This window comes from Zingiber officinale, chromosome 11B, assembly GCF_018446385.1.
Source record: "Zingiber officinale cultivar Zhangliang chromosome 11B, Zo_v1.1, whole genome shotgun sequence".
NCBI lineage: Eukaryota > Viridiplantae > Streptophyta > Magnoliopsida > Zingiberales > Zingiberaceae > Zingiber > Zingiber officinale.
In genome coordinates this window covers 12,853,967-12,914,914 of record NC_056007.1, presented here as the reverse complement: position 1 = coordinate 12,914,914, position 60,948 = coordinate 12,853,967, and the positions used below count along the sequence as shown (strand labels likewise).

General features: G+C 39.9%; 3 protein-coding genes across 5 annotated transcripts; all 3 read right to left on the bottom strand.

The window, feature by feature from the left end:
- Positions 1-9,462: 9,462 nt before the first annotated feature.
- LOC122033495 ((3S,6E)-nerolidol synthase 1-like) lies at positions 9,463-13,802 on the bottom strand. 2 transcript variants are annotated; one of them, XM_042592533.1, is made up of 7 exons: positions 13,644-13,802; positions 12,109-12,373; positions 10,964-11,336; positions 10,521-10,739; positions 10,240-10,378; positions 9,907-10,146; positions 9,463-9,833 (listed from the first exon to the last, which is right to left on the bottom strand). In XM_042592533.1, exons 1-7 carry the CDS (start codon positions 13,764-13,766, stop codon positions 9,546-9,548), a joined length of 1,647 nt encoding a protein of 548 aa, XP_042448467.1. In that variant the 5' UTR covers positions 13,767-13,802; the 3' UTR covers positions 9,463-9,545. The 2 variants fall into 2 exon arrangements, with proteins under 2 accessions (XP_042448467.1, XP_042448468.1); XM_042592534.1 differs by having other exon boundaries at positions 12,184-12,373.
- Positions 13,803-15,538: 1,736 nt separating this feature from the next.
- On the bottom strand, positions 15,539-26,252 carry LOC122033480. The gene is made up of 12 exons (XM_042592511.1): positions 25,690-26,252; positions 25,414-25,532; positions 25,210-25,316; positions 25,034-25,121; positions 22,316-23,504; positions 22,162-22,216; positions 21,985-22,066; positions 21,767-21,847; positions 21,498-21,602; positions 21,361-21,410; positions 16,511-16,670; positions 15,539-15,707 (listed from the first exon to the last, which is right to left on the bottom strand). Exons 1-12 carry the CDS (start codon positions 25,820-25,822, stop codon positions 15,639-15,641), a joined length of 2,238 nt encoding a protein of 745 aa, XP_042448445.1. The 5' UTR covers positions 25,823-26,252; the 3' UTR covers positions 15,539-15,638.
- A 151-nt stretch (positions 26,253-26,403) lies between these two features.
- On the bottom strand, positions 26,404-28,037 carry LOC122033481 (RHOMBOID-like protein 3). 2 transcript variants are annotated; one of them, XM_042592512.1, is made up of 5 exons: positions 27,671-28,037; positions 27,391-27,554; positions 27,142-27,305; positions 26,812-27,065; positions 26,404-26,744 (listed from the first exon to the last, which is right to left on the bottom strand). In XM_042592512.1, the coding sequence occupies exons 1-5, from the start codon at positions 27,934-27,936 to the stop codon at positions 26,621-26,623; spliced, it is 972 nt and encodes a 323-aa protein (XP_042448446.1). In that variant the 5' UTR covers positions 27,937-28,037; the 3' UTR covers positions 26,404-26,620. The 2 variants fall into 2 exon arrangements, with proteins under 2 accessions (XP_042448446.1, XP_042448447.1); XM_042592513.1 differs by having other exon boundaries at positions 26,404-26,732.
- Between the last annotated feature and the right edge of the window lie 32,911 nt (positions 28,038-60,948).

The following is a 60,948-nucleotide window of genomic DNA, read 5'->3' as shown; positions in this document are numbered from 1 at the left end:
TTTTATTAGTAAGGGGTTGATGTGTGCCAATAGGGGGAGAATGAAAGGGCTTGGGAAAGGGAGTAAGTTAGGCTTTCATTACCTAGAGGGAGTTTGCCCTCTTAGGGGGAGAATGAAGAGCTTAACTTATGCTTTCATTACCTAGTGGCATGAAGAATGAGGCTATGGGATTAGCCTAACTTACATGTGGTATTGTAAGTGTGATTGTAGTATTGTCAAACATCAAAAAGGGGGAGATTGTTGGTGCAACATCCCTCAGGTCAAGGTTGACCTGGTTAACCAAGCTGAGTCTTGGTTTGGGTTTAGATGTTTGACAATAAGATATTGATCGAAGAAGAGTCAAGTAGGTCAAGGTTGACCGGATACTTGACTGGGAAGTCCTAACTGGCATGTTAGGCAGGTGAAAATCCTGGTGAGTGAAGCCAGGTGAAAGTCCTAGTGAGTGAAGCTAGGCAGAAGGAAATCCTGGTGAGTGAAGCCAGGTGAAAGTCCTAGTGAGTGAAGCTAGGCAGATGGAAAACCCTAGTGAGTGAAGCTAGGTAAAAGTCCTGGTGAGTGAAGCCAGACAAAGGAAATCCAGATGGATCAAGGATGATCGGACATCTGGTGTTGGGAAGTCCGAGTAGGTCAAAGGATTGACTGGATACTTGGCAAGGAAGGAAATCCAGATGGGTCAAGGTTGACCAGACATCTGGTGGAAGTCCAAGTAGGTCAAAGAATTGGCTGGATACTTGACAAGGAAGGAAATCCAGATGGATCAAGGATGATCGGACATCTGGTGTTGGGAAGTCCAAGTAGGTCAAGGGAGTGACCGGATACTTGGCACGACGAGTAAAAGTCCAAGTGGGTCAAAGGGATTGACCGGACACTTGGTGGGGAGTCCTGGCAGGTCAAGGGAGTGACCAGATGCTAGGCATGATGTACCAACAGGTCAAGGTTGACCGGATGTTGGTTAGGGAGGTTTGGGACTTGGTTTTGGGCAAAAACCAAGTGCTGGATCGATCCGTGGATCGATCCAGGCTCTGGATCGATCAGTGGATCGATCCAGATTCTTCCCAGCGAACAGAGAGCTTCTGGATCGATCCGTGGATCGATCCAGAGGTCCTGATCGATCAGCCGATCGATCGGGACGATGCTGCTTCGCGCGATAAGCGCTGGATCGATCCAGGCGCGTTTCCAGAGCACAGAGGCGCTCTGGATCGATCCGTGGATCGATCCAAAGCCTCCCCGATCGATTCGGAACATTTGAATCGATCGGGATCCGACCGTTGGCGTCGTTTATAGCTGCAGGCGTGCGATGGCTGCGAGCAGATCTTAACCGATTCATTCCAGCTCTTCACCAGCTTCTCCACAGCTCTCTACAAGCACGTGATCGCCAGTTCTTGAAGGTTCTTGGAGGCTTTCCAAGTCAAGAGGCGGATCCATTGCAAGAGGAAGAAGTTAGGGTCAGGGTTTTCACTGCATTTCTTGTAAGCTTTTACTTAATCTTTACTACCCTTTCTTCTTCTTGTACTGAGAGTCTTGTAGGGCTTCTCCGCCCTCGGTAGTTACCGAAAAGGAGTGTTTCATAGTGGAGGGTGCGTGCGTGATGTGGATCCTTGGATTAGTCACCTCCTTTGGAGGTGGATACCAAGTAAAATCCTAGTGTTAGCGTGGTTGTATTTGTTTCTGTATTTTCCGCTGCATATCCTTGAAGAAACAAGCAACGCCAAGCGACGAGCACGCGACGAGCTATTCACCCCCCCTCTAGCTACTTTTGGTCCTAACAGATTTTACCATAATGATAGTAAACACCTAATCTATGTTTAATTTTTTTATCCTCGATAGTTATTTATATAAGTAAACTATCATATGGCATCCAATGTAAACTTTTAGGACTACGCCAACATATTCGTTTCAATTTGTCGTTTACTTTCAGAGCAATAGAAGTGAGAGATTGCTTTCGTAAGAAGATCTCTATCACGTGACCTCACAACCCCTGGGTTATCGTCTCTTACTATGTGGCAATAAATTGGAACCAATCCAATAAGATCTATGATAACCTATTGCTCATCATGGCATACTGACCTACTTTCGTAGGCGGCTTCCATGTCTCAATTTTCTACGGGTTGGAGGATTGGATTCTCATTTTAGTTAATCCCCACACCTCATGGAATACGAATCTTATATTTTTGACATCAAAAGCATATGATACTGTAGCTCTGGACCACAAATACTCATATCCTTATTAAGAAACATCAAACTCAATAGATTCAATCAAAAAGTGTTCACATATTAAAGGACTAATCCCAATCCCTAGAATCATGAGTCTATTCCATAAATTCGGTGTTATAACCAAAGATCATCATTCAACAAGTTACAATCAAGACCAATTCAGAAAAAGAAGAGAAAAACTTAGTCTTGATGCGTAGGATCATCTTCGGGTGCTCTCCGATCTGAATTTCGATCTTCAAGGCGATGAAATCCCTTGTATCTACTCTCCGGAGTTTTCTTGGGGCCCTTGGGAAGCTCCCAAATCATGATCCTCTTTTTAGATTGAAAGTTGGCCTTTTATAGCTAATTTACAGGTGCCCGACATGACCGAGCCGATTGACACAACTTGCCTGTGTCAGGCGTTGTGGATGATCTTGGGCAGCGACATGGCCCACCCATGGAGGCTAGAACGGCCCGCCCATGGCGACCTCTAGAATGTCCATGGAATGCATCACAACCATGCCAGCTGGCATAGCCCGCTTGTGGCAGGCTCTGAAACTTCATGAAAGTGAGGCATGCCCGCTCCAAATTGGCCAAAGTCATGACCACATCCGCTTTAAACTATGTTTTTGATCCTCTTCGTGCTCTATCAATGAAAATAAATAAGGTTAGCTCTGTAAACTATAAAAGTATCAAAATGAAACAAGAATAGATGATAACATGAGATATATGCACATGAAATGGGATAAGATATGTGTTAAACTATAATAAAAATTCATATATGAAATACACACATCAAAATCCCCCAGACCAATTCTTTGCTTATACATAAGCAAATATCAATATCAAGAATACATGTGAATAATCATCTTTCAACCTCAATATGTTCATCTAATCCCATCAAGTAGTATTATCATTAAGCAAAGACATTCAATTAGTTTCACAAAGCCTAACAAGAGAGTGTAAGTGCACAATGCATAGTTTTCTTCTAAAGTTTTCAAATTCTACCTTAAGTCAAGTCATCATTCCATTGTATTTCTAAGGTTTTCAATGTTAGGCATTTACCTGCATATGCGAGGTTCGTCCCTTCTCTCCAACATAAAGTTTTAAAGATATACTCAGTATTGAGAGAAATTGATAAGTATTTCCCCAGTAACCTAACTTAGTCTCAAAGGGGCATCTTATCATTTCCACCCATGACAACTATTTTTTTTAATCTTTTTTTGCTAATAGAAATGTTTTTATTCTATTATTTCTTTTCAAATTGTTATTTTCTCATCTCTTTTATGCATATGAGATTTTGATTTTTTTTTTTTCAAATGTGTTGGCACAAATTCAAATATATCCGCTAACTGAAATGTTGGAAGAAGGTCACCTACAGTCACCAAGGCACTAGTCTGATAGGATAAATCATGACTATTGTAGGTAGTGTTGGGATATGTCCGATGCGGTTGTACTAAAACATATTTCGTAAACATGCGCAACTGAAAATAAAATAATAATAATTCCTAAATTATTACATCACACACACCACACACATACAAGGACACAACATGTCAAACATGATTGCATAATTGAAATTTTTACAGAAAGTAAATTTACGCTAGGTGTACCTTACGGATGACCTATAACGAGAAGGGCATCAACCGTAGTGACATTGTCAAACCTCGCCTCTATTTGCATCCACGTTGAGCTCCTCAAAATAACTCCTTGAGTACAAGCCTCTCCTTCGGAAGTTACTAGCCACGACCGAAGAAGAGGGATCAAGAGGAAGAGGTGTTGGTCCCTTGGTGGTCGACAAGAGGGGAGGGGTGAATTGCCCTGCAAAAATAAACTCAACCCTTTCTCGACTTATAGCTTAATAAAGAACACTTGTAATAAAAAGCTAAGAGACTAATTACAGAGACAGAAATACAAGGAGACTTACTTGGTTTGCAATCAGAAGATTGCTAATCCAAGGAAAATGAAGCGCACTTTATGACGATCTCCTTCAGGCAGAGTAGCCTCTTACAACATTAACAACTCATAAATGAAAGTAGAACATAAAGAAATGAATTACAAGTTGTTGTTTGAACTACTGAAACCAGAGCTATATTTATAGCACTGTTTCGGGTGCCTGGAAGGGTTCCGGGCGCCTAGAGTGGGATAGAATTCTATCCCCGATGCGTCAGTCAACGTACACGTCGATTCTAATAAAAGTTGAGTTCCGGGTGCCCGGACTCTGGGCTCCTGGAATAGCTCTGAGCACTCGGACTCCGTGCTCCCGGAATGGCTCCGGGGGCCCGGACCCACAAAAGTCAACATGGTTAACTTTTTCAATCCGGGCCCTCTACTCCGGTTCTGCTCGTCTCGGTCCGGGTCTTCCACTCTGGTTCTGCTCGCTTGGGTGATCTCGGCCATCCAGAATAGCGCTCACCCGAACTCAATTTTCGGCCTTTTCCTCTAGCAGCCTTCCTCCCCGACTTCTCGTCCCTCGAACGTCGTATACGTTCTTCTCGTCCACCGGTGTGCTCTTCCACGGCACCTCATCCCTCGGATGCACCCAACCCATCAACTCTCTCTCATGCCGTCCTTCTCGCTAGTCACGTCTTCGGCTCGACTTTCTGTGCTCCTAAGCTCCTACATACCTAGACACAGGGGTTAAACCAAACAGGACTTAACTTAATTTGTTTGATCACATCAAAACAACCTTGGGGCTCCAACAAGAGGAAGAGAAGCACACAAGGGAGAGTTTTCTCCCTTATGGTGGTCACGGCAACAAGGGGAAAAGCTTCCCCTTGTTGGTAGCGGCAAAGGGAGAGGGGAGAGGGAGAGGAGAAGAGAAATTGAGTTATGATTTTCCAAAAACCTTACAAGCTAATCAATGATCTCATGTGTATAATTTTCTCTCAACTATATCAATATATAGCCCTCATTAATGAGTTAGATTAGAAAGCTCAAATTCAACCCATTATCCCTTAACCAAAAATTAGTCCATTAACTCCTTGGTTTGGTTCACAACTAAACCAAATTAGTTCATGAATAATTCATGATTAAACCAAATATGGTCCAACTCTTCCATAAGAGATATGACCCATCCATGCTTCCATTGCGACAAATATTTCCATATTTGTCTTATGTATGATTCAACCAAACATTTATCTCTTGATCTAAGAATCTTATTCCTTAACTTGTTTTACATCTTTTAGAGACTCGTTAGTGCGTGTGACCTAATAGGTTCTCGATTTATCTTGGTCATCAATAATTAACTGTTTAATTATAGAACGATCATGAATGACACTTAGTAGTACATCATGATCCTCAATTAATCAGAGAATCATAGTTGATCTTAGAATTAATTCTAAACCCTTCAACAGCTACAGTAAGTTGTGTCTCATTCCTTTCACTCGTCTTATACCCACTTAGTTTAGACATGGTCTATGTGTCTTGTCCCCACTAAGCTGACAATGTCACACTTAGCCCAAGTAATACATTCTCGTTCTACGCATTTAAATTACTCATACATGTGTGTACAAAAGTATTGCACTCTTAACATATGATGCTTTGGCCAAAGACTTTAAGTAATAATCTTAACGAATGGCCATAGGGTATACGTCTCCTCGCAAGGAGCGGTGAATCCTCTGTGGGCTATCCAAATACCTTCTGGTACTTCAACTTATACCCAATCATCCTGGGTCGACACCTCAATGAGATGCTTGCTTAAGATGTCAAAGTATAAGTCTCCATGACCAAGGCGACTTGTATACCTCAAGTCAAAGAAAACTTGCACTCATGTTGCAGTAAAAACTTCACAGACATATCTATATATATGTAGAGAACCACATGAAGTCTTACAGCGAGTCACTCCAATGAACTAGTTACCATAATCAACATCCACATTTAACTCTCGACATCCCAATGTCTCCATCCAGTGAGAAAATAGTTGTTTGGCTGAGCCAAGGAGTATAACTCATGCTAGTCTTACAGAATTGATGATGTCCGAATGCATCAATTCGACGACTAGGGAAATTTCAATATATTCATAATTACGCATGTAGAGATAATCACTAGTTGTGATCCAATCACAAATTCTCTCATGCTATGAATTATATTACGGGCATTCAGTAAATGAGTTTAAGATAATCAAACATATAATATGCACTCAAATAGTGAATCTATACTTATCAAATAAATAGAAAAAATCGTAAGGCAATTACCTTAGGGCATCCCTCAAATTCTAACAGGTAGACTAGGCTAGAGCCCTGAAAAGAAAATTAACCAAATCTCTTACTTTTACTTAGCAAGGATAATCAAATTAATTAAATAATTAAATAATTAAAATAAATAATATAAAATAAAGAGGATTAGAAATTTTATTTGGTTTGTAACCAGATATGTTACTAATCCAATGCAGTTGAAAGCTCACTATAGATATCTTTCGTTGAAGGCAGAAAAGCCTCTTACACACTTTTAAAGCTCAGAATTAGCTAAAAATTGAATATAATGATTGATTAATAATTTATAATTCCATGGGACTTTTTATAACTTCCTGGGAAAAGTTAATGTTACATGGAGGCGCCTCGAAAGTCATCTAGGGTACCTCCAACATGGATAAAGTTTTATCCATGTTTCAACCATCATCTAACGATTCTAATTGGTTGGAGGCGCCTTTAATGTCATTAGATGTGCCTCCGAGCCTTTGCTTGAGGCACCTTCGCTCCTTTTTGTCTGAGGTGCCTCAAACACTCGTAAGGCACCTTTGTTCCTTTGCTTCAAGGCACCTTCATACAAGTGAGGCACCTTGTGTCTTCAAAATCAACCTTTAAGTTGATATTCTTCGATCCCACTTGCTTGGTGCTCTAGTCGTCTAGAACTGAGCTCACCCGAACCTAACTCCAGTCTTCTCCTCGTGCAGAATTCCTTCTCGATTTCTCGTCGCTCAAATGTGTTGTGCGCTTCCTTCTCGTTTGCCAGTGTATTCTTCCACAACACCTCATCCCTCGAATGCATCGAGCCCCTTGACTCGCTTCCCATGTCATTCTTCTTGCTAGCTGCGTCTTCCGCTCCATTTCTTGTGGTCCTAAGTCCTTGCATACTCAAACATAAGGCATCAAAATCACAGGACCTAACTTAGTCTGTTTGACCACATCAAAACTGACTCAGGGTACTTATAATCTTCTTCTTTTTAATGTACATTAACCCAAATTAAGTTAGGATAAATAAATAATAAAATAATTTAGGAACATAAATTTATAATTTATTGCAAGTAACAAATTTGCAATAAGTACAAATAAAGAACATAAAATTTTATTAAAGTTTTATACTGAGTACCTCCTCCTTAAGTTAATCTTTCTCTCTCCTTTGATCACATTAAAAAAATATATCAACGAATATATGAAAAATAAATAAAAAAATATTGGAAAATAAATTTGGGTTTTCAACATGATTTCTAGGAATATTTTATTTTACTAAAATTAATTTTTGAAAGAAATAATTTTTATCAATTAAACCTTAGTTTTGGAAAAATTAATTTAATTTTTTTTTAAAATTTTCATTAATGACAAACATAAGTATTTAAAACATGACAAAAAATTTTATGAATATAATATTATTATTTTAACCATAATAAATTTTTTTGAACATAAATGGTTATTTTCAAATTTAAATATTCAAAAATATTTTTTTAATTGAAAATATCTTTCTAATTTTTTTATATTCAAAAAATAATGTTCCTTATCCAAAAAATTAAGTCTTTCACAATTTATCTCAAAAATATTTTAATTATATTTTTTTAATAAAAAAAATCAAATAATTACCAAAAAATCTCAAAAAGTTTTATCCTAATAGAAAACCTAATTCCCTATCACAATAAAAATTAAAGAAAATTAAATTTAAAATATACATAAAATTTAATTTTAATCATACTAAGCATGATTTAGGAACTTAATATAAGTTTCTACCTACTGAATGTCTAAATTAACAGGATATTTTTTTAGAATATATTTTCATATCACTTTTTTAATTTGATCCTTGTAAAATTTAAAATATAAATTTAGTCCTCCATTATTTTTAAGATTTGAAATTAATGAAAAATTTGAACCTACATCAATCTTTTTTAATATTTCTATTTTTTATATTAATCTAGAGTTTTCCATTTGAACTTTCCAAAAGTACTTATGGACATATTTTAGCTAAGTTTATTTTTAATTCATTGTTTTTTTTTAAATTCATATATTTATTTTGTAATTTTCATAATGATCTGGTCTACCTTGTTCTTAAAGTACTCCGCTGTTCTCGGGATGGTTGGATTTATTGCTTTAGGAATTTCGATTTCTGATCCAGGCTTCTCTGTAAAAATTATCTTTTTAGAACTCTAGACTTTTCAACCTGATCGCATGGCAATAACTATTCCAAATCAAGGATCTGAATATGCAAATAACATTCCCCGTTGCGTTGAGTAAAAATTTGTTGAATTGGGTTTCGGTAGATACAGGAAAAATCATCCCTAGGCAAGGTGTTGGTTGATATTTTGTTCTGGAAAAAATGTGGCTAAAGATTTACTTAGTTGTGTTGCCTATCCAGCTCTTGCTCTGGGGTAGTTTGGAACACAAGTTTGATATGTTTATCATTGTTATTACAGATTTGAAGGATGAAAATTTTATGGAAGTTGTATTTTTTAAGATAATTTAAAGTTTCTGTCTTCTGGACAGGATTATGTGCACCAAAGTGCAGTCAATAATTAGTATAGAGTTATGAATAATAATTTACCCCGGGCATAAGCTACCTAACTGAATTCAAGATTTAAGCTTGTTTGATCTGAATGGATGCCCTTTGACACATTTAGTTTCAAGCTTCCATGACTTTGATTGTTGGTTTCAACTTGTTGAGCACTTTTTCATGTTTAAAAATTTGAATTTGGTGTGAGCCCTACTAAATGTAGATTTCATGTGACATTCCGGTGTGTTTTACGGATCTTCGGGATGATAAGCAATTTTTCATAGATCATCTCTGCATCATTAAACATCGCTTAGGTCAATACAATAATGTTTAGGGGGAGGAACTAAGGAAGCAAATAGGTGCTGCCGCCTACATAGAGTGCAGTTCAAAGACTCAACAAGCATATTCACATATAGGGAAGCAATCCATCTTCGAAAGATTCTTATGCTATGCACATATTGTGATGTTTAAGGGGTTATAAGAAAGATTCTTATGCTATGCACATATTGTGATGTTTAAGGGGTTATAAGCGAAGCGAAGATTGATGCATCGACAAATTCTTACAAGAACATGTCAAAATTCAATGTGATAATCGACATATAAAGAAACAAATTCAAACATGTGTAAATTTATATACTCCCTAAGCATGTGAGGTGCTAAACTTGTTTAGACAACAAGTTTATATACTCCTTAAGCATAGGGAGCTTATGCTCCTCATTGTAATTATACATCACTCTCACCATCCTTGCGGTGTTCAAACAACCTATAACAAAATCGCGAGAGAACATTGATGCTGATGGACTAAAGCTTTCCTTATTGAGCTCCTCCCACGCTTCTTCTATCATTTGCATCACTTTTCCCCTTGCGACTTGTGACGACCAATGTGGGTTCTCCTTCCTCAAGCTAGCCAATAATGAACCATCCCTTCCCTTTTGTTCTTCGTCCTAATTATCACCCACGATAAATTCATCATTCTCTTTCTTATATATAAATTTTAAAAATTATAAAGTTTTGTACCTTTGCGCTTCCTAAATCATCCCAAAGTCGAAGAATTCTCGTGGGGCAAGATATAAGATTTGGAAGATTCTCCAATAAATCACCCGTCGCACCATGCCCTAATAGAAAATAAATGTGCACCAAGACAAGAGGAACACCACAGCTAATTGTTGAAGTCTTCATGTAGTCATCTATTGTTGGGACTTCATCTTCTATCAACCATTTTGCTTCCACTAAAAATGCTTTGCTTAATTGTATCCACTTCAATGTAAAAGTTTGGTTTTTGATAAATTTTAGGCGGTAAGAAAAATAATAAAAGATATATTAAGATTAAAAAAAAAGAATTATTCATACCGATTTCTTTAGATACTCTATCGGATTCCATCCATGTTCCTCGACCACAATTTGAGCAATCTCATTGATGGTGTCTTGTAGGACCTTGAAGCATGCTCTCATGTAATCCGGTAGTGAATTCATTGAAGAATGATCCCATCTATCATTGGTCTAGTAACTCTTAATAAACATATATTTCCGTGGGACGACACTAGGGAGCCGTTAATATAACGAATCTATTTTTTTTAACAAACATATATTATGGAAACAAAAATAAATTTATTGAACACGACTATATATACCTTTCGATGGCTTGTGTGAAGAGATAGAGTTCATCAAGTGATCCTTCAACATCAAAAATATCATCAAGAAGATAAACAAATGCAATGACTTTTGACAAAACAATCCTATACTTCGAAAACTTGGGATTTGGGAGGCACGTCATTGGCCAAATGAACCACTTCAAGGGTTGAACTCGCGCAAACACTAGCTCTTGATCCAACCCTGACTCCTTCCACCACCTATATAAATTAATCTATTAAATAATTACAAGTAGAAGAAAATCATGATAGCTCAGTGCATGAAATTGTCGTGCAGTTTTATCTTGCATTTTGCAAGAAGTTATTCGTGACATCAAGGTCATATGGTAACAACTTTATCGTTGTGTTAAGACTGTCCTTTTACAAGCAGAAGAAAATAAAAATAAGATTTAAAACTAAATTCACATGCTCTTCAAAAGAACTACCTTGTGACTTCTTTTAATTCCTTTTGATGCAATGATTGGATCATGGTGAAATCCATCTTCCCTAGTTCTACAATATTGAAATTATAATAAGATTTTGAGGTATTATTATCAAGAATTTGCCTGGCTTTGAATCTTTGCAGGGTCAAATGATATGGATTTTCCAGTATCTGTTTAATATGTACTGCAAGATCTGTATCCAAAGATGTCCTGTAGGGTTTGAGGTGGATTCTACTGAACTCATTGGCTCTATAAAGCATTAATTCTCCTCCAAAATTTAAATTTGAAGCTTCAAATAAACTTATCAATCCTTCCATCTCATTTGCGAGGGATGCCATGAACTCTCCACTGCTATCAAGGAACCTATAGAACACATCTAAGAGAAACACACAGAAATTCATTTCAGTATTAGTTAATATTAAAAGAAATTTTACATACCGTCCCAATCATAACTTAAATTTTACATATAGTCTTCATATCCAAAAAATTTTTATTTTCACTCCCTAATCAAATATTATGAACATCAATTTATCTAATTGCCCCTCATATTTTTTAGGTACAAAAAATCCAAAAATAAATATATTTCAGCTTAATTGGATAGAAAATATATTAGATTCTCTTTAAATAATGCTTAATTGGATGAAAAATATATTAGATTTTCTTTAAATGATGTTGAATTTAGGAAGAATTATATTAAGCAGGAAAAAAAAGTCGTACTTAATTTGATAGAAAATATACTCGATTTTAGTTTAAAGTGTTAAATTTAACAGGAATTATACTCATTTTCGACTTTTTGTACCTAAAAAATATGAGGGGCGATTTTGATAAAAAAATATGTCATTCTAGTTTAAAGTATTGAATTTAAGGGGAATTATATTCATGTTTAGACTTTTTGTACCTAAAAAAATATGAGGGACAATTAGGTAACAATGTTTGCATGAGAGAGTTGAAGCAAATAAAATTTTACATGTAGAGATTAGAAATAAAATTTTTTAGACATGAGAACTTCATGCAAAGTTGAAGTTGTGATTGGAGATTTTTCTCCAGTTAACCATAACATTAAAGTTTAATAGCAAAAAAAATTGAGCTGGTCTAGATCTTAGGACAGCCCAAATTAAGATCCGTCTTTGAATATGAAGTAAAGTTACCTGTGGAGATAGGGTATTGAGCTTGCCTCAATAACCGAAACAAAAGGCTAACTTCAACTATGTTATTTGGCTCACCATCAATGATCTTCAACTGTTTTTCATACAAAGAATGCATCTTTGCTTCAATCTCTTCTTCGAAATGGTAGTCCACACATAGTTTTTGAAGAGAATCAATCAAAAACAGTGTCTCTTTCTCTCCTCTCGTCTCATCGACTATCCTTCTCACTTCCTGTAGCTTATCAGTGTGCCTCAAGCATAAACTTTTCTGCAAAAAGAGGATAAAAATTAATACCAAAACAGTGTTCCATTCCATCTCAGTTCATTTTTTTTTTTTTAAAATACTTTTATTTTCGACGATGCGGGATGTAGCAGCTATATAATCATAACTCGTACATAGTTATGTCCTCGGGATGGTCTAGTGACTAGCACATGACGTATTGCTATCATGAGATCTGGGGTTCGAATCTCGGCAAAGCCAAGGTAAATGTCTCCCTTATGTATTAGTCACTATTTCAAAAGTTAGTAGCCGTCCGTGATTTACTTCCTCTGTGTTGACCCTAGGACGGATTGACGAGGGCGCTGGAGGCGAACGTATTCACCTTTTACCACCATAACTTATACATAGTTGTAGCAACTACGATTTAATAATTACTATAACCGTGTAATAATCATATTTGTTATAATATAATATTGACTAATGATGATCAGAAATAAACTATCGATATTATAATAGGTATGATTTATAAAGTGTTTACAACATAATATTAATAGGTGTTAATAAGAGATGAATATTGTAGCAGTTAAGAATTGTAGTTATTACAACTTAGTATTATTAGTGTTGATTAAAATTGAAGTGTTCATATTATAACAGTTATGATGATAAAGGGTATTTTAAAAAATAAAAAAATATTAAGAATGAACGGCGATGTTATTTTGATAATAAATGGGGGAAAAAATTCTTCCATGATTTTAATAAAAGGAGGAAATTATATTTTTAGTCTCATTATTTCTAAAATTCACATTCTTAGTACTTGCATTTTTTTTCTTCCAATTTTAATCTTTTTTACTTTTAGTGACATGGAAAATGAATTTGACCATTTTTACTTTTAGTGGATAAATCACCTACATGATAAATTTTTTAAGTCCACCCAGACATTCAAATAAATAATTAAGGAACACAAAATCAAAGTCACATCACCTTAAAATTAAAATCAATAAAATAAAATTCTTAAAAAAAATATTACACCCATCGATGAAATAAAATTTGTAAGGTGATGTGGTTTTGAATTTGTGTTCCTTATTTATTTTAATATTCACATGGACTTAAAAAATTTGCCACATACATCATTTGTCCATAAAAAATAAAAATATCCAAATTCATTTTTCATGTCACTATTGCCGCCACCAGTTAGGTAATTAATTACCTATGATCAATTTAAATATGGGAAGAAAAAAAAAAGAATTAACATGACTAAAATTGGTGGAAAAAGTGTGACTTACCAAAAAAGTATATGGATATGTATTTAAGCACTCACTTGATGATCATTGTAATGGTAGGGTTTCGTGGTTTGCTGCTTCCGGAAGTGAAGGGGATTTCTGCTGCTGCTGTTGTGGAGAGAAGCCACAAACTTAGGGTGCAGCCAAGAAGAGCGTTGCATCTTCCTGCATGCACGAGAAGCTCAACTGGATGTATCTGAGTTAGAGCTCACTAAGAACATGGTTGTATATATAGAGAGAACACTGCAATTGAATGAAGGGAAATGAATTAAAACTTTTAAGTTTTGGAGAGAAATTAAATTTTAAAACTCCGCGTGCATTGCCACGTGCAATTTTTTTTAGAAATATATTAAATGATAAGAGTGAGATGGAAATTACCGCCGTAATTTGAGTGCATAAGCGAAAGATAATGGCACAGCGACACCATCTACCCGTTTATTGCTGCATCAAACTGGGTGGCCGACGGTTGAAGGAGGAGGATCGAGCAAACACGGTGCGGTTAATTCGATCGTATTCTACGGGCAATGCCGTAAGAGACCCGCGTACCGTATTTATTTATTTTTTTTAATAATGATTTTTAAAATTTAGGGATAAAGGGATAATATTAAGTATAAAAAAATAATTAAACTGAAAAAAAAAAAAATTAGATGTACACGGAAGATTTGATGGCCGAACATCTAAAAAAAATTTGTAGTTTGAATTTTTTTTTCTCTTAATACTATAATCTAAATTCTACCAGTAAAATTTTATTGACATAATGGTTTTTAAAAAAAATCATTTTAGAAAAAATTACCGTGCATTATTACCCTTGTATGTATAGTTTGGAGGGAGATGTTTCCTACCTTTCGAGATTCATCCTATAATACGAGATTAAAAAGTCAAAATAAATAATTCATTTTTAGTCCTTGTCAAAAGAAAACTAATTCTTAACCTCTTTCATATTTATAACATGTCGAGGTACTATAAAAGAAAAAAAATTATAAAATCCAATCTAATTTATCATAAAATATTTACAAAGGGAAAAAGAATTATTTTCTATCTCTAAACATAAAAGCTTCCATAGGTTATCTAAATTTTTCTAGTTTAAAACAAATAATAAATAAATTTAAAAAATAAACCTAATTTATTTATTTAAATTTAAGAAGATAAAAACATATGAATCAAATAAAAATACAAAATATTTAAAAAATAATAATAAAATTATTTCTGAATTGACAATACAAACAAATTTTTTATTAATAGAAAACACAGCTAAAACATATAAGATCTTGGAATCGAAATTCGGCGTGATCGAGCATAACTTTTCTCATGTCTTGACCATTTGTACTAATGGCTAGTAGCCACCTGTGATTTAACTCCTCCGTATTGACCTAGGGACGGATAAGCGAGAGTATTGGGAACGAATAAATCACCATTTTACCACATGATTATGAATTTTTAGAGCACGTTTAAAAAATATTTAATTTTATTGAAAATTATTGAATTCAAAATGAACTCAAATATATTCAATAATTTCTTTTAAATAAAATTTAAATCTATAATATTTTATTCAATTGTTCACATTCAAATTCAACTCTACTTATTTTTATATAACTTTTTATATATAACTTTAATTTAAATAGGCTTAGAGCCACACAAACAGCCTCACTTGCGATCACAAGGTTCCATGAGGCAGCCAAGAGTTGCCGCAAACTTGCCAGAGTCTGCTGTTCTATATTTTTTTGCTTTCCCTCTCCTTTATTTTTTTGCTTATCTGGCGACAAAAAAGAAGAAAAAGAACAAGCATATATGATCTTTTTATTTACAATCTACTATTTTGTCAATCTTCTGCACATCTTGTTCTGATAATAAGTATGCAGAACAACGCTGTTTAAAGATCTTGTGATTAGAAGCGAAAGTTATTTGATCTTATTTGACCTAACAGAATTGAGAATTGCTAGTCAAACACAAAATTTGCAATTTATTGCAGAAGTATTCTCTTCATGTTATCTACACCAAAACTGAGAAAAGTGAACATGACTGTATTGCAAACTTCACATGATGCAGCATTTCTCTTTCGTTTTTGACTCGCTCCTTTGAAGCGCACCGGAGTTCCTGGACGCCTGCATAATTGTAAAGCTTGTTAATCCATAAAAACAAGCTATAATGAACAAGAATACTAACAAGTGAGCGCACAGTAGGAAAACTACAAAAAACTAGTAGCAGATTGATACATTTCAAGTACGAAATAAGTAGTCCATGACTTGAATCACCAAGTAAATGCCATAGATCATAGAATCTTTTACTAAAACATATTGCTTTAGAAATAACAAATTGACAACAAACCTGCAGTCTCTATGCTTAGGGGTGCAATAGATGAGCAATTTCATATGCCTATAGAGTGGACAAGGGAAATAGATTAAGCTATGCTAGTTGTTGTAGAGGCAACAAAAGAATAGAGAGTCGTTAGGGAGGATTGCCTACTTCCACCGCACAGTGCTCGTGCAGAGAGTGAGAGAGGCAGGAGTTGGATCGGGCAGGGAGCCAAGCATTTTCATATTTCAGCAGAGAAAAAAAGCATAGACTTGACCATTAATAGGATGAAACATCGAACCTAGGTCTCAGTCCATGCTTGGATAAGATACAGACCTTGCTAGTCCGCTAGATGAATTACTATAAACCTTACAACTAGCCCAAGCCGTTTCAGACATCTATGCCCATCTAGGAACATGATTAGACAAAGAAAAGGTCAGACTCCAATTTTGTCCTAAGCAGTCCAGTCCACAAAACCACTAGTAGAACAAGAAAGAAGTTCAAGCACCAGATAGTTAAGCTAAGTTTATTGAAGATTAACAATTATGTACCCGTACATAATATAGTTAGGCAATATAACCAAGTAGATGAAAGCCTGCAAAAGCACACATACCGAAGGCCCACTGGCAAGCTTTGAACGGCCAGTACCAGATGATGGTTGAGAATGTGGTTGTTGCGGCTGTTGCTGCTGTTGAGGCTGTTGCTGTTGCTGTTGTTGTGGCTGCTGCTCAAACTCTTGTTGTTGAAGAGCTATCGCCAGTTGCAAATCAGAACTGCAATAACATAAAGAAAAGGCTACGCTAAACTAGGCAAAAAAAGTCTGCTAGTAAGAAAATTTCTAATGCAACTATGATATATTATTCCTCCACTTTGCTTTTGAAACAGAAACTTCCTGAGACAACTTAACTGTATCACATAACGAAGACCTCAGATAGTCAAAATCAGTCATAAGAAAACCTGGCAAATGAAAGAAAATACACAATGGATATTTTTATGTTAATAAAGTTGAGTTGTGTATTAATCTCATGTTGGTATTTTAGGAGTTTCTCATGAACCTTATGTGCTTTGTAATGGTTGTCTTTCAAATATGGTTTACATCATCTTTCTCATACACGTCTATATGCTATCAAAGCTATATTTTTTAGACCTAGGTATTTTTCTCTTCAATCTGATTCTAGCGTGGTTGTAATATATCTAAATTGCAGCCCCCATCATTTGACACATCCACGAACTCCCATGCACTCAATCTCAACCATGGAAGCTTGCAAGCTTTGCTCCACCCACCACTTAGCAACTGTCAACACCATAGGGTATATTGAGTTTTCTGCTCCTTAAGTTCCTCAGATGAACTTCTTTCTCTGCAACTTCAATCTTCCCCCTCTATCATCCTCCACCTTGCCTCCATTGCATATCAACTTTCCTCCAGCGAATATCTTGGCACTCATCTCAATGCCTCCGACCCTTGGTACTTGCATCACTCCTACAACCACATTATGGGCCTTCAGCAGTGCATCGTCTTTCACTTTCTTTATCGTGCATCAGCCTCACCTACAGCTACTGCCATCTATTTGCCTAACATGAGCTATTCGTAAGGTATTATTTTGAAGTGGTGAAGAAAAAACAGTAAAACTTATATTATATTTTAGTTAGAAATTATTTTAGCAAATAATTATTTGTTTACTAAGTAATTAGGGGAATGATTATTTCTTGTTCAAATTTTAGGAGAACAGATCAATGTTGGAGCCTTTAAAAGAGACCCAAACTACACTAGTTAATTTATCTTTGAAATTCATAATTTTTTGTCAATTTTTATTCTTTGTGAGATTATTATTTACGATGTTGCCTCCCCTGTTCATTGTGCTCCTGACCATCTTGCTTCTTCCTCTTCTTGATTCAACTGCAAGAGAAACAATTCTCAACCATCATTTATGTCTTCATAATCTCTCATGCGTTCAGTCACTTTTTCCCATGACATTAAGCTAGACACCTCCACAAGAATCTCATCAGCACCAACTTTGAGCTCTTCATTGAGACAATTTTTGCTGCTTCCCACAAACTTTGCCACCATGCGTATTTCCTCACCTCTACAAACTCCTTCACTCCTCAACAATAACTTACCCACTAGTGCCCCGCCTTCTTTATGGTAGGTAGACAAACCTCAATCAACCCGTTTTACTCTGCTCTCACCTGCATATGAGACCTACACCTCATTTGACAGTCATTGTAAGCCAAAATATCCTCAAGCCACCCATCAACACACATTCCTTGGTTTGTTTAGTAACCTACAACTACTGTCATCCTGTGTATAATCTTGCGATTTATTGCAACTTAACCATCACTCACCTACCACTGTCCACGTGTAGCCACCACTACTTCAGCATCTTTTCCATCACTACCACCATCTACGAGATGAGTCATCAAAAACATATTGTATTGAGAGACCTACAACTTCCTTCCACCTTCACCTGCATACCCCTTTACAAATCCCATCTCAGCTTGAGGATCTGCCCGCCCTCTCTAGGGAAGACCACCCGCTTGATCTTGCATAGCCTAGCACTAATCCTGTCACACATCTAGACGAACCAACCGATAGACCAAGTGACAAACCATCCTCTAAATTTGCCACAATAGAGATCCAGCACCTCCACCCATCTCCTCTGACACAATGAGATTCTAGTCGTCAAGCCCTATTCTTAAAAATGTTGTGACTAGACGAGCCGTCTGCCACCACATCATCAATTTGATGCATAACTAATAGAGCTTCATCAGTAGGAGCCTACGGCCCAATCTCCATCTCCACAAGAGAATAGCCCTCCACCAGATTTGCCACTAAAAGTAATATCAATGACCTATCATCGAGATCAAAGAAAGACCCTTTCGGTAGTAGATCCCTCTTTCTCGTAGTATAGGTTACTCAATTAATAGAGTAGCTACAGGTGCTATAGTAGCCTTTTGTAATTCACCTTCCTCTCATTAATTGAAGTTGTGTTCTTAAAAAAACGAATACAGGAAAAAAGATACATTAAGTGGCAGGCCCACCATGTTGGCATCTAATATAGGAACTTCGGATTTGATGCAAGTAACCTTTCAAATTATGAGAAAAAAGGATTATATAGGGCAATGCAACAATAGATGGACATGTATCACTTTGGTATAATCATGCCTCTCTTTTTGAAAATTATTAGTTTAATTTTTTTTACATTTAATTAAAGTTTCTCAAAAATAGTGTATACCCTATTCAGCAAAAAGCATCCATCATATCTAGATAAACACATCATTACCCAATCAAATATATAAAACTTCTTTGCTTTGACCTAGTCAGTCATCATTCATACAATAAGTCACCATCCAGTATATTTTTGTCATTGTGCCATAGTTAATGAATTACTTAAATTTATAAGCATTGATACTTAATTATCATCTTACATCAACATAATGAAAGAAAGAAAATGCACCACTATTATGAGTGAATGAGAGAAATATCCTACTTGCAAAGGCTCTGAAATCAAAATGCAAAGCAAGCTTTGATTTAGGAGAAACTTGGATGCTCTAGACAATTTAATAGAAAAAGGATGAAAACAAACATATTCACTCTTTTGATAAACTACTACAGACTTAACAGTTAAGATATCTATCCTCACCCATATTAGATGACATATGGAAGCATCCTAGTATTTTTGATACATATGCATTATGTGATGACAAAACATAGAATGGTAGTATGAATGTTATTTCCACAAAGGCTTCCAAATCATATCAGAAACTCACGCAAGCCCTTACAAAGTCACACGAATAGAGCGAAAAGAAGAAACATTGAGACCTAAAGATGAATCTAATCTTAGTACAATAGGAAATACTTCCTAAAGAAGAAAAACTGAGACCTGAAGATGGATCTAATCTTAGTACAATAGGAGACACTTCCTACCTACCTAGTGATTTTCCTCTCTTAAAGACAAAACTCCTATTACTTAAGTCTTCATACTTAATTAGAGAAAAACTCACTAATGACTTGCTCTTGTCAAGAAACATTCAATACAACTAATTTTACATGCATAAAAACCTCTATTGCTCACACTGATCCCTTTCTTAAGAGACCCAAGAACCTTTAAATAGGCTCCAGTGCTTGACACCAAAAGAACCTCCTAACAACCTGCCCCTTTAGAAAGCATCTTACATGACACTAATCATACTGCTTTAGTGACATATCACTTGTGACTGATGATCCTTCAAGTCTTCTATAGAGTTGTCTCTGACAATTCACCGCTTTAAAAATGCATTTCACGTCATTAATCATGACATAGACCTACAATTATCAGACTGCCTAAGGCCCAAAATGATTAATCAAGCCATATAAACAAATGACAAATTAGGAACACAAATTTCTCTTTAATCAATTGATGGCTTACAAAGATTCTGTAAGACATCCACCAGTATATGCTCTTCCTAGTGATTTTTGAGCCTAGAACTTGTGACTATATTGATTTGGGTTCCTTTATCTCTCCTTCCATCCACCAAATTGAAAATTTAAATGTATGCATGAAAGAGAGATACGACCATACCAGAATTATTACAAATAATATCTTGATGGACATCATAGATTAAAGGACAGCTACATACGTTATACATTCATTAGCCCAAGAAATTCCATAATGACTTCTCTAAATTTAAATTCATTCCAACATCTCTTAGAAAATATGGTTCTAATGCTTGCTTATTAAGTTTTCAACAGATTTAAATACTGGTACAATTTTCAAATTAAAAATATGTTAATTTACTAGGAGAAGATGAGCCTCCATCATTATATGTTGGCCATTTTACAAGAGAGACACAGAGAGCTTTTCTACTTCTAGATCAGCCACAACATTTCTTTACTATGAGGTATGGCCAAAAAGGACAAAAAAGCAATATAGTCAAAATCAATTTGTTAAAAGTTTAGAAGGATAATGAAGATGATAGTGTTTCTTACTCAAAAGGGCAACCAAAAGAAAATATGAAATTATGTTATGTGAAGATCAAGATTCAAATGGTGTAATTCTATTCCATAGTTATGGTAAAGGACACACCAAATTGAAGACGCTAACAACTAGGCTAGAATCCAATTCCACTTGATGGGAAGATGCAATTTAAAATTAGAAAAGTTTTAGATATGAAACTTTTAAGTAGGAAGTTAAGCTTTTACAAGTTTTTAAGAAGTTTTTTTAACAAAAGACAAAATAGGAAAGTAGGATAAGCAAAAAGGAACCAATCCCCTCTTTTAAAATTTTCTTTAAATTTAATAAGTTTTCCTCATTATAAGGTTTTGTTCCGTGTTATATTGTTCATTCCTCTAGATTATTTTTTGAAAACCCCTTTCACAAAAGTGTGGTATGTATTTCCACTGTGCAAATTAACAGACATCTTATCTCTTTTAAACAGAGAGCATGTATGCAATTCAGTTGATACATAAAAGCAAAGAAAGCATACCTAAAAGCTGAACTAGAGGGATCTGAGCTCTCAAGCTCTGCCAGATAATCCTGCATGTTGATAAATCATTATGATCAAAACTTTTTTTTACAATGAGCATTCAAAGTTATACCTAATTGTGGTGATAAAATACATACAGCTGTACTAGTCACAGCACTTTGTTCATTCCACGAGTCGTGGACTTGATTGTCAGCCTTAAATTCTGTAAAGTGACCGGTCATGAAAACAGTGTCCCCATTGACCTTCAGGATATACAAGAAATAAAGTTAGAAAAATTATAATTTTTGAAGAATATAATAAAGAAAAAAATTTGAAGCTGACATGACATTAATAAATAGATCATATTCCATTACATAAGAAAATAGAAGCAGAAAGGATGAATCAAACTCCATCGGACTAACTATACCTCATTTAACTTTTCCCAAACCAAATCTGGCTGGTTCATATAACCTTGATCAGTAGCCAAGAGATACAATTCGCCATTAAACTATAGAAGTAAAAAAATGTCAAAAGTCATGAAAAACAATTTCACTAAATTAATCTCTATCTTAACCTGTCACTTACAAAATCAGCAAACCAGTAGAAATAAAAGAAAAAGAGCACGGACTCCACTGATTTGCTTACCTTAAACATAGTGCTAAAATGATTATTTCTGAAGAATACACAGAGTTCTCTCTCCTTAAGATCTTCTTGCAAGCAAAACAGTCTGGAAACAAAAGACAAACAGTAGATCAATATAAGTATATCCATAATTAGTTTGGATATGATTTACCTATACACCAAAAAGTGAGGAAACTTCACCCGTAAATTGTCAATTGACTGGCATTGTGTTCTAGAAAATTCTTTATGAGTTGCCCTAGATAGAATTATAACCAATAATTGTTGAGAATTCCATGAAAATACCAAGACAGTATGCAATAATCTACTGAAAAACCAAGACCAGGAATCGCCTTACACTGTTTATGATCAACAACATCCCTTATGTTTACAGTGTGGCAGTCTTCTTTTTTCTCAGCCTGCTCAGCAAGTACTATCTCACCTTCATAGACTGGCTCCCTATTTGCATATGACAAAATTCCTGATTCAAAAATGGTTTCTTCTCCTTCATATATAGGTTCATGCTCCTGGACACTTGAAGCGGAAATCTCAGAAAATTCTGAAAGTTCCTTCCCATTTGAGGATTGCAAACTACTCTCTGCATCTGTGCTCAAGCTACCAGGACCATTTACTGAAACATTAACCAGGTCCTGGTAACTGCAGCACCTGTCTGAGCTACCTAGACTAGAAGATTCTACATTCGGAGCCTGGTCAGGCATTGCAGTACTAATTTCCTCTGATTTGCTATATCTTTCATTAACGAGAGGTCCTTCAGGGGCTTCCTCCTTCCTATGAATCTCAGTAGCTTCATTGAAAAGCAAAGAACCACTATGAATCTCAGTAGTTTCATTGGAAAGCAAAGGACCATCTTCTGAAGACATATTTCCCTTCAAACTGAGAGATTCATTGCAGCCTTGAGATACTGACTGGTTGGTTTCATGATGTACAGCTGTAGCTTCCACCACTGAAGAATCAACACAAGTTTCAGACATAGGTATCTGAATATGTTCCTTTCCATTTAAACCAGACAGAGAAACACTAGAAAGTTCTGAAACTTCAACCTTTGAGAGATTTAAGGCCTTCATCAGCTTCTCTTCTTCTTGGATATCATCTTTACCTCTCGGTTGCTGAATGGTGTGAGGTGCATCAGTAGCTTGTATCCCTAAAGTATCAGCATGAGCTTGAGAAGTAGATATTTGAATATCAACCTTTCCATCTAAACCAAGCATGGAAGCACTGGAAGGTTCTGAAACTTCAGCCCTTGGGAGATTTAAGGCTTTCATGAGCTCCTCTTTTTCTTGGATATTACCATTACTCCCTGGTTGCTCAACAGGACTTGAAACCCAATGGTCATCAAATGATTTACCTCTTGAAAGGCTTGGTGATGGAACTCCTAAGGTAGCAGTAGTTGAAGCAACAAAATCAACACAATCTCCTTCCTCTTTTGCCTTATTATCCGCTTCACATTTCCTTGCTTCAAAAGCAACAAGCTCAGCGACGAGAGTGTTATAAGACTTTGATCCAATTGCTGCTGCAGTGTCAACATCCTAGTATACCGCATAAATTAGCCAGACTTACAGATTTATTTTTACAAATTTTAATTTATAACAGAGGCTAAACCAGTACAAGCATTCTACAATTTATTATAGTAAAGCCACATGGAGCCATTGGAATTAACAACCCAATGGCATAAACAAATGCCAATCCATTTAACCATTAGGGTGTAGAGCCAATACAGCAAGGAGCACAGCACACACAAAATCATGAAATATTCAGATGATGGAAAGGATATAGAAGTGACTGGAAAAATAGTATGTTAAGACAGAATTTTTTTTATAGTGCACAGTGAATATAAGATGTTGCCAAAAATGATAATAATAATAAAGCCTTATATACTGGAAACATACATGACTTTTCTTCATACAGTATAGTTTTTCTTTTTGGAATTGTTTAGTTGTTCTTCATCCAACTAGGTGCAGAAAGACAGTAGAAGTCTAGATAGAGTTGTCAATCATCTGAAGCTATTTATGCAAATGCATGACAACAAGACGGTAGTTGTTCTGGAGACAATGACTGAAGATAATTATTGTGACTTATTTTCATTATACTGCACTTTACATTTTCATAGTAGATGGATCATGGATATGAGTCAACTTTTTGCTGCAAATGTGCATATCCTGGTGAATTTCATATCTGTACAAAAACTGTTCCCATTATACTTATCCTTTTTGGCTGAAATTTAAATGTCACAAGGATTTTTTTTTGTTGTCCATATAAAACTTTCTACATGGTACTTATCCTGTCAACCAAAGACTATGTTGGAGTTAAAACAGTCTAGCATTAGCAAATGACAGTTCCACTAAGTCGTTAATTGACATGCACGCATGCACGCACACTTGGGCACCAAGACACATGCACACTCAAGCACCCCCACACATGCACACACACACACATGATAAAATAAATTGTTGCAATTAAACTGAGATAAGAACACATGCACACACACATGTGTATGCACACGAGCACACGTAAACGTGCACAGTAAGGAAAGAAGAAACACAATAAATTTAGTGTTGTGATTAACATGAGATGAGAACACTGAAATGTCTTCACGCACACAACTTAAATAAGAGAACACTGAAATGTCCTCACGCACACAACTTAAATCCTTGTCGAGGATAGAGAACCCTAACTTCAAGAAGACATGCGACATTTTGTGCATCATTCAATGAGTTCTTAATATGTGGCAACCAACCTTCTGACAGTCAATTATTATTCAAAACTGGTAACTAAAAAAAATAGTTGCATTAAGGCATCCGTTCAAATGCACATGAAAATTCAATAGATTATCAAGCAATCATACAAAACAAGTTATTGAAGTAATAATTCATACTGTGTCTATCACCATGATGCAAAAGACTACTAAAAGACAACAGGCGGATGTATCAGGCTACTATGTCAATCAAGAACATATGCTCGAATTACCAAGTGCATAGCAGAATCATGTGCATAACTTCTAGCAAATACATCAACTGAAAAAAAGGGTCAAAAGGAACCAGAACGCCAAGGATGTTACCTGGGGATCTACAATCCAACCATGGTACAGACCAATATCAACGAGATCAAATATGGCGCATTCACGTGTAAACTCAAAATCGTCAATCCTATACAATTAGTATCATGCACTATTATAACTTTGATATAGCAATATTTCATGACGAGAAAAAGAAAATAGCAATAGTAACAACGCACTTCCTGAAATGCAGATTTACATCAATCCCTGTAGCGAGCCGTGGCAGGAGATCAATTGCGTCAGATATGTTCTGTTGCTGATTGTTGACGTATTCATCATCCTTGCCCTGCAGAGAAGAGCACAAAATAACCACAAGGTCAATACAACTAGAAATATAAATAAATACATAAATACTTGCACCGTCTCAAATTCCATCTCTTAACCTGCACATTACTGTTGGAATCGATCAACCTTTCCGCGACAAGAGAAAGCAGTTTCTGCAGCGAGACCTCCGATGCGTCCAAGCTCAAACTGATATTATTCCTCAGCAGAAAAACATTGCCTACTCACACCAAAAGAATAACCAAACCGCATCAGACATCCCAGACGGCAATCAGAATAAGATTAATCAGATAAGATGCGCTTCCACCGAACCCGCATTTGATGGTTTAGGGAAAACTAGAGAGAGAAGAGAGGAGAGGGGGAGGGAAAGCGCTCACATATCGCAAGAAGAGGGCAAGGACCGTTGTCGTTCTGGAGCACAATCGGGGTCTCGCGGCCGAGGAAGTGGACCACCTTGGTCTTGTAGAGAGTCTCCTCCGCCTCCTTCCGCTTCTCCTCCGCCTCCTCCATCGCCGCCTCCTATTTCCTTCTCCGATCTCCACGCGAGAATCCCTAGCTCTTCTTCTCCACCACCAGGCCGGAGAGGGCTCGAATCGAAGAAGAAGAAGAAGCGGCGAGGGACGTGGAGGGATTAAAATGGAAAACCCAGAGGCCACGAACCCATCGGTTTAATTTGTGCGCTTTGCTTGCCGGATTGATACCCGCCGTCGGATGAAGTTCGCTCGTGACGCCGGTTCACCGTCAGTAGCTATCTGACCGTCGATTTGACCGCCAATGGAGCGGCCAGGTCTCTCGAGTGATGGAGGGGTGGTCCCCACTTGGTGAACAAATGGAATACCGAATTCGAAACTGACGTTGTTAGAGACCTTACTAAATTAAATGAGCTAGTTTGGGCCTACGTGGCCCAGGCACAGTCTATGATATGAATATAGTCCAATTATAACCCAGTTAGTGGAACGACAGCTCAAGGACGAGAATGCAAAGCCTCCGACTCGCCTTTATGCGCAGAGCCTCTGTCCACTTGGTTCGATCATATCCAGCGACGATTACGAATGATTGACGATAGAATAGTGATTATATAAAAGAGGAGATTGAAGGAGAAATCAATATAAATGTCAAATAAATAAGGAAAATTTATCAGATTTACCAAGAAAATGTCGTTATTATATATGCACACCGAACATCTGACTAGAACCAAAAAGATACCTCTTATGGTTTCACTTCACTGTAAGAGCTCATTCTTAATGTTACATCTTCTTGCAACTCTGCTTCGATGTTCCCTTCGACCCTGCGAAAGCCCGGAGTTGATCAGTCCTCGCAAACCCACCTTGATGTCGGCACACAGTTCAAGTAGTGGCACCAATGGCAACGATCATTTCCGTTAACTCCGGTGAAGAGCATGACTAATCCGACGACGAATCTGCAGAAGAAACTAGCTCGCAGTGTTAGTCCATCAAGTACATGATCGACCACTAAGAACAATGAAGAAGAATTCTCACCCAGCTACCAGCAAAAGCAATGCGATCAACCACAAGACATATTGGTATGCTTTGTATTTGGACGAAATCTGGGCTGGAAAAGGAAGATGATCCTCGCGTTCCATCCAACCAAATTGAGGCCGGATCAGTAGAACGAAACCGAGGAGGAAACCTGACAAGAAGCCTCCGATATGGGCAAAGTTATCGACATGAGGAAACAAGCCAATGCCCAAGTTGATCGCGACGATGACTATAAGAATCGACAGAGCTGCAGCCTACGAAAGGAGATCGAATCAATCAGAGACCATGGTGCCAAACTAAGCTGGAGATTGATTGAGGGTACACAATTACCCTATTTGAATAGATTGTCCAGTTTATGATGAGTTCTGAGACCATTGCTCCAAGAAGCCCGAACAAAGAACCAGAAGCACCAACAGAAATGCCATTCCTCAGGAGAAGAGCAGAAAGAAGGGCGCCACCGATGCCTGATAAAAGATATATTGATCCAATGCGAGCTGCAAAGGAGAGAGAGAGGGAGATCTTTGTCATCCTTGTGAAAAATGATGTACAGAGGTTAAATTCAGATTCAAGAACACATACCGAATCCAAATTGCTGCTCGAGACGAATTCCAACGAAGAGCAAGCAAAGCATGTTCGTGAGCAGGTGGATGAGTCCTGCGTGTAACCAGATGCAGGTAACAAGCCGCCAAGCTTGATGCTGATGGACTACTTTGCTCCATTGAAGAGCCCCCATTTTTTCCAATCTGGAGCAGAAAGAGAATCGCAAAAATTTCAGATAGATGACAAAGGGGGGATTTGGCTAAACCCTAAAAATCCAAACTTTTAACCAGAAACGCCGAGAAAGGGGAGGTGGATTTACGAGGACGCGGAGGGGCCGAGAAGGGGGTTCTGGCGGACGGGCTGAAAGGAGAAGCGGTGGAGGAAGCGGGCGGAGCAGGAGCCGTAGGCCTGGGAGTGAGCGGGGCAGTTGTTTACGTACATCTCCACCACGAACACCGCCACGCACGCCACAAGGATGAGCGGCACCAGCCACGGCGTCCAGCCGCGCTGCTCCCCGTATCCATGAGTTACGCCGCCGCGACGCTTGCCGGCGGCTCCACCCCTGCTAGCCTCGACGTCGGCCATCAGGGGGAGAGTGAGGAGCTTCGGTGGAGGAGGTCGAGGGGTTTAAGGCGGAGGAGGGGCAGGTGGAAATGTGGAATCCAGCGAGGGTTGTTTGGCTTCGAAGGGCAGTGAGCTGGGGAAGTTAAGCAGCTCATGAGGAAGGGTCCTTTTCCATCGGAATTTTACACATATCTCCTTATTATTTGTTTGTATTACATTTTATCTCTATGTTGAAATAACTCACTACGATTGATTAAAAATATTATCCATCTAGATTATGAGTTAGACACTCATACTTCAATTCTCAACTATAACATATTTATATAAAAAAAAATTTCTAAATGAAAAGCATAATCAAAAGATACTGGGATGCTAGAGTTCTAAATTGATCACCACATGTACTTTTTCGATTTATCCTAATGGTCCATCGATTATCTTAGGAATAATCAATAAAACTAACTTATAAACTTACTTAAAATTATTTAAACTGAAAATTGGATTAAAATCACTTCAATATAATCAAATTCATCAGTCATTAATTGCTACACTAATACACTATTATAGCAATCACCTGCGTTATAACGCTATCCGCACAGAATATCTAGTTAATTAGAAGGGGATAGATTTACTAAAATAGAGTAGGAATTAATTTTTTATCGACACATGTCCTTTAGAAAAAATTCCTCCTACCCATTAGTTATTTAGCGGTCGGCTATAAGATAACCTTATGATTTACCTCCCTTCACATAATCTGAAGACGGATTGTAAGGAGTATCTAGGGTGAGTGTAATCATCTTTTACTACAATTTACATTGTAATGCTACCCCAGGGCATAGCCGAGCTAGTCACTACGTGATAGATTTACAAAAATAGGTAAGTGGTGATTCCTAGCGAAGTTGGTGGAAAATACTCTCACGTAGTTGTTGGGGTTATGAGTCTGATGCGGATGTGTGCTTTAGACGTTTTCACAAAAAATTGCATAGCAGAAAAATAAAAATATAATAATTCCTAATTTATTACAGTACACCCACGCTTGCAAGATACAACACGTGTAGACATAAGCGCAAAATAAAATTTTACGAAATAAAAGAAGAACAATTATTTTAAGCGTACCTTTCGGATGATGTGAAGGGGAAAGAACATCAACTTTAGCAATGTTCACGAACCTCACCTCTATTTGTATCCACACTAAGATCTTCAAGACAACTCTGATGAGTAACAAGGTTCATGTCCGATTGATACTAACTAATCGCAGAGGCGATGCGATCCAAGAGGAGAAGAAATAAGCAAAGAAGCTTTGGAAGAAAATCTCCCTTGCTTTTTAGCGGAGGTGACTAGGGTTTTCCAAAAACCTAAACCAATAAATCTACATTATTTTTTTTATGTTTCTCCTCATAGAGGAGTATTTATAAATCTCTACATGACTTTGGGAGCAAGTCATCTCCTCAACCCAATAAGCAAAATCAAGTCGATCCATTACCATTAAGAATAAGTTTATTTCAAAATTAAACCATTTTGGTTCATAATTAAACCAAACATATTTGGTTTATTATTAAACCAAGTTATTTCATAACTAAACCAAACCTCTTTTGGTTTATTATCAAACTATTATGAAACAATATAGTCTACAATAGTCATGGTTCAACCGCACTTCCGTTTCGACAAATATCTTTCCATATTTGTCTTTTGTTTGGTCCAACCAAATATCTCATCTCTTGATCTGAGAATAGAATTCTCAAACTTATTTTATATATTTTAGATACTCGTAGTGCCTGTGACCCAATAGGTTTCCGATTTATCTTGGGCATCCATAATTAACTATTTAATTATGGGTTGATCATGAGTGACACCTAGTAGTACATCATGATCTCTAATTAACTAAAAAATCATAGTTAATTCTAGAACAAGTTCTAAACCCTTCAGCAGCTACAGTAAGTCATGCTTTGTTACTTTCATTTGTCTTATACTAATGCAAGTCCAATCCGTGCTGAAACCCAATATGAGTCTTCAAACTTCAAACGGGCATAACTTTTGACTCGAGACTACGAATCATGCTCTGTCTGTCATCACGCGTGCAGAATTCAAAAACCTACATTTGTTATCGGTGAAACCGTAACCATCAAATTTTCAACCCCAAATTCAGACATTTAAACCCTTTTTAGGGTCTTTTTACTATTTTTTGATAATTTTTATTTTTTAGATATTTAGGGTAATTTTCATATTTCTGGTATTCTTTATAGAGAATTTGTCTTGATCCACGTCTTGATTTGAGTTAAGATCGTTAAGTTAATTACTTTTCTTTCAGATAAAAATTTATTTTCTTTCTTTATAAGATTGAAATTAAGATCTGTTAATTATAATTATTATAATTTATTTCCTTATTTGAGTCTTAGGTTGTGGTATATATAAGAGTCATGTTTAAATGTTGAGAGATTAACCCCTCAAGTTTTAATAAAAAGTTTCCTTTTTGGAGGTTCCTCTTTTTGTCTTATCCTCAATTTTTCTTTTTGCATCAGCTCGCAGGATAATCGCTATCATGCCTAGTGTCAGTTGGTATTAGAGCACGTGAAGGTCATCAACTGATCCAATGGCAGGTCATCATGGTTATAGTCGCGGTCGCAACAACAGGCAAGCTTCAGTGGAGGAAATTGAGCACCATGGTCGTAGCATCCAGGACATAATGACGATTGAGGATTTACAGAGGTAAGTTGCAGATTTAACCCAGCATATGGCAATGCGGGATCTCGAAGATCATGAGATTTTAAATTATGGATATGAGTCTTCCTTCAAGAACTCATATCACTGAGGACTCACCTCAGGATCGTTGTGGATGAGAGGAGTCTACTGGAGACTTCGGATTTTGGGATCTACCCGAATTTTCTAGTTCATTGCGAGTAGAGGACTCCATTGACTGGATCAATAAAGTAGAGTCGATCTTCAACTACAAGTGAGTTCCAAATCAGATGAAAGTGAAGTTAATTGACATTAAACTTAAAGGGCGAGCATCAACATGGTGGGAACAAATGCGGCGCTCTCAGGACAAACAAGGTAAACCCCAAAAAACTATCTGGAAAGATATAAAGGAAAATATGAAGGAACACTTCCTTCCCTTCGCCTATACCCAAACTCTATTCCAGTGACTTCACTTATTAAGACAAGGTGTGAGATCTATCGACAAATATACAGAAGAGTTTTTCCAGCTGGTGGCTCGAAATAACCTATCCGAGACGAAGAAGCAGCAAGTGGAACGTTACTTAGTGGGTCTGCGCTTGGCTTTGCAAGATGCCCTCAGTATTCATTCACTCTCGACGATATCAGAGGCCTTTCATCATGCACTGGTGGTTGAAAAGCAACAAAATAGGAAACTAGCAGGGAGAAGCGACCAGAACAATCGGCCAACTTACCCTCAAAATTCTCGTCCCTCACAATAGCAGTCATCGCAGCAGCCATCACAATGACCACCACAAAGGTCACCACAGGTTTACTCTAAATCCCTTATCAGATGTTATCAATGTGGTGAACAAGGACATATGGCGCACCAATGTAGAAAGCCCTCTTCTACTGATCCGAAGGGTAAAAACTTGTTGATCGAGGAAGAGGTGATAGAAGATATAACAGTAATTGGCAATATGATGTATGAAGCATATGACGAAGTGATTTATGGCGATGCTCATGAGACTTTGGTCATTCGTAAGAGTCTGCTGACTCCCAAGGGAGATTCAGGGGACGATTAGTTGAAAACTAATATTTTTCATACTACCTGTACTATTGCAGATAAAGTCTGCAAGATGATTATCGACAATGGAAATTGTGAGAATGTAATATCTGCAGAGGCTATGCAGAAATTACAATTGAAGACAGACCGTCATCCTAAACCCTACAAGTTATCTTGGTTGAATAAAGAAAGTGAGGTAACAGTAGACCAGTGATGCATTATTTCCTTTTCAATTGGCAAATATTTTGATAGTCCTTGGTATGATGTGGTGATCATGGATGCATGCCATGTACGGTTAGGATGACCTTGGCAGTATGATCGCAGTGCTGCTCATGATGGGTGGAAGAATACCCTTAATGGCAAAGGAAAAAATATTTGTGTTAGTGTCACGGCGGGAAGGAACTACTCCAATTCTGATAGATAAATATATTAATCTACTTTCTATATCTAGGTTTTTAGATGAAGCAGAGCAAGGAGTTGTATATGCTTTGCTACCATGCTAAAGCATTACGCTGACCATGGGCGCGAGTTACCAGCCGAAGTACAGCAGTTGCTAGCGGATTTTGATGAGCTGATGCCGAAGGATCTTCTTTCTGGGCTATCGTTGATGTGTGATATTCAACATCAGATTGACCTTGTTCCGGGGTCAAGTTTGCCTAATCGGCCAGTTTATCACCTTAGCGCTAAATAAGCAGAAGAATTGTAGCATCAAGTGGTGGAGTTGCTAAAAAAGGGACACATCCAAGAGAGCATGAGCCCTTGTGCAGTTCCTACCCTACTAGCACCGAAGAAAGATGACTCATGGCGTATGTGTGTCAATAGCAGAGTCATCAACAAGATTACAGTGAAATACAAGTTTCTAATTCCCTACTTGGATGACATATTGGATCAGCTATCTGGTTCTAATATCTTCTCAAAAATTGACCTTAAAAGTGGATACCACCAAATCAGAATAAGAACTAGTGATGAATAGAAGACGACATTCAAGATGCAGCATGAGCTATATGAGTGGATGGTCATACCTTTTGGATTGTCCAATGCGCCCAGTACCTTTATAAGGTTTATGCATCAGATCTTGCGACCTTTTATGGGAAAGTTTGTGATAGTATACTTTGACAATATCCTCGTTTACAATCCAACATGGGCATCACACTTTGATCATCTCCGTGATGCCTTCGAAAAGCTGAAAATGGAGTGTTTATTTATAAACAAGAAGAAGTGCTCTTTCTTTACTACATCGATAACTTTTGTCGGCTTTATTGTGTCTCAAGGTGTTTTTCTAGATCAAACAAAGATAAATGCAGTCTTAGAGAGGCCTCAATTGAGGACCTTGCATGATGTCAGAAGCTTCCATGGCTTAGCTTCTTTCTACTATCGATTCATCATAAATATTAGCATTCTGATTGCTCCTATCATCGAGTGTCTCAAGGGAAGGTATTTCAAATGATCTGAAGAAGCAGAGGCTAGCTTTCAACTGGTCAAATAAAGGATGACTGAAGCACCAGTTCTGTCCCTTCCTGATTTTGATAGTGTCACGCCCCGAGGGAGTCCCTACCGAGAAAATTTTGACAGCATCTTCCCTATACGGGTGACAATATGGAACTCATCTACATAGCCCTCAGGGCTCACAAACATCAGCCAACACGGTCGGAACATATACAATAAAATATTTAAACAACCACGCAGTTATAATTCAGCCTTCGGCTGACTACACAACAATTCACAACCATGCAGTTTAATAAACCTATACCACTACTCGAGGAAAACACAACCCACAATGGAAAACCATCGCAGTGGAAAAACAAAGGTAGTAGACCAAAACTCAATATAAAAATCCTCGACTACAACCACACATCATAAGTATGTAGTAACATAACAAGGAAACCCAAACTTCAAAGATAGAAAACCGTCGTGACTCAGAGTGGGGATTAGCGACTGGAACCTCCTGAAAGTATCAACCTGAAATAGAAAATATATAAATGGGGTGAGTCCAACACTCAGCGGATACCAAGCTGACATGCATAGTAGGAAATAATCAATAGTAACAATTATGCGTACAATCTCCTGGAATAATAATGGAAAATATAAAATTGAAGAAAATAGGAGAAGTTGTACTCACCAGGACCTCCTATTAGAATAATAAGATCGTCAAACCGAAAATGTTATATCTCCTGTATGTATGTCATTCATATGCATCCACCAAATATACAGCAAACAAAGTGCAGCAAACACAAGCAATAAATGCAATCATGCATATAATGCAAATGACATATTCTGGTCACCCCTGACGCCAGTCAATCATCTCACACATGATGGTGAGACTGAGTGGGTAGGGCTGTGACAACTATGCACTCTGTCATCACTGCTCCTGAGTGACCAAGTGGACAAGATACTGTCGGAGTACACCTATCCTCCTACCCCAAATCATAAGTAGGGGAGCTCAATGCTCTCATCTCCCTGAGACAGTCCAGAGGAGGGATCCCTGTCGTGCTACTACGCTGCGTCACACTACCTATGAGTGGACCAGCGGAGCACTGACAGAGCAAACTGTCACACACCCTGCCTGATATACCACTAACCCATGAGTGGTTATGTATGCAGATCCATGTAACTGGTGATGAGCTCAATAATAATAGAGCTACCAATCGCTCAGCATACAATCATGCAATATGGTGCATGACACTAAGCATGTAAATCCTGACCATATCCACATCCATAAAGTATGTCCAAAAAGGTAAATGGTATGACAAATAACTAGTCCGGTACATAATAAGACATGGTATGTCACTACCTCCATGAACATAAATACATATGGCAATAATCAAGAGGATAATAAAACATAAATGCAGAACAGATAAAAAGTATGCAACAAGTATCAAGTAGTGACATACCAAACAAAATCAACATAACTATTACTGTAAGTTATAATATACTAAGCATATCAGAATGACAATATTAAAAGATAAGTCAATGGTACCCGCCTCAAAAATGGAGATCGTATCCGAAATAGATCCCACGTCGAGACGCTCATTGATGAATTATCAAATTGGTTTAATATGTTGATTCGAATTGTTTAGCTTTGGGGTTATTTTGGTTTGAGCAAGTAATTTTGGAGATAGATTTGTTCATTCAAGGTTTAACTTGAGTTAATCCAATTAGTTATTTTAAATTCATGATTTGTGCTTCATATATTTTAATCTTTGTTATAGGTAAAGATTTGGACTCATTGATCACATTTGGATGCACTCAAGTTGACTAGCTTGGACATGGATTTGACCCGATCCAAATTATTGTTGAATATGGTGAATCAAGTCAGTTGTTGCTGTACAGATCTGTTGAACCTGAACCAAACAAGTTACTGGAAACCGGTCCGAAGTTGAGCTTAAAAACACAGAAATGGCACGATGAACAATGGCTTGCGCTACTGTTCACCGTGGCGCATCTTCTTCCTCCTCACGGTCGCAAGCTCCATTCACATTCCAGATCTCAGATTCCAGTTCCATCTTCATCAGTGAAATCTACTTTATCTGGCAATCAGCAAGCGAAGGATGGATCGCGAGCAGAGGGAGTTCCCCAGATTCGCGATTTTCCCACTCGAGCGATCAAGATTGCTAAGATTGACGGGTGTTCCCCAGATTTGTGGACTCCAGTTATTTATATAGGTTAGAAGGGTGTTCCCTGAAGCCTATACATCAGATCCACTTTCTCTTTCATTTACAGCTTTTGAGTCGATCCGATCAATCAATTGAAGAGTTGCAACTTCCATTATCCCCCTGTTCTTCGCGCAATGATGTCGCGAGCTTGAAGGGCATTCCTTGGAGCTTGGCGTGTCACGATAACTGGTTGGAAAGGTCGATTTGATCCATTGAGAGCTAGAAGGGTGTTCCCAGCAGCTCCTTTGCACAGTGGCAAGGAGAAGGGATTGGAAATCTGATTTGAGTTTGTGAATGTTCATTTCATCTAGATTTAATGATTTGAATTCTTGCTTACATGTTTCATTTGCATTTTTCTATAGAAATCCCCATTCAATTTTGAATTTCGTTGTAGTTAATAACTGAGATGACGATCTCTGTTTCTTGATTTCTATTGAGATTACATTTCAAAGTTTCATAGTTAATTCTGCATTAGAATCTCAAGCTTGATCAGTTTCATTAATAATTCAGGAGCTCCATTAGTTAGTTATATCTTCATTGCATACTAATTAGTTTTTACAAGTTCATTTCCTAATCGTTTACAGCAAGGTCATTTGCCAATTTGAATTCTAGATTCCATTTCATAAGTCTTGTCTTAACAGTTTCTTTATCAGATTGAGAGTAGCATTTGTTAGTTAGTTAGTTAAGGAGTTTTAGGTTATGATAAATCCGAATTAAGACAAGAGTTTAGATGAGATGTTGAATGAGATTTAGTTTCTGAATTTTGTACCTAATTTCTGGTTTTTGATATTATACAACAACTTAATTGAAATGCTTATTGAACAATTCGATACTAGGTGTTGTTGCCTTTTCAATTTCTCTTATTCTATGCAGCCTAGTCTACAATTCATATAGGGAAGTTGTTAAGTGCAATTTAGCTAAGTTTGAATCAAATCTTAGCTCTTTCTTGTTAGAGTTCAATTCTTGTGTGAAGAAATATCTATCTACCTTGAGTTGATTTCGTTGTGTAGAATTACTAGATTGATTTACTGCAATGCATTAAAAGATGATTGTTGTTTACTTTCGAATCTGATTCACACATATTTACTAGTTATCCTTGGAAAAATACGACTTGGGACTCGTTGCTACTTCTCTTCTCTTGAGTTTACTTTGGTTCTCTATCTTTATTAATTTGAAGCGCCTTGTGACATGCAAAATGGTGGCTATCACTCGCCTCGAATCAAAGTTCTGTAATACATGACATACAGATTTAGCTAATTACATATAAATTTATTAGCTAAATCAAATCTCCAACTAAATCTAATCCATTGACCAACTAGGGTTAACTTCATTAACCCTAATCATTCCACTATTCAATTAGATTAAGTCCATACATAAATCAACCTAAACTCACCTAAATATATATCCATCCTTTAACCATGTAATCCAATTCATACTTAATTCAATGCATTTACCTCAATATACAGTTCTTGCTAATACTGTTACGATTCCAGCTCCACAGAACACAACTATACTTGCTGGAAATTGGTGGCCGGAGTTGGATGACGTTGCTGATCACCCAAACAGATGCCCCAAATCAGATATGTATCTAGATCCTGCTTAGATCAATCAAGGTTAATTCAATCACCTTACCGTAGATCTGTGTTGACAGTGCCAGGGATCGGGTCAACCAACTGAAGGGAAGAACTCGACCGGTATGCTTCGAGAGTCAAGTGTGCTCAGGTACTGGCGATGAGCGATCAGTGGTGACATGGGAAACGACACCAGGGTACGGCTCGAAGAAGAAAGTGTTGAAATCGTGCCGACGCTAGGGCACAACACAACGCTAGGCCTGATGATGGTGATCGAGCAGATCGATGGCTAGATCTAGGCCTCCTGCCCTTGGCCGATGACTCTCGGCTAGCGTTGGATCTGAAGCAACGATGAGATCTGGCGATCGGAAGAGGAGAAGGAAAAAGGAAATTGGGTGGAAGTTAGGGCACGACGACGATGAGGAGAGGTAAGAGGTAGCTGTGTTGGCAAGGGCGGTGTGGCGTCGGGCAGTGGAGTCGAAGAGGAGAAGAAGGGGAAGATGAAGAGAGGGGCGGCACCGGTTGGGGAAGACGAAGAGGGCCGACGTTGGGTTAGGGAAAGCGGCGCAAGTCGGGCGAAGGAGAAGAGATGGGGAACGACACGGCGACGAGAGAAGAAATGGGGCACGACACGGCGACGAGAGAAGAAAAAGAAAAGGAGAAAGAAAGAAAAATAAAACTTTTCCTCATTTAAATGGGTAGCTTAAACAGGTTTTCCCGTGGCCCAATAATTGATCCCCTTAAACTCGTCTTACAAGCTCCGAAAAATTCTCAGAAAATTTCTAAAAATTCCCTTAAGGTTATATTTAGGTGTCGTATTTTACATTCTTCCTCACTAATAAAAATTTGGTCCCCAAATTTTCGTTATTTACCATCAACAAGTACTAGCTATAGCTAAATAGTATAAATGCTGAATGAAAATTAACCCACATACGTCAAGTGAAAAGATGGGGGGTATCGAGCTCGGATCATATCCTTGAGCTCCCAAGTAGCCTCCTTGTCAGAATGATACTGCCATCCGACTTTAACCAGCCGAATAGTCTTGTTCCGCAGCTGACGCTCTTTGTGGTACAGAATCCATACCAGAACCTCCTCGTAAGTAACGTCAGGATGAATGGAAACTGATATATCTGACAGAACATGTGCTGGGTCGGCTACATATCTCCTCGGTATAGACACATGGAACATATCAAGAACACCTGCCAGAGATGGTGGTAGCGCCAGACGGTAAGCTATCGCTCCAATCCTCTCCAAGATATGAAAAAGCCCAATGTATCGTAGAGCTAGCTTACCTCAGAGGTCAAATCTCTTCACCCCTTTCGTGGGTGAAACTCTCAGGAATACATGGTCACCAATAGAGAACTCCAGGGGTCTACGTCTCCGATCAGCATAATTCTTCTGGCGGTCCTGTGCCTCTGACATCCTCCTTCTGATAGTGCGGACCAACTCTGCCTCCTACTGAGTTCTCTGCGGTCCTAGTAGCTAGGAATCCCCAACCTCCTTCCAGAGGGTGGGTGTCCGACAAGGTCTACCATACAACGCTTCAAACGATGTCATCTGGATATCCGAATGATAGCAGTTGTTGTAGGCGAACTCTACCAATGGCAAGTGGTCTTCCCAGTTGCCTCCAAAATCCATAATGCAAGACCTCAACAAGTCCTCTATGTTGGGATCTTAGATGGCTAGAGGGGGGGTGAATAGCCTCTTTGAAAAACACTAAACAGAAATTTCTTCAAGAACTTTGTTAGCACAGCACAGCGGAAGTAGAAAAACTAAAATGAAAGAAAACAAACACACAGCAGACACAAGGATATACGAGGTTCGGGGATAACTTGCCCCTACTCCTCGGCGTGTCCGTAAGGAGGACGACTCCTTGATCTTTCGGTAGATCACACCCCGGACAAGATCCGGCTAAAGATGTCTCCTTCTCGGTGGAGCAACCTCTCAACAAAGTCTCAGATGATTATAGATTTAAGCACAAGACTTACAGTGGCTGAGAAAAATATTAAGATGAGCTTACAGCCACGCGGAGAAGAGAACAGAGCAGAGAGCGCACAATCAACCTTCTCAGCAAAGCGCTCACAGCTTCACCAACTTGCTTTCTCGAAGGCTTGATCACAAAAGACAGAGAATTCAGAATTTACTTTCTGAACTCCTCTTCTTCCTTCTTATGTCTCTCTGCTTCACTGGCTCGAATCACCGCCATCTGCAGAATCGCTGCTGCCAGCCAGGCGTAGCCAATCACACCTCCTCCTCTTCTGATTCTCTGAACCCATGCCAATGGAAATCACTGGCGTCTCTGGATACGAACCAATAGCTAGAGGTCAAACTGAGCAGCCCAATCGTAATCAGATTTCATCAGAGAACGTTGATGCCTCAAATGCATCTGTTGCAGCAAATTACAGTGAAAAGGGTACTTGTCTCCTTCTCTTAATGAAGCTTAATTTGAATCCAAACATGAGAATGTGACCTGCAACCTGCAAGCTAGAAAGACTCACAGCAAATGGTTAAAAACAGATAGGTGAATACAAATACGGCAATCGGAAAAAGTGCATGCAAAGCAAACAATACGTGGGTCGGCCCGCATCAACCACGCCGATCATCGCTGATCGGTCGCGGACCGATCAGAACTAACTGATCGGTCCCGGACCGATCAGCGCCGCTTCTTCCGGGTGCGCAGCTTCTAATCGGTGCGGACCGATCAGCACTAATCGATCGGTCCCGGCACCGATCGATGTCGCCGTCCCTGCTTAAAGCCCCGACGGCCTGCATCGATCAAAAATCTCGAGGGCTATCGATTGATTTCGATCGGTTCGCAGACCGATCAGAATCTATGGGCTATCGATCGATTTCTGATCGGTCCGCAGACCGATCAGTTCGACCGATCAGTGAGTCCTCGATCGGTCGGCAGACCGATCAGGTATAAAAGTTTCATCGATCTGCAGACCGATCCAGCTTCTTGACTCAGTGCCGAGCCCTCTCTGACCTAGTCCGGAGAAATGAGCTCCCTAGCCCTCTCCGACTTCATCTGGTCCTAGAGAACGAGCTACCGAACCCTCTCTAACTCCGCATGCCAAGTTTCCTTCTTGGACTTTTCAACACCAGTTGTCCGATCACCCTTGATCCATCTAGATTTTCCCTTGCCCGGCTTCACTCACCAGGACTTGCACCTAGCTTCACTCACTAGGGTTTTCACCTGGCTTCACTCACCAGGACTTGCACCTAGCTTCACTCACTAGGGTTTTCACCTGGCTTCACTCACCAGGACTTTCCAACTGCTTCAATCAGGTCAACCTAGTCAACCTGGATTAGTAATTAATCTGAGTTAATTGTCTGATACAAACTTAAATCAGTGTCAACAGCAAAACAACATCCAGGTCAGACTGTATCAACAATCTCCCCCTTTTTGTTGTTTGACAACACGATTTAAGTTTAGATCAGAAATGCTCATATACCCATAATTTTAGGGAAATCAGGATCCTCCCCCTAAGACGGATACACCACCAAGTCAAGGACGGGAATCAAGATCCTTCCCGTTATCCTCTCCCCTAAAATCAAGCTTTCATACATTTCTAAACTTAGGTATCCTCTCCCCTTTGTCAAACACCGAAAAGGTGCAAATGAGGTGACAAAAATTCAAAAGGCTCCCCCTTAACCCATACTGTCTTCTCTTAACTGACCTAGAATTCCCTCTAAGGTCACAATATGACAATAAGAAAGACATAAGATACAATCAAATCATGGCATAGGAACAGCATATTAAAAAAAACATAGAAAATGAAGCATAATAAGGAGCAAGCAAATATAAAACCGAGTAGCATAAATATATGCGTAGCATCAAAAGAGCAAACATCCCGATCAGACTAACAAATACCAAAACAAATCCTTACAGACAAGGTGACACACAGACTATATCAATCAACGTCCTCAACATGAGGAGCATCATCATCATCGGCAGGAAGGGTGAAATCCTGAGGCGGCACGCTGGAGGATGGATAGCCTGGGTAAGACTGCGGAGGCGGGTAGCGTGCCATCCATCCGAGTAGCAACTGCTGTGTCACCACCTGATGACTGCGCATATCATCGAAGCACTGGTCAATATGCCCGCGCAGGTCATCGTAGCGCTGGTCAATCCGTATGCGTAGTCCATCGAACTCAGCAGCCACCATCTCCTCGTGACGATCAAATCGGCTCTCCAACTCAGCGATCTGCCAGCGCAGGTCTGGATCCGCCTCGCCAATGTCAGCAGGAGGAGCAGCAACAGGAGCAGCTGCAACCTGTCGTGGAGGTCCCCGTGGTAACTCACCTAAAGCTCTCCCATCCTTCCACTGAACATCCCCATTTTGCCCTATGATTCCAGACTTGGAAAATGCCCGTTTCCCAAGTCGGCAATCCTGCCTGACCATTTTGATTATTCTACCCTTAGAGACATCAACCTGAAGGGTCTCAAGCCAATCAGTAATTATATGCCCATAAGGCATATAAATAGTGAAGCCGCTAGGCTGAGAATATGATATGATCGAGGAGTAGATGTTCGACATGATATCAAAATCGAGACGCCGACGCAAACCATAAAGCATAAGACAATGATATGATCGGATCTCAGATAATGGTTTAGATGTGATAGGTAGAAGGCAGTTCGTGACAATTTTAAAAAGAATGTAATCTTGAGGAGATAATCTCAAGGCTGCAAAAGTAGGGAAGTCAACATCTAGCTCATCTAGCCCTTGTCTAGGCTGTCTGAAGAAGTACTCATATATATCGTCAGGTGAGATATCAAACGGTGGAAGTAACTGATCTGGTAAGTCAGGAAATATCGAAAAGACATCACCGGAACACCTCCGACAATTGAGATACTCAAAGAAAGATGAGATACTGAAATCAAGAGTCCGCTTAGCAACTCTTGTTTTAAAACCTTGATCATTAGTCTCATGAAGGTTATTATAGAACTCAGAGACCAAGTCATAGTTGATATCCCGTTCCAAGTAGACTAGTGAATCGAGTTTGTAGTATGCTATGATTTCGGACACTTGTGGGCAAAATTCGTCCATGAATTTTCTATCCACGGACCTACAAGGGAGTAATTTGAATGTCCTTTGTTGAAAAGCTTGCTCAGACTGATGGTTTGGGAATCTACTGGAACTAGCTGGTTGGGGTCGAGAGGGAGCAGCAGGAGCTTTGGATTTATCTTTGGACTTGGAAGTACCCTCTCCTACTGATTTCTTCCTAAGGGGACACAATGGGGTAAAATGGGGCAATGAGTGAGCACCGGAGCCACCAACAAATAAGAACCGAGACAAACACAACAACAGAAGATGAGAAATGAAAACACAATGCCAAGTTCTATAGAGGTAGGAGTTACCTTGGTGCCATTGAACTCTCGGCTAGGGCTTCCGAGGGCTGGAGCTTCGGCGTGCAAAGAGAAGAGAAACGGTGAGCTGGTGGGAAGAGTCGGCTAGGGTTTCGCGTGAATGAGGAAAAGGAGGGATCGGGAGGTTTTAAGGGTTTAGATGAGTGTACAGTGAAGAAATGATCGGACGGTTGTCCGATCAGAAGGTATCCGAAGCCCCCTGATCGGTCACCGCATCGATCAGGAACCTCCGACCGTCAGACCGATCGAAGGTGATCGCAGTATTCGCCGAAGTCGATCGGCCCCGACCGATCAGGGAACTTCCCGATCGGTCCAGACCGATCGTAGATCGATCAAGAGCCCGTGAACTTCCGATTGGTCCGTAGACCGATCGAGATCGATCAAGAAGCCCCCAAGTCACGCACTTAACCATGGAACCACCGATCGGTCTATGGACCGATCGGAAGAGTTCCGGGAATCTCCCGATCGGTCCTCGGACCGATCGGAGGCGCAAATAGCTCTGATCGGTCCCTCGGACCGATCGATTGCATGTAAAGGTTGAGTTTTTGGATCGATGCTGACCGATCCATCTTCTCCCGATCGGTCAGAGCCCGATCGGTCTCGACATCGAAATTTTCAGTGATTTCATGAACCAAAACTTAGATATGTTTGATAGTTCGTAGAAGTTTCTCCAAGAAAACTTTCAAAATCAATATCTAGAACCCCGAGAATCTACAAGCATAACTATATCCTAACGATGGGCTCTTATGGTGTGAATTTGTTTATAATTTGAGACTTTCAAATTCGACTACAAACACTGAGATTTCAGACAAGTTTCAAGTTTGTCAAAATAGACAACTCAAGGTTAAAAACTGAAATCTTCAACCTTGCTATGTCCAGTCCCAAATTTGGCAAAATATGTCCAAATTTCTATCATTATTTCAATGACCTATCCTAGTGTCAATCAAAATCACGAAAGGTCGATCAAAGGTATCAAACAATCCAACAATCAAGGTTACATGATTTATAGGGAAAAGTCCAACCAAGTTTCCTTGGTTGGAATATATGAGTAAGATCTAGGAACCAAATACACATGAATTATGTAATGGTCTTCCCCATACTCAATTAATGTCTCTTCAACCTAATTATTCAAGGGATGCATGATACATTTTGAATAATTTGGTTGTTCCTAGCATCTCACCCCATTTCTAGCAAACAAAAATATTTTGTTAAACCTTATAGTTTGTGTGAGATGTTCCCAAGTTGCCCAAAATCATTCCCAATTTCTTTTGTCATTTTAATTTGTCCTTATTGATCATGATGAAGTCCTAAGGACCTAAGGAGCCAAACACATCCCCAACTCCCTCCTTAAATGACTAAATTCATTTTCCGGAAGGGGTTTGGTGAAAATGTCGGCTAGGTTTGACTTTGACTCCACATATGTGAGCACAATGTCACCCCTAGCTACGTGATCTCTAATGAAGTGATGACGCACTTCAATGTGCTTGGTCCTTGAATGATGTGTTGGGACCTTAGATGGCTAGAGGGGGGTGAATAGCCTCTTTGAAAAACACTAAAGACAAATTTCTTTAAGAACTTTGTTAGCACAGCGGAATTAGAAAACTAAAACAAGAAAGCACAGCACACTAACTCAGAGATTTACGAGGTTCGGGGATAACTTGCCCCTACTCCTCGGCGTGTCCGTAAGGTGGACGAATCCTCTTGATCTTTCGGTAGATCACACCCCGGAAGCTATCCGGCTAAAGGATTCTCCTTCTCGGTGGAGTAACCTCTCCACAAAGTCTTTAACAGCAGTAAGAAATTAAGCACAAGACTTACAGTAGTGGCTCAAGTGAAATGATCAAAGGAAGCTCACAGCCACAATCAGCGAAGAACAAGCACACTGCTTCAATCTTCCAGAGAGTTTTTTTTCACAGTGTTTTTCACAGCAAGAGCACAAAAAGCATTGTCACGAGAGCCTCTCCTCTCCACCTTCATATGCCTCTCTGCTCTGTAACGGATCTCTGCCAAACCTGCAGCAAATCCCTGTCCACGACGTCGCCAATCACGCTTCTTCCTTGTCTGATTGTCTCAGCTCCCACCAATGGCATCCTCGTTTCCACTGGTACCTCTGAGCTTGAACCTATCAGCACAAGTCAAGCTGATTTCGACCAAACGGCTGCCAGCAGATCGCAAACGAGACCGTTGCTACCAAAACTGGTTTGTCCGCAGCGAGACACAGCAAAAGCTTTTTCGTCGCCTTCTACTAATGATCCTTAATTTGAATTCACCCAACATCAAGTAATCTGTAACCTGTAACTTCGAGAAAGCTTACAGCAGATGGTTAGAAACGAAATAGGTAAAAGCAATTGCGAATCGAAACAATAAGAGAAAGCGATGCAAAACAAGTCATCGGATCGGCCGCAGATCGATCCACGCTATTTATCGTCATCGATCGGTCGGTGACCGATCGTGCTTGTCTCGATCGGTCCCAAGACCGATCCATCCCTTCACGCGAATCTGGCACCGAAGTCTGTGGACCGATCGGGACTCACCTGGATCGGTCCGTAAGACGGATCGATTCACCGCCATCGAGATCATCCGATCGGTCCCGGACCGATCAAGATCCACTCGGTGCATCGAGTGTTATCGATCGGTCCCGGACCGATCAAGATACACCGTGCATCGAAGTTTTGCCTGATCGGTCCCCGGACCGATCAGTATACACTCAGTGTGCTACTGAGTTTTGCCTGATCGGTCCCCGGACCGATCAGTATACACTCAGTGTGCTACTGAGTGTTGCCTGATCGGTCTGCAGATCGATCAGGCAACTGGATCGGTCTACAGACCGATCAGCCGTGCCACTGTGCCACTGGATCGGTCTGCAGACCGATCAGCCGTGCCACTGTGCCACTGGATCGGTCTGCAGACCGATCCAAAGCTGTGAGTCTCGAGTCAAGCTTCCAAGCTTGCTGCCCTCACCCCTGACGGTCCAGAGAGCGTGCTACCGAACCCTCTCCGACCATACATGCCAAGCTTCCACACTTGGACTTCCCAATTGCCTGGTTTCACTCACCAGGACTTTCCAATTGCCTGGCTTCACTCACCAGGACTTTCCAACTGCCTAACATCCCAGTTAGGACTTTCCCACTGCCTGGCTTCACTCACCAGGACTTTCCCGTGCCAAGCTCCTCGCTTGGACTTTTCCCAATCAGGTCAATCAGGTTAACCAAGTCAACCTTGATTAGTAATTAATCTGAGTTAATTTAATATCTGATTCAAACTTAAATCAGTGTCAACATCAAAACAACATCCAGGTCAGACTGTATCAACAATCTCCCCCTTTTTGTTGTTTGACAACACAATTTAAGTTTAGATCAGAAAAACTCTCATATCCATAATTTCAGGGAAATTAAGATCTCCCCCTAAGATGGATATAACTCAGTTACCTTCTCCTCTTTTTTTTATATTGATTCAAAGAGGTCAAATCGTCTCTAAACTTAATTATTCTCTCCCCCTTTGTCAAACACCGAAAAGGTGTAAAATAATGAATAAGACTGACAAGCACCTCCCCCTTTTAACCAATAACGCCTCAATCTTAATCCACATAAAAAAAACGGTATATGAAAAACAATGGCATATGAAACATCATAAGTGTATCATGAATAGTGAAGCATCATAAATAGCATGAATATAAGAAACATAGCTAACATCCAGTTCAGATAAATGAATCAAAGACATAGTATCAACAAAACAATCAAAACATAGAGAATGTCAGCCAACATCCTCATCAAGAGGATCATCCGCAGCATCAGCTGGAAGAGTGGAATCCTGAAGAGGCATGCTGCTGCCTGAGGGTAGCTCGCCCGCGGAGTGCTGAGGAGGTGGATGGCCGGCCATCCATCCTAGAAATGCCTGATGTGTCGCCAACTGCTGTCTCTGTAGAGTATCGAAGCGCTTATCAATCTGGAGGCGCAGGCCATCGAACTCTGCAGCCACCATCTCCTCGTGGCGGTCAAACCGGCTCTCCAGCTCAGCGATCTGCCAGCGCAGATCTGGATCCTCCTCGCCATATGCAGCAGCAGCAGGAGGACGAGCAACCTGTCGTGGAAGTGGTAGCTCGCCCAGTGCCCTCCCATCCTTCCACCTAACCGGCCCATCCTGACTTAGGATTCCGGACTTGGAAAATGCACGTTTCCCAAGTCGACAATCCTGCCTTACCATCTTCACTATCCTCCCCCTAGAGACGTCAATACCCATGGACTCGAGCCAACCAGTAATCATATGCCCAAAAGGCGTATAGATGTTGTCGCCGCTCGGTTCGCTATGGGATATGATAGACATATAGACACTCGACATAATATCAAAATCTAGACGTCGATGTAACCCATAAAGCATCAGACAGTGATATGGTCGAATTTCTGCCAACGGTTTAGAGGTGATAGGTAGAAGACATTGTGTGACAACTTTGAAAAGGATGTAGTCAGGAGCAGAGAGTCTAAGGGCTGCAAATGTAGGAAAGTCGTCATCTAACTCATCTAAACCATCCAGTCTCGGATGACCAAAGAAGTACTCATAGATTGAGTCAGAAGAGACATTAAGAGGATGAGGTACGGGTTCAGGCAAAACAGGATAGATGGAGAACACCGTCCCCGAACACAAACGACAACCTAAATACTCAAAGAAGGCAATTATGTTGAGATCAACGTTTTGCTTAGCCACTCTTGTTCTATAACTACCATCAGGAGTCCGATGAAGGTTGTTATAGAATTCAGATACTAGATCAAAGTTGATGTCCCTTTCTAGAAAAACCAAAGAATCGAGCTTGTAGTAGGCAATGGTTTCTAAAATAGAGGGACAAGATTCCTGCATGAACTTCTTATCAACAGATCGACAAGGGAGTAATTTGAAAGTCCTCTCCTTAAATGATTTTTCAAATTGTTGGTTGGGGAATCTCCCCGAACTAGCCGGTTGAGGTCGGGAGGTCGCAGGAGCTTTGGACTTGGATTTGGATTTCTCGGTTGGTTCCTTAGAGGTACCCTCACCACTAGTGGGTTTCTTCCTAACCATTTGGACAATGGGAAACAAAGAGAGAGCACCGGCCATGGGCAAACCACCAAACACAAACCACAGTCACCGTAAGTAACATGATAACGTGAACTGCCAAAGACAATAACAGTAGAGATTAGAGATCGAGAGATTACCTCGGTGCCATTTTGACCTTCGGCTTTTAGAAGACGATGGGTCGAGAATACGGGAGGAAGAAAGGGGCGTCGGGGCGTTGGTCGGCTAGGGTTGTGAGAAAGAAGAAGATCGGGAAGAAAGGAGGTCAGGAGGATTTAATGAGGGGTAGCGCACAGTGTAATCTGATCGGACGGCTGTCCGATCAGGATCGATTTTAACGCACAAAAAGGGTCTGATCGGTCCCCTTGACCGATCAGGAAACCCTCTGATCGGTGCTCGGATCGATCAGGGGCCTTCCTGCGAACCATAGAGAGCTGATCGGTCCTTGGACCGATCAGAGATGAGAGGTTGAAGAGGTTGAGACTCTCTTGATCGGTCCCTGGACCGATCAGATGTGAATCGTCGCGTGAGATCCTCCTGATCGGTCCCTGGACCGATCATTTGTGATTGTCGCGTGCCAGAACCTCCTAATCGGTCCCTGGACCGATCAGTGAGCCAACAGAAAAATCTGGAGGACCCCTGATCGGACTGTGGACCGATCAGAGAGTCTCCTGATCGGTCGTGAGACCGATCAGTGTCTGATAATTCAGATTTCTGATATCTGAATTCGAGCAACTGATTTCGCAGTCGTTTCTCTCGAGAATTCTGAAAATTCAGAACTTCTCAAATTCAGAGCACAGAACTTAAACATCTACGAACAAGAACATTTCCTAATTGGAAGCTCTGAAAGTCCTAACATTCTAGGTTTTTTTTATTAAGTTACAAGTTAGTTTCAGACATTTCAGAGTTTCAAAACCTGAAATATCCAACCCTGTCATGTTTAGTTTCAAATTTGTCAAAATATATCCTAAATTACTATTCTTACATTATCAACTCATCTTATCATTAAAGATACCAATCCAAAGTATCAATCAACACATCAATCATGATTAGATAATTTCTAGACAAAAGTCCAACCAAGATTCCTTGGTTGGAATATATGAGTAAGATCTAGGAGTCAAATACACATGAATTATGTAATGACCTTCCCCATACTCAATTTATGTCTCTTCAACCTACTTATTCAAGGGATGCATAGTACATTTTGAATAAATTGGTTGTTCCTAGCATCTCACCCCATTTCTAGCAAACAAAAACAATTTGTTAAACCTTATTGTTTGTGTGAGATGTCCCCAAATTGCCCAAATCAGTTTCCCAATTACTCTTGTCATTTTAATAGTCCTTATTGATCATGGTGAAGTTCTAATGACCTAAGGAGCCAAACACATTCCCAACTCCCTCCTTAAATGACTAAATTCATTCTCCGGAAGGGGTTTTGTGAAGATATCGGCTAGGTTTGACTTTGACTCAACATATGTGAGCACAATGTCTCCCTAGCTACGTGATCTCTTATGAAGTGATGACGCACTTCAATGTGTTTGGTCCTCGAATGATGGACTGGATTTTTAGTTAGGTTGATTGTGCTAATGTTGTCGCATAGCACTTGTACACCCTTATAAGAGAGTCCATAATCCTCTAGGGTGTGTATCATCCACAACAACTGTGATACACTCTCTCCCATGGCAATATATTCAGCCTCGATCGTGGAGACACAATGTTGCTTCCGACTTGACCAACTAACTAAACATGAACCTAAAAATTGGCAACCCCCACTCGTACTTTTCCGATCCAATTTGCACCCAGCATAATCGGAGTCGGTATAACCTATCAAGTCAAACGATTCAGTACGAGGGTACCAAAGACCTACTCTAATTGTGCCTTTAAGGTATCTCAGAATTCTCTTAACTGCAATTAAGTGAGATTCCTTGGCACAGACTTGATACCTAGCGCACATGCCCACAGCAAAGAGTATGTCCGGTCGACTAGCTGTGAGATATAGAAGACTACCGATCATGCTTCTATATTGCGTTAGATCAACTGATTTTCCACTCTCATCATTGTCAAGACGAGTGCTCGTCGCCATAGGAGTGGATACTTCCTTAGAATCACTCATTTTGAATTTCTTAAGCATCTCTTGAGTGTATTTTGCTTGATGGACATAAATGTCATCTCTAGTTTGTTTGATTTCTAGTCCAAGGAAGAATGTCAATTCTCCCACAAGACTCATTTCAAACTCACTTTCCATGTGAGTGATAAATTCATTTAAATAGCCCTTGTTATTTGAGCCACAAATTATGTCATCGACATATACTTGGGCTACAAAAATATTTTCACCATCTCGACGAAGAAATAGTGTTGGGTCTATTTGACCCCTTACAAAACCCTTTTCTAATAGATAAGTCGACAACCTTTTGTACCAAGCTCGAGGTGCTTGTTTTAGCCCATAAAGAGCTTTCTTGAGCTTGAACACGTGGTTTGGAGCTTCGATATTCACAAACCCCGGTGGTTGTTCAACGTAGACTTCTTCTTTAATGAAACCATTTAAGAAGGTCGATTTAACGTCCATTTGATAGAGCTTGAAACCTCTATGTGCAGCAAAAGCTAGCATTGAACGAATGGACTCCAATCGTGCCACAGGAGCATAGGTCTCATCATAATCGAGGCCTTCAACTTGACTATAGCCCTTGGCTACTAGTCTTGCCTTGTTTCTTACTACCTCTCCCTTTTGGTTTAACTTATTTTTGAAGACCCATTTAGTTCCAATAATGGTGGTCTTCTTAGGTCTAGGAACCAAGTCCCACACTTGGCTTCTTTCAAATTGACCTAACTCATCTTGCATAGCTATGACCCAATCAGGATCATGCAATGCCTCATCAACTAGTTTAGGTTCGATTTCTGAGATCAAAGCAACCTCATTCGACTCATTTCTGAAGAATGATCTAGTCCTAACCCCTTGTTGGATGTCTCCCACAATCTGGTCTTGTGGATGACTAGAGACTATCCTAGATTGCCTTGGAGTTGGCGGTGCCTTATGAGTGGTCTCACTCGGCACAGGCAAGAGATCAGATTGAGCCCTTTCTTGCCTTTTCTCATCATCTTCAGAGTCAACTTCGACTCTTCCAATGTTTTGATCATTCAAACATAGATTTCTAAGTTCGAATTGAATTTCTCCTACATCCCTTGATTGATCATTTGATTTAGGAATTTCTTCAAATGCTACGTCTGAGGACTCTTCAATCAATTTAGTCCTCTCATTGTAGACTCGATAGGCTTTGCTGGTAAGAGAGTACCCGACCAGTATCCCTTGATCAGCCTTAGCCGTGAACTTCCCAAGATGGTCCTTGGTGTTTAAGATAAACACTTTACAACCAAACACCCTAAGATGTTTAATTGTAGGCGGTTTCCCAAACCAAAGTTCATGGGGAGTCTTTCCTAAAAACCTATGTATTAAAACTCGATTTTGCACATAGCAAGCTGTATTCACAGCTTCAGCCCATAAGTAGCTCGGTAGTGAGTACTCATGAAGCATGCTTCCTGCCGCCTCTTGTAGGACTCGGTTCTTTCTCTCCACAACCCCATTTTGCTGTGGGGTCCTTGGAGTAGAGAACTCATGCCTATATCCCTTTTCTTGACAAAACTCTAAAACCCTATGATTTTGAAATTCCCACCATGATCACTTCTAATGGTTTTAATTGTTGTCGATTTTCATTGTCGGTGCGTCTACAAAAGGAAATAGAAATATCTATAGTTTGGGCCTTATGTTTCAAGAAGAAAGTCCATGTGTATCTAGTAAAATCATCAACGATTACCAAACAATATCTACTTCCATTCAATGATATTACACTACTGCAATCAAATAGGTCCATGTGCAATAAATCTAAAGCAGTAGATGTACTTACATTGCTTTTACCTTTATGGACACCTTTTGTTTGCTTACCCTTTGACATGCATCACATAGTTTGGTCTTGTGGAACTTGATGCTTGGTAAGCCTCGCACTAATCCTTGGTTGGCCAACTTCCAGATGTTCTTCATGTTTACATGTGCCAATCTTCTATGCCATAACCAAGACTCTTCTTCTTTCGATATGAAACACTTAATCAAAGCATTAGTAGCACTTTTAAATGATACTTGATAAATATTGTCAACCCTTGTGCCTACTAGTACCGTGTCAAGTGTGTCAATGTGTTTAACCAAACATTGACTTGAATGAAATTCAATTGTGTAACCCGTATCACACAATTGACTGACACTTAGGAGATTAAAAGTCATCCCCTTGACTAGAAGGACATTCTTGATATGAAGACATTCGGATATATGAATGTCTCCAATTCCTACAACCTTAAGGCTACCATTATTACCAAAAGACACATTACCTCTACTTTTGTTTTGAATGGTAGTAAACAGTGATTTGTTCCCAGTCATGTGCTTGGAGCATCCACTATCAACAAACCAAGTTGATAGATGCTCCCCCTCGACCAATGCCTACAATACACGAAAAATAGAGGTTTTAGGTACCCAAATCTTGGGACCTAATGCTTCTACAACGAAAGACCTAGGAACCCATGCCTTGGTCATACCTTTCCTAGTTCCATGAACTCTAGAAACATGTGATCTACTATTTTGAGTTCTAGACATTAGAGAAATGAAACTCGACTCCTTGGGTTGATACCCTAACCCGGCTTTGTTGTAAACCGCCCTTTGGGCATTTAGAATCATGTCTAAGGTCTTAGAGCTGGTTGAGAATTTCTCAAGCATTTTCTTGAGCTTCTCAATTTCACCCTTCAAGGCCTTGTTCTCATCCTCAAGGACTTCTAGATGTAGGTCATCGACCTCATCTTCCCTAAGGGTCCTTAAGGTTTTTACTTCTTCTTTCAACAATTTATTTTCTGTTTTTGACTTTTTAAGCAATGTAGATAAGTGAGTGATAGTTTTATAACACTTTTCTATATGAGAAGAGGTTACCTCTTCATCATCCGAAGATGATGAAGCCGTGGTTGAAGCGCTTGAGTCATCACTCTCGGATTCTGACTCTTCCCTTGCCATGAGTGCCAATTGCCGAGTGCTCTTTTCAATCTTCTCTTCTTCCTCCGATGAGCTTGATGAGGACTCATCCCAAGTGGCCTTGAGAGCCTTCTTCTTCTTGGCTCTTTCCTCCTTCCTTTTGGCTCGTTCCTCCTTCCTCTTTAGTTTCGGACACTCGCTCCGAATGTGTCCTTTCTTGCTACACTCATAACATGTAACATTAGATTTATCAAAATTTTGATCATTAGTTTTACCTTTTCCTTTGTATCTTCGGCCTCTTCTCATAATCCTCCTTACGAAGTTCGCCATCTCGCTTGATGATGATCCACTTTCATCATCGGATTCGGAAGAAGAGGTGGATGAGGAAATCTCCTTTTCTTTCTTCTTTTCCTTCTTCCTTCTTCCATCCTTGCTCTTTGGTCCTGCAAATAAAGCAATACCCTTCTCTTTTGACCTTTGTTAGCAAGCTCATGAAGTTCCATCTCACAGAAAAATTCATCTAGTTTAACAATGGAAAGATCCTTGGATACCTTGTAGGCATCTACCATGGATGACCACAAGGCATTCCTAGGAAAAGATTTAAGAGCGTACCTTACTAGGTCACGGTTTTCTACCCGTTCATCCACGGAGTGGAGACCATTGATGATCTCCTTGAATCTCCCATGAAGTTCACTCACCGTTTCATTGTCCTTCATGGTTAGATTTTGGAGCTGATTCAAGAATAGGTCCCTCTTGGCAATCCGAGAATCTCGAGTTCCCTCTTGGAGCTCGATGAGTTTGTTCCATAGGTCTCTTGCACTTGAGAACGGACCTACCTTGACGAGTTGATCCTTGGCGATTCCACATTGCAAGGTGACCATAGCCTTGGCATCGGCTTGTGCTTTGCGGAGTTGTTCGGTAGACCACTTTGACGACTCGAGTTCCTTACCTTCTTCATCCTTTGGTGGTGTGAAACCTTCCTTGACTGAGAACCACATGGCTATGTCGGTTTTGAGGTAGTACTCCATGCGGCCCTTCCAATATTGAAAATCTGCTCCTTCGAAGTAAGGTGGACGGTTGGTGCTAAATCCCTCCTTCATGGCCATTGTTTTGCTCTTCGGGTTGTTAAGCCGAAATGAAGAGCACCAGGCTCTGATACCACTTGTTGGGACCTTAGATGGCTAGAGGGGGGTGAATAGCCTCTTTGAAAAACACTAAAGACAAATTTCTTTAAGAACTTTGTTAGCACAGCGGAATTAGAAAACTAAAACAAGAAAGCACAGCACACTAACTCAGAGATTTACGAGGTTCGGGGATAACTTACTCCTCGGCATGTCCGTAAGGTGGACGAATCCTCTTGATCTTTCGGTAGATCACACCCCGGAAGCTATCCGGCTAAAGGATTCTCCTTCTCGGTGGAGTAACCTCTCCACAAAGTCTTTAACAGCAGTAAGAAATTAAGCACAAGACTTACAGTAGTGGCTCAAGTGAAATGATCAAAGGAAGCTCACAGCCACAATCAGCGAAGAACAAGCACACTGCTTCAATCTTCCAGAGAGTTTTTCTCCACAGTGTTTTTCACAGCAAGAGCACAAAAAGCATTGTTACGAGAGCCTCTCCTCTCCACCTTCATATGCCTCTCTGCTCTGTAACGGATCTCTGCCAAACCTGCAGCAAATCCCTGCAAATCCCTGCAACCGTCCACGACGTCGCCAATCACGCTTCTTCCTTGTCTGATTGTCTCAGCTCCCACCAATGGCATCCTCGTTTCCACTGGTACCTCTGAGCTTGAACCTATCAGCACAAGTCAAGCTGATTTCGACCAAACGGCTGCCAACAGATCGCAAACGAGACGTTGCTACCAAAACTGGTTTGTCCGCAGCGAGACACAGCAAAAGCTTTTTCGTCGCCTTCTACTAATGATCCTTAATTTGAATTCACCCAACATCAAGTAATCTGTAACCTGTGACTTCGAGAAAGCTTGCAGCAGATGGTTAGAAACGAAATAGGTAAAAGCAATTGCGAATCAGAAACAATAAGAGAAAGCGCATGCAAAACAAGATATCGTGGATCGGTGCATCGATCCACGCTCTATTTATCGCCATCGATCGGTCGGTGACCGATCGTGCTTGTCCGATAGGTCCCAAGACCGATCCATCCCTTCACGCGAATCTAGCACCGAAGCCTGATCGGTCCGATCAGGACTCACCGGATCGGTCCGTAAGACCGATCAGTATTCACCCATCAGGATTTGTCCGATCGGTCCCCGACCGATCAAGATCCACTGCGGTGCTATCGAGTTATCCGATCGGTCCTCGACCGATCAAGATACACCGCGTTATCGAAGTTTTTCGACGGTCCCCCGATCAAGATACATGTGCTATCGAGTGTTTCCGATCGTCCCGGACCGATCAAGATACACTCGTGTTATCGAGTGTTGCCTCGATCGGCGCAGATCGATCAGTAACCGGATCGGTCTATCGATCACCGTGCACACCGGATCGGTCTGCACCGACGCCTGTGCCATGCCCGGATCGGTCTGCAGACCGATCCAAAGCTGTGAGTCTCGAGTCAAGCTTCCAAGCTTGCTGCCCTCACCCCTGACGGTCCAGAGAGCGTGCTACCGCTCCGACCATACATGCCAAGCTTCCACACTTGGACTTCCCAATTGCCTGGTTTCACTCACCAGGACTTTTCAATTGCCTGGCTTCACTCACCAGGACTTTCCAACTGCCTAACATCCCAGTTAGGACTTTCCCACTGCCTGGCTTCACTCACCAGGACTTTCCCGTGCCAAGCTCCTCGCTTGGACTTTTCCCAATCAGGTCAATCAGGTTAACCAAGTCAACCTTGATTAGTAATTAATCTGAGTTAATTTAATATCTGATTCAAACTTAAATCAGTGTCAACATCAAAACAACATCCAGGTCAGACTGTATCAACATGATGGACTGGATTTTTAGTTAGGTTGATCGTGCTAATGTTGTCACATAGCACTTGTACACCCTTATAAGAAAATCCATAATCCTCTAGGGTGTGTATCATCCACAACAACTGTGATACACTCTCTCCCATGGCAATATATTCGGCCTCGGTCGTGGAGAGAGCAACACAATGTTGCTTCCGACTTGACCAACTAACTAATGATGAACCTAAGAATTGGCAACCCCCACTAGTGCTTTTCCGATCCAATTTGCACCCAGCATAATCGGAATCGGTGTAGCCTATCAAGTCAAAAGACTCTGTACGAGGGTACCATAGACCTACTCGAATTGTGCCCTTAAGGTATCTCAATATTCTCTTAACTGCAATTAAATGAGATTCCTTGGCACAGACTTGATATCTAGCGCACATGCCCACAGCAAAAAGTATGTCTGGTCGACTAGCTGTGAGATATAGAAGACTACCAATCATGCTTCTATATTGCGTTAGATCAATTGGTTTTCCACTCTCATCATTGTCAAGGAGAGTGCTTGTCGCCATTGGAGTGGACACTTCCTTAGAGTCACTCATATTGAATTTTCTAAGCATCTCTTGAGTGTATTTTGCCTGATGGACATAAATTCCATCTCGAGTTTGTTTGATTTCAAGTCCGAGGAATAATGTCAACTCTCCTACTAGACTCATCTCAAACTCACTTTCCATGTGAGAAATGAATTCATTCAAATAGCCCTTGTTATTTGAGCCACAAATTATGTCATCGACATATACTTGGGCTACAAAAATGTTTTCACCATCTCTACGCAGAAATAGTGTTGGGTCTATTTGGCCTCTTACGAAACCCTTTTCTAGTAAATATGTTGACAACCTTTCGTACCAAGCTCGTGGTGCTTGTTTAAGCCCATAAAGTGCTTTCTTGAACTTGTACACGTGGTTTGGAGCTTCGGTACTTACAAACCCCGGTGGTTGTTCAACATAGACCTCTTCTTTAATGAAACCATTTAAGAAGGCAGATTTAACATCCATTTGATAGAGCTTGAAACCTCTATGTGCAGCAAAAGCTAGCATCAAACGAATGGACTCTAATCGGGCCACGGGAGCATAAGTCTCATCATAATCGAGACCTTCGACTTGACTATAGCCCTTGGCTACAAGTCTTGCCTTGTTTCTTACAACTTCTCCCTTTTGGTTTAACTTGTTTTTGAAGACCCATTTAGTTCCAATAATGGTGGTCTTTTTCGGTCTAGAAACCAAGTCCCACACTTGGCTCCTTTCAAATTGACCTAATTCGTCTTGCATAGCTATGATCCAATCAGGATCGTGCAATGCTTCATCAACTAGTCTTGGTTCAATCTCTGAAATCAATGCAACTTCATTAGACTCATTTCTAAAGAATGACCTAGTCCTAACCCCTTGTTGGATATCTCCCACAATTTGGTCTTGGGGATGACTAGTGGTTATCCTAGATTGTCTTGGTGTTGGTGGTGCCTCATGAATGGTCTCACTAGGCACAGGCAAGGACTCAATATCAGGCAAGGGATCAACCGGAGCCCTTTGTTGCCTTTGCTCATCGTCATCAGAGTCAACCTCGACTCTTTCTTCATTTTGATCATTCAAACTTAGATTTCTAAGTTCAAGTTGAATTTCTCCTACATCCCTTGATTGTTCATTTGATTTAGGGATTTCTTCAAAAGCTACATCAGAGGACTCTTCAATCAATTTAGTCCTATTGTTGTAGACTCGATAGGCTTTGCTGGTGAGCGAGTACCCGACCAGTATCCCTTCATCAGCCTTGGCCGAAAATTTTCCAAGATGGTCCTTGGTGTTCAAAATAAACACCTTACAACCAAACACCCTAAGATGTTTAATTGTAGGTGGTTTCCCAAACCAAAGTTCATGAGGAGTCTTTCCTAAAAACCTATGTATCGAGATTCGGTTTTGCACATAGCAAGTGTATTCACCAGCCCACAAGTAACTCGGTAGTGAGTACTCATTGAGTATGCTTCGTGCAGCCTCTTGTAAGACTCGGTTCTTTCTCTCCACAACCCCATTTTGCTGTGGGGTCCTTGGAGTTGAGAACTCATGTCTATACCCTTTTGCTTGACAAAATTCTAAGAACCTATGGTTTTGAAATTCACCACCATGATCACTTCTAATGGTTTTAATTGTTGTTGATTTTTCATTTTCAGTTCTTCTACAAAAGAAATAAAAATATCTATGGTTTGATCCTTAGTTTTCAAAAAGAAGGTCCATGTATATCTAGTAAAATCATCAATAATTACTAAACAATATCTACTACCATTCAATGAAATAACATTGTTACAATCAAACAAGTCCATATGTAATAAGTCTAAGGCAGTAGATGTACTCACAATGCTTTTACCTTTATGAGATGCTTTTGTTTGCTTACCCATTTGACATGCATCACATAGTTTGTTCTTTTGATACTTGATGCTTGGTAAGCCTCGTACTAGTCCTTTGTTGGCCAACTTCCGAATGTTCTTCATGTTTACATGTGCCAACCTTCTATGCCAAAGCCAAGACTCTTCTTCTTTTGACATGAAACACTTAATCAAAGCATTAGTAGCACTTTTAAACGATACTTGATAAATATTATCAACCCTTGTGCCTACTAGTACCGTGTCAAGTGTGTCAATGTGTTTAACCAAACATTGACTTGAATGAAATTCAATTGTGTAACCCGTATCACACAATTGACTGACACTTAGGAGATTAAAAGTCATCCCCTTGACTAGAAGAACATTCTTGATGTGGAGACATTCGGATATATGAATGTCTCCAACCCCTATAACCTTAAGACTACCATTATTGCCAAAAGACACATTACCTCTATTTTTATTTTGTATGGTAGAGAATAGTGACTTGTCCCCTGTCATGTGCTTGGAGCATCCACTATCAACAAACCAAGTTGATAGACGCTCCCCCTCGACCAATGCCTACAAGACACGAAAGACGGATGTTTTAGGTACCCAAATTCTGGGACCTAATGCATCTACAATGAGAGACTTAGGCACCCATGCCTTAGTCACCTTCTTCCTAGTCTCATGAACCCTAGAAACATGTGTTCTATGAAATTGGGTTCTTGACACTAAAGAAATAAAGCTAGACTCCTTAGGTTGGTATCCTAATCCAGCCTTGTTGTAAACCGCCCTTTGGGCATTTAGAATCATGTCTAAGGTCTTAGAGCTGGTTGAGAATTTCTCAAGCATTTTCTTGAGCTTCTCAATTTCACCCTTCAAGGTTTTGTTTTCATCCTCTAGGGCCTCTTGATAAAGGTCATCGACCTCATCTTCCCTAAGGGCCCTTAATTTCTCTATTTCATCTTTTAGCAGTTTAGTTTCTGTTTTTGATTTTTTAAGGGACGTAGACAAATGTGCAATTGTTTTATAACACTTTTCTAAATGGGGAGATGTTACCTCTTCATCATCCGGAGATGATGAAGTCGCGGCTGAAGAGCTTGAGTCCTCACTCTCGGACTCGGACTCCTCTCTTGCCATGAGGGCTAACTGCCGTGTACTCTTCTCCCTCTTCTCTTCCTCAGATGAACTTGAAGAAGACTCATCCCATGTAGCTTTTAGAGCCTTCTTCTTCTTGACTCTTTCCTCCTTCTTTTTGGCTCGTTCCTCCTTCCTTTTTAATTTCGGACACTCACTCCGATAGTGTCCCTTTTTGCTGCACTCATAACATGTAACATTAGTTTTGTCAATATTTTGTTCACTAGGTTTACCTTTCCCTTTGTATCTTCTGCTCCTTCTCATGATTCTTCTCACGAAGTTGGCCATCTCGCTTGATGATGATTCACCTTCATCATCGGACTCGGAGGAGGATGAAGATGAAACAATTTCTTTCTCCTTCTTCTTTTCTTTCTTCCTTCTTCCCTCCTTGCTCTTTTCTTCTGCAACCAAAGCAATACCTTTCGCTTTTTGCCCTTTGTTAGCAAGTTCATGTAATTCCATTTCACAAAAAAATTCATCTAACTTAACAATGGAAAGATCCTTGGATACCTTGTAGGCATCCACCATAGATGACCACAAGGCATTCCTAGGAAAAGCTTTTAGAGCATACCTTACGAGGTCACGGTTTTCTACTCGTTCATCCACCGAATGGAGACCATTGATGATCTCCTTGAACCTTCCATGTATCTCACTTACAGTTTCATTTTCCTTCATGACAAGGTTCTGTAGTTGGTTTAGGAACAAATCCCTCTTGGCGATCCGAGAGTCTCGAATCCCTTCTTGGAGCTCGATGAGCTTGTTCCATAGATCCTTCGCACTTGTGAAAGGACCAACCTTGACAAGTTGATCCTTGGCTATCCCACATTGCAAAGTGACAATCGCCTTGGCATCGGCTTGTCCCTTGCGAGTTTGCTCGGTTGACCATCTCGATGAGTCAAGTTCCTTACCTTCTTCATCCTTTGGAGGTGAGAATCCCTCCTTGACGGAGAACCACATGGAGATATCGGTCTTGAGGTAATACTCCATGCGGCTTTTCCAATATTGAAAATCTGCTCCATCGAAATAAGGTGGACGGTTGGTGCTGAGTCCCTCCTTCATGGCCATTGTTTAGCTCTTTGGGTTGTTAAGCCGTAATGAAGAGCACCAGACTCTGATACCACTTGTTGGGATCTTAGATGGCTAGAGGGGGGTGAATAGCCTCTTTGAAAAACACTAAACAGAAATTTCTTCAAGAACTTTGTTAGCACAGCACAGCGGAAGTAGAAAAACTAAAACGAAAGAAAACAAACACACAGCAGACACAAGGATATACGAGGTTCGGGGATAACTTGCCCCTACTCCTCGGCGTGTCCGTAAGGAGGACGACTCCTTGATCTTTCGGTAGATCACACCCCGGACAAGATCCGGCTAAAGATGTCTCCTTCTCGGTGGAGCAACCTCTCAACAAAGTCTCAGATGATTATAGATTTAAGCACAAGACTTACAGTGGCTGAGAAAAATATTAAGATGAGCTTACAGCCACGCGGAGAAGAGAACAGAGCAGAGAGCGCACAATCAACCTTCTCAGCAAAGAGCTCACAGCTTCACCAACTTGCTTTCTCGAAGGCTTGATCACAAAAGACAGAGAATTCAGAATTACCTTTCTGAACTCCTCTTCTTCCTTCTTATGTCTCTCTGCTTCACTGGCTCGAATCACCGCCGTCTGCAGAATCGCTGCTGCCAGCCAGGCGTAGCCAATCACACCTCCTCCTCTTCTGATTCTCTGAACCCATGCCAATGGAAATCACTGGCGTCTCTGGATACGAACCAATAGCTAGAGGTCAAACTGAGCAGCCCAATCGTAATCAGATTTCATCAGAGAACGTTGATGCCTCAAATGCATCTGTTGCAGCAAATTACAGTGAAAAGGGTACTTGTCTCCTTCTCTTAATGAAGCTTAATTTGAATCCAAACATGAGAATGTGACCTGCAACCTGCAAGCTAGAAAGACTCACAGCAAATGGTTAAAAACAGATAGGTGAATACAAATACGGCAATCAAAAAAAGTGCATGCAAAGCAAACAATACCGTGGGTCGGTCTGCAGATCGAACCACGCTTTCTGGATCATCGCTGATCGGTCTTCGGACCGATCAGGAACTAATCTGATCGGTCCCCAGACCAATCAGGCGTCGCTCTTTCCGAAGGTGCGCAGCTTCTGATCGGTCTGCGGACCGATCAGGCACTAATCTGATCGGTCCCCAGACCGATCAGATGTCGCTCGT

Excerpts from the sequence above, each read along its gene's own strand:
- LOC122033481 (XM_042592512.1), bottom strand. The coding sequence starts at position 27,936 with ATGGCCGACGTCGAGGCTAGCAGGGGTGGAGCCGCCGGCAAGCGTCGC. Across the intron at positions 27,306-27,390 it reads CGAGCAGCAATTTGGATTCG|CTCGCATTGGATCAATATAT; the intron begins GTATGTGTTCTT and ends TCTCCTTTGCAG. Across the intron at positions 26,745-26,811 it reads TTGCTTTTGCTGGTAGCTGG|TTTCTTCTGCAGATTCGTCG; the intron begins GTGAGAATTCTT and ends ACTGCGAGCTAG.
- LOC122033480 (XM_042592511.1), bottom strand. The coding sequence starts at position 25,822 with ATGGAGGAGGCGGAGGAGAAGCGGAAGGAGGCGGAGGAGACTCTCTAC. Across the intron at positions 23,505-25,033 it reads GTTGGATTGTAGATCCCCAG|GATGTTGACACTGCAGCAGC; the intron begins GTAACATCCTTG and ends GCGGTATACTAG. Across the intron at positions 22,217-22,315 it reads TGTTGTTGATCATAAACAGT|GGCAACTCATAAAGAATTTT; the intron begins GTAAGGCGATTC and ends AATTCTATCTAG.
- LOC122033495 (XM_042592533.1), bottom strand. The coding sequence starts at position 13,766 with ATGCAACGCTCTTCTTGGCTGCACCCTAAGTTTGTGGCTTCTCTCCAC. Across the intron at positions 10,379-10,520 it reads TTCACACAAGCCATCGAAAG|ATGGGATCATTCTTCAATGA; the intron begins GTATATATAGTC and ends GACCAATGATAG. Across the intron at positions 9,834-9,906 it reads ATGATTTAGGAAGCGCAAAG|GACGAAGAACAAAAGGGAAG; the intron begins GTACAAAACTTT and ends GGTGATAATTAG.